Below are 72,089 nucleotides of genomic sequence, written 5' to 3' on the forward strand. Positions count from 1 at the left end.
GCCGATACCCCTCCCGTCACCGCCTCCCCGATCACCCTCCCGATCCCCCTCCAGTCACAGCCTCCCTGGTCCCCCTCAATTCACCGCCTCCACAATACCCCTCCTGTCATCACACCCCCCGTCACCATCACCCACCGATCCCACTCCCGTCACTGCCTTCCCCTGATCCCCCTCCTGTCACCGCGTCCCTCGATCCCCCCCCATTCACCGCCTCCCCCCAATCCCACTCCCGTCACCGCCTCCTTCGATCCCCCTCCATTCACCGCCTCCCCCTGATCCCCCTCCCGTCACCGCCTCCCCCCGATCCCCCTCCTGTCACCCCCCCCCCCCGATCCCCCTCCCGTCACCGCCTCCCTCTACTTTCACCGCCTCCCCCCGATCCCACTCACGTCACCGCCTCCCCACGATCCCCCTCCTGTCACCTCCTCCCCCCGATCCCCTTCCCGTCACCACCTCCCTCCGATACACCTCCAGTCACCATCTCCCGCCAATCCCCCTCCCGTCACCGGCTCCCGCCGACCCCCCTCCTGTTACCTCCTACCCCCGATCTCCCTCCTGTCATCGCCTCCCCCGATCCCCCTCCCGTCACCGCCTACTCCAATCCCCCACCCATCACCGCCTCCCCCCGATGCCCCGCTCGTTATCGCCTCTGCCGATACCCCTCCCGTCACCGCCTCCCCCCGATCCCCCTCCAGTCACAGCCTCCCTGGTCCCCCTCCATTCGTCGCCTCAACGATACCCCTCCTGTCACCGCACCCCCGTCACCATCACCCACCGATCCCCCTCCCGTCACCGCCTCCCTCGATCCCCCCCCATTCACCGCCTCCCCCTGATCCCCCTCCCATCACCGCCTCCCCCCGATCCCCCTCCCGTCACCGCCTCCCCCTACTTCCACCGCCTCCACCCGATCCCCCTCCTGTCACCGCCTCCCCGCGATCCCCCACCCGTCACCACCTTCCCCCGTTCCCCCTCCCGTCACCGCCTCCCCCTACTTTCACCGCCTCCCCCTCATGTCCCTCCTGTCACCGCCTCCCCGATCCCCCTCCCGTCTCCACCTCCCCCCGATCCCCCTCCCGTCACCGCCTCGCCCCGATCCCCCTCCCGTCACCGCCTCCCCCCGATCCCCTTCCTGTCAATTCCTCCCCCCGATCACCTTCCCGTCACCACCTCCCTCCGATACCCCTCCAGTCACCACCTCCCCGCGATCCCCCTCCCGTCACTACCTCCCCCCAAACCCCCACCCGTCACCGCCTCCCCACGATCCCCCTCCCGTCACCGCCTCCCCCCGATCCCCCACCCGTCACCGCCTCCACCCCGATCCCCTCCTGTCACCTCCTCCCCCCGATCCCTTTCCCATCACCACCTCCCTCCGATACCCCTCCAGTCACCATCTCCCGCCAATCCCCCTCCTGTCACCGGCTCCCGCCGACCCCCCTCCTGTTACCTCCTACCCCTGATCTCCCTCCTGTCATCGCCTCCCCGATCCCCCTCCCGTCACCGCCTACTCCAATCCCCCTCCTGTCACCGCCCCCCCCCCCCCGTCACCATCACCCACCGATCCCACTCCCGTCACTGCCTTCCCCTGATCCCCCTCCCGTCACCGCCTCCCTCGATCCCCCTCCATTTATCGCCTCCCCCCAATCCCCCTCCTGTCACTGCCCCCCCCGGCACCATCTCCCCCCGATCCCCCGCCCGTCACCGCCTCCTTCGAACCCCCTCCATTCACTGCCTCCCCCTGATCCCCCTCCCGTCACCGCCTCCCCCTGATCCCCCTCCTGTCACCCCCTCTCCCCGATTCCCCTCCCGTTACCCCCTCCCGCCGATCCCCCTCCCGTCACCCCCACCCCCCAATCCCCCTCCCGTCACTGCCTCCCCCCGATCCCCCTCCCCTCACCATCTCCCCACGATCCCCCTCCCGTTACTGCCTCCCCGATCCCCCTCCCGTCACCGCCTCCCCACGATCCCCCTCCCGTCACCGCCTCTCCCCGTTCCCCCTCACATCACCGTCTTCCCCCTGATCCCCCGCCCGTCACCGCCTCCCCCCGATCCCCCTGCCGTCACCACCTTCTCCTGTTCCCCCTCCCGTCACTGCCTCCCCGATCCTCCTCCTGTCACCTCCTCCCCCCGATCACCTTCCCGTCACCACCTCCCTCCGATACCCCTCCAGTCACCATCTCTCCCCCGATCCCCCTTCTGTCACCGCCACCCCGCGATCCCCTTCCCGTCACCACCTTCTCCCGTTCCCCCTCCCGTCACTGCCTCCCCGATCCTCCTCCTGTCACCTCCTCCCCCCGATCACCTTCCCGTCACCACCTCCCTCCTATACCCCTCCAGTCACCACCTCCCCCCGATCCCCCTCCCATCACCGTCTCCCGCCGAACCCCCTCCTGTTACCTAACCCCGATCTCCCTCCTGTACCCGCCTCCCCCCAAACCCCCGCCAGTCACCGCCTCCCCACGATGCCCCACCCGTCACCGGCTCCCCCCGATCCCCATCCTGTCACCTCCTCCCCCCGATCCCCTTCCCGTCACCACCTCCCTCCGATACCCCTCCAGTCACCATCTCCTGCCAATCCCCCTCCTGTCACCGGCTCCCGCCGACCCCCCTCCTGTTACCTCCTAACCCCGATCTCCCTCCTGTCATCGCCTCCCCCCGATCCCCCTCCCGTCACTGCCTCCACCCGATCCCCCTCCTGTCACCGCCTCCCCCCGATCCCCCTCCCGTCACCGGCTCCCCCCGATCCCTCACCCGTCACTGCCTCCCTGATTCCCCTCCCGTCACCGCCTCCCTCGATCCCCCTCCTGTCACCGCCTACCCGATCCCCCTCCCGTCACCACCTCCCCCTACTTTCACCGCCTCCCCCCGATCCCCCTCCCGTCACTGGCTCCCCCTCATGCCCCTCCTGTCACCGCCTCCCCGATCCCCCTCCCGTCTCCACCTTCCCCCGATCCCCCTCCCGTCACCGCCTCCTCCCGATCCCCCTCCCTCTCCGCCTCCCCCCGTTCCTCCTTCTGTCACCGCCTCCCCAGATTCCCCTCCATTCACCGCCTCCCCGATCCCACTCACGTCACCGCCTCCCCCCGATCCCATTCCTGTCACCTCCTCCCCCCGATCACCTTCCCGTCACCACCTCCCTCCGATACCCCTCCAGTCACCACCTCCCCCCCGATCCCCCTCCCATCACCGGCTTCCGCCGAACCCCCTCCTGTTACCTCCTACCCCCGATCTCCCTCCTGTACCCGCCTCCCCCCGAAACCCTTCCTGTCACCACCTCCACCCGATCCCCCTCCCGTCACCGCCTCCCCCCGAACCCCCGCCCGTCACCGCCTCCCCACGATCCCCCTCCCGTCACCGCCCACCCCCGATCCCCCTCCTGTCACCTCCTCCCCCCGATCCCCTTCCCGTCACCACCTCCCTCTGATACCCCTCCAGTCACCATCTCCCGCCAATCCTCATCCCGTCACCGGCTCCCGCCAACCCCCCTCCTGTTACCTCCTACCCCCGACCTCCCTCCTGTCATCGCCTCCACCCGATCCCCCTCCTGTCCCCGCCTCCCCGATCCCCCTCCCGTCACCTCTTACTCCAATTCCCCACCCGTCACCGCCTCCCCCCGAGGCCACGCTCGTTATCGCCTCTCCCGATCCCATCCCGTCACCGCCTCCGCCGATACCCCTCCCGATTCCCCTCCAGTCACAGCCTCCCTGGTCCCCCTCCATTCACCGCCTCCACGATACCCATCCTGTCACCGCACCCCCCGTCACCATCACCCACCGATCCCACTCCCGTCACTGCCTCCTTCGAACCCCCTCCATTCACCGCCTCCCCCTGATCCCCCTCCCGTCACCGCCTCCCCCCGACCCCCCTCCTGTCACACCCTCCCCCCGATCCCCCTCCCGTTACCCCCTCCCCCCGATCCCCCTCCCATCACCCCCACCCCGCAATCCCGCTCCCGTCACTGCCTCCCCCCGATCCCCCTCCCGTCACCATCTCCCCACGATCCCCCTCCCGTTACTGCCTCCCCGATCCCCCTCCCGTCACCCCCACCCCCCGATCCCCCTCCCGTTACTGCCTCCCCGATCCCCCTCCCGTCACCACCTCCCCCCGATCCCCCTCCCGTCACCGCCTCCCCCCGATCCCCCTCCCGTCACCGCCTCCCCCCGATCCCCCTCCCGTCACCGCCTCTCCCCGTTCCCCCTCCCATCACCGTCTCCCGCCCGGTCCCCCGGCCGTCACCACCTTCCCCCGATCCCCCTCCCATCACCATCTCTCCCCCGGTCCCCCGCCCGTCACCGCCTCCCACCCCCGATCCCCCTCCCGTCACCGCCTCCCCCCCGATCCTCCTTCTGTCACCGCCTCCCCAGATTCCGCTCCATTCACCGCCTCCCCGATCCCACTCACATCACCGCTCCCGCCGATCCCCCTCTTGTCACCTCCTCCCCCCAATCCCCTACCCGTCACCACCTCCCCCCGATCCCCCTCCTGTCACCGCCTCCCCCCGATCCCCCTCCTGTCACCGCCTCCCCCTGATCCCCCTCCAGTCACCGCCTCCCCCGATTCCCCTCCCCTCACCGGCTCCCCCCGATCCCCCTCCCGTCACTGCCTCCACCCGATCCCCCTCTCGTCACCGCCTCCCCCCGATTCCCCACCTGTTACCGCCTCTGCCCAATCCCCCTCCCATCACCGCCTCCCTGATCCCCCTCCCGTCACCGCCTCCCCCCGATCCCCCTCCTGTCACCACCTCCCTCGATCCCCCTCCCATCACCGCCTCACTGATCCCCCTCCCATCACCACCTCCCCGATCCCCCTCCCCTCACCGCCTCCCTGAGCCCCCTCCCGTCACCGCCTCCCCCCGATCCCCCTCCCGTCAGCGCCTCCCTGATCCCCCTCCATTCACCGCCTCCGCCCAATCCCCCTCCTGTTACCTCCTACTCCCGATCTCCCTCCTGTCATCGCCTCCCCCCGATCCCCCTCCTGTCACCACCTCCCAACGATCCCCCTCCCGTCACCGCCTCACCCCGATCCCCTACCCGTCAGCGCCTCCCCCCGATCCCCCTCCTGTCACCTCCTCCCCCCGATCCCCTTCCCGCACCACCTCCCTCCGATACCCCTCCAGTCACCACCTCCCCCCAATCCCCCTCCCATCACCGGCTCCAGCCGACGCCCCTCCTGTTACCTCCTAGCCCCGATCCCCCTCCTGTCACCGCCTCCCCCCGATCCCCCTCCTGTCACCGCCTCCCCCCGATCTCCCTCCTGTCACCGCCTCCCCCCGATCCCCCTCCCATCACCGCCTCCCCCCGATCCCCCTCCCGTCACCGGCTCCCCCCGATCCCCCTCCCGTCACCGGCTCCCCCCGATCTCCTTCCTGTCACTCCCTCCACCCGATCCCCCTCCTGTCCCCGCCTCCCCGATCCCCCACCCGTCACCGTCTCCTCCCGTCACCACCTCCCCCCGATCCCCCACCTGTCACCGCCTCCTCCCGATCCCCTCCTGTAACCAGCTCCCCCCGATCCGCCTCCATTCACCACCTTCCCCCGTTCCCCCTCCCGTCACCGCCTCCCCGATGCCCCTCCCGTCACCGCCTTCCCCTCCCATCACCGCCTCCCCCGATCCCCCTCCTGTCACCGCCTCCCCCGATCCCCCTCCTGTCACCTGCTCCCCCCGATCACATTCCCGTCACCACCTCCCTCCGATACCTCTCCAGTCACCACCTCCCCCCAATCCCCCTCCCGTCACCGGCTCCAGCCAACGCCCCTCCTGTTACCTCCTAGCCCCGATCCCCCTCCTGTCACCGCCTCCCCCCGATCCCCCTCCTGTCACCGCTCCCCCCGATCTCCCTCCTGTCATCGCCTCCCCCCGATCCCCCTCCTGTCACCGCCTCCCCCCGATCCCCCTCCCATCACCGGCTCCCCCCGATCCCCCTCCCGTCACTGCCTTCACCCGATCCCCCTCCTGTCCCCGCCTCCCCGATCCCGCTCCCGTCACCGCCTACTCCAATCCCCCACCCGTCACCGCCTCCCCCTGATCCCCCGCACGTCATCGCCTCCCCCGATACCCCTTCCGTCACCACCTCCACCCGATCCCCCGCCCGTCACCACCTCCCCCCGAGCCCCCACCCGTCACCGCCTCCCCACGATCCCCCTCCCGTCACCGCCTCCCCCCGATCTCCCACCCGTCACCACCTCCCCACGATCCCCTTCCCGTCACCACCTCCCGCCGATACCCCTCCAGTCACCACCTCCCCCCAATCCCCCTCCCGTCACCGCCTCCCCGATCCCCCTCCCAATCCCCCTCCAGTCACAGCTTCCCTGATCCCCCTCCATTCACCGCCTCCCCGATCCCCATCCTGTCACCGCCCCCCCGGGTCACCATCACCCCCCGATCCCCCTCCCGTCACTGCCTTCCCCTGATTCCCCTCCCGTCACCGCCTCCCTCGATCCCCCTCCATTCACCGCCTCCCCCCAATCCCCCTCCCGTCACCGCCACCCCAGTCACCATCTCCCCCCGATCCCCCGCCCGTCACCGCCTCCCTCGATCCCCCACCATTCACTGCCTCCCACCGATCCCCCTCCTGTCACCCCCACCCCTGATCCCCCTCCCGTTACCCCCTCTCCCCGATCCCCCTCCCGTCACGCCCTCCTCCCATTCCCCCTCCCGTCACCGCCTCCCCCCGATCCCCCTCCCGTCACTGCCTCCCCCCGATCCCCCCACCGTTACCATCTCCCCCTGAACCCCTTTCCGTCACCGCCTCCCCCCGATACGCCTCCCGTCACCGCCTCCCCCCGATCCCCCTCCCATCACCGCCTCTCCCCGATCCCCCTCCCGTCACCGCCTCTCCCCGATCCCCCTCCTGTCACTGTCTCCCCCCCGATCCCCCGCCCGTCACCGCCTCCCCCCGATCCCCCTCCCGTCACCATCTCCCCCAATCCCCCACCCGTCACCGTCTCCTCCCGATCCCCCGCCCGTCACCGCCTCCCCACGATCACCCTCCCGTCACCCCCTCCCCCTAATCCCCCTCCCGTTACACCCTCCCCCCGATCCCCCTCCCGTCACCCCCTCCCCCAATCCCCCTCCCGTCACCGCCTCCCCCCGATCCCCCTCCCGTCACCGCCTCCCCGATCCCCATCCCGTCACCGCCTCCCCGATCACCTTCCTGTCACCGCCTCCCTGATCCCCTCCCGTCACCGCCTCCCAACGATCCCCTTCCTGTCACCGCCTCCCTCGATATTCCCTCCCGTCACCGCCTCCCTGATCCCCGTCCATTCACCGCCTCCCCCCGAACCCCCTCCTGTCACCGCCTCCCCCGATCCCCCTCCAGTCACCGCCTCCCCCCGATCCCCCTCCCGTCACCGCCTGCCCCCAATCCCCCACCTGTCACCGCCTCCCCCCGATCCCCCCGTCACCGCGTCCCCAATCCCCCTCACATCACTGCCTCCCCCCGATCCCCCTCCCGTCACCACCTCACCCTGATCCCCCTCCTGTCACCGCCTCCCCGATCCCCCTCCCGTCACCGCCTCCCCCCGATCCTCCTTCTGTCACTGCAGCCCCAGATTCCCCTCCATTCACCGCCTCCCCGATCCCACTCACGTCAACGCCTCCCTACGATCCACCTCCTGTCACCTCCTCCCACCGATCACCTTCCCATCACCACCTCCCTCCGATACCCCTCCAGTCACCACCTCCCCCCGATCCCCCTCCCGTCACCGGCTCCCGCCGACACCCCTCCTGTTACCTCCTACCCCCGATCCCCCTCTTGTCACCACCTCCCCCGATCCCACTCGTGTCACCACCTCCCCCGATCCCCCTCCCGTCACCGCCTCCCCGATCCCGCTCCCGATCCCCCTCCAGTCACAGCCTCCCTGATCCCCCTCCATTCACCGCCTCCCCCCGATCCCCCTCCCGTCACTGACACCCCCCGTCACCATCTCCCCCCGATCCCCCGCCCGTCACCGCCTCCCTCGATCCCCCTCCATTCACCGCCTCCCCCCGATCCCCCTCCCATCACCGCCTCCCCCCGATCCCCCTCCTGTTACCCCCTCCCCACGATCCCCCTCCCGTTACCGCCTCCCCGATCCCCCTCCCGTCTCCGCCTCCCCCTGTTCCCCCTCCCGTCACCGCCTCCCCCCGATCCCCCTCCCGTCACCCGCCTCCCCCCGATCCCCCTCCTGTTACCCCTCCCCCCCGATCCCCCTCCCATTACCCCCTCCCCCCGATCCCCCTCCCATTATTCCCTCCCCCCGATCCCCCTCCCGTCACCCCCTCCCCCCGATCCCCCGCCTGTCACCTCCTCCCCCCGATCCCACGCCCGTCACCGCCTCCCCCCGATCCCCCTCCTGTCACCGCCCCCACCGTCACAATCACCCCCCGATCCCCCTCCCGTCACCGCCTCCCCCCGATCCCCCGCCTGTCACCGCCTCCCCACGATCCCCCTCCCGTCACCGCCTCCCCACGATCCCCCTCCCGTTACCGCCTCCCCCCAATCCCTCTCCCATCACCGCCTCCACCCGATCCCCCTCCTGTCACCGCCCCCCCCGTCACAATCACTCCCCGATCCCCCTCCCGTCACCGCCTCCCCCCGATCCCCCGCCTGTCACCGCCTCCCCACGATCCCCCTCCCGTCACCGCCTCCCCCCGATCCCCCTCCCGTCACCTCCTCCCCCCGATCCCACGCCCGTCACCACCTCCCCACGATCCCCCTCTCGTCACCGCCTCCCCCCAATCCCTCTCCCATCACCGCCTCCACCCGATCCCCCTCCTGTCACCGCCCCCCCCGTCACAATCACCCCCCAATCCCCCTCCCGTCACCGCCTCCCCCCGATCCCCCTCCCGTCACTGCCTCCCCCCGATCCCCCCACCGTTACCATCTCCCCACGATCCCCCTCCCGTTACCGCCTCCCCGATCCCCCTCCCGTCACCGCCTCCCCCCGATCCCCCTCTTGTCACCAACTCCCCCGATCCCACTCCCGTCACCGCCTCCCCGATCCCGCTCCCGATCCCCCTCCAGTCACAGCCTCCCTGATCCCCCTCCATTCACCGCCTCCACGATACCCCTCCTGTCACGGCCCCCCCCGTCACCATCACCCCCCGATCCCCCTCCCGTCACTGCCTTCCCCTGATCCCCCTCCCGTCACCGCCTCCCTCGATCCCCCTCCATTCACCGCCTCCCCCCGATCCCCCTCCCGTCACTGACCCCCCCCGTCACCATCTCCCCCCGAACACCGCCCGTCACCGCCTCCCTCAATCCCCCTCCCATCACCGCCTCCCCCCGATCCCCCTCCTGTTACCCCCTCCCCCCGATCCCCCTCCCGTTACCCCCTCCCCCCAATCCCCCTCCCGTTACCCCCTCCCCCCGATCCCCCTCCCGTCACCCCCTGCCCCCGATCCCCCACCTGTCACCTCCTCCCCCCGATCCCACGCCTGTCACCGCCTCCCCCCAATCCCTCTCCCATCACCGCCTCCACCCGATCCCCCTCCCGTCACCCCCTCCCCCCGATCCCCCACCTGTCACCTCCTCCCCCCGATCCCACGCCTGTCACCACCTCCCCATGATCCCCCTCCCGTCACCACCTCCCCCCAATCCCTCTCCCATCACCGCCTCCACCCGATCCCCCTCCTGTCACCGCCTCCCCCCGATCCCCCTCCCGTCACCGCCTCCCCCCGATCCCCCTCCCGTCACCGCCTCCCCGATCCCCCTCCTGTCACCGCCCCCCCCGTCACAATCACCCCCCGATCCCCCTCCCGTCACCGCCTCCCCCCAATCCCCCTCCCGTCACCGCCTCCCCCCGATCCCCCGCCCGTCACCGCCTCCCCCCAATTCCCCTCCCGTCACCGCCTCCCCCCGATCCCCCGCCCGTCACCGCCTCCCCACAATCCCCCTCCCATCACCGCCTCTCCCCGTCACCATCTCCTCCCGATCCCCCGCCCGTCACCGCCTCCCTCGATCCCCCTCCATTCACCGCCTCCCCCCCGATCCCCCTCCAATCACCGCCTCCCCCCGATCCCCCTCCTGTTACCCCCTCTCCCCGATCCCCCTCCTGTCACCCCCACCCCGATCCCCCTCCCGTTACCCCCTCTCCCCGATCCCCCTCCCGTCACCCCCTCCTCCCATTCCCCCTCCCGTCACCGTCTCCCCCCGATCCCCCTCCCGTCTCTGCCTCCCCCCGATCCCCCTCCCGTCACCGTCTCCCCCCGATCCCCCTCCCGTCTCTGCCTCCCCCCGATCCCCCCACCGTTACCATCTCCCCACGAACCCCCTCCCGTTACCGCCTCCCCGATCCCCCTCCCGTCAGCGCCTCTCCCCGATCCCCCTCCCGTCACCGTCTCCCCCCCGATCCCCCACCCGTCACCGCCTCCCACCGATCCCCCTCCCGTCACCATCTCCCCCGATCCCCCACCCGTCACCGCCTCCCCACGATCCCCTCCCGTCACCGCCTCCCCCCGATCACCCGCCCGTCACCGCCTCCCCCCGATCCCCCACCCGTCAACGCCTGCCCCCGATCCCCCTCCTGTCACCGCCTCCCCCCGATCCCCCCGTCACCGCGTCCCCAATCCCCCTCACATCACCGCCTCCCCCCGATCCCCCTCCCGTCACCGCCTCCCCCCGATCCCCCTCCTGTCACCGCCTCCCCGATCCCCCTCCCGTCGCCACCTCCCCCCGATCCCCCTCCCGTCTCCACCTCCCCCCGATCCCCCTCCCGTCACCCCCTCCCCCCCAATCCCCCTCCCGTCACCGCCTCCCCCCGATTCCCCACCGTCACCATCTCCCCACGATCCCCCTCCCGTCACCGCCTCCCCCCGATCCCCCTCCCGTCACCGCCTCCCCGATCCCCATCCTATCACCGCCTCCCCCCAATCCCTCTCCCATCACCGCCTCCACCCGATCCCCCTCCTGTCACCGCCTCCCCGATCTCCCTCCTGTCTCCGCCCCCCCCCCCGTCACCATCACCCCCCGATCCCCCTACCGTCACTGCCTTCCCCTGATCCCCCTCCATTCACCGCCTCCCCCCAATCCCACTCCCGTCACCGCCCCCCCCGTCACCATCTCCCCCCGATCCCCCGCCCGTCACCGCCTCCCTTGATCCCCCTCCATTCACCGCCTCCCCCCGATCCCCCTCCCGTCACCCCCTCCCCCCAATCCCCCTCCCGTCACCGCCTCCCCCCGATTCCCCACCGTCACCATCTCCCCACGATCCCCCTCCCGTCACCGCCTCCCCCCGATCCCCTCCCGTCACCGCCTCCCCCCGATCACCCGCCCGTCACCGCCTCCCCCCGATCCCCCACCCGTCACCGCCTCCCCACGATCCCCTCCCGTCACCGCCTCCCCCCGATCACCCGCCCGTCACCGCCTCCCCCCGATCCCCCACCCGTCAACGCCTGCCCCCGATCCCCCTCCTGTCACCGCCTCCCCCCGATCCCCCCGTCACCGCGTCCCCAATCCCCCTCACATCACCGCCTCCCCCCGATCCCCCTCCCGTCACCGCCTCCCCGCGATCCCCATGCTGTCACCGCCACCCCGAACCCCCTTCCGTCACCGCCTCCCCCCGATCCCCATGCTGTCACCACCTCCCCCCGATCCCCCTCCCGTCACCCCCTCCCCCGAACCCCCTCCCGTCACCGCCTCCCCCCGATTCCCCACCGTCACCATCTCCCCACGATCCCCCTCCCGTCACCGCCTCCCCCCGATCCCCCACCCGTCACCGCCTCCCACCGATCCCCCTCCCGTCACCATCTCCCCCGATCCCCCACCCGTCACCGCCTCCCCACGATCCCCTCCCGTCACCGCCTCCCCCCGATCACCCGCCCGTCACCGCCTCCCCCCGATCCCCCACCCGTCAACGCCTGCCCCCGATCCCCCTCCTGTCACCGCCTCCCCCCGATCCCCCCGTCACCGCGTCCCCAATCCCCCTCACATCACCGCCTCCCCCCGATCCCCCTCCCGTCACCGCCTCCCCCCGATCCCCCTCCTGTCACCGCCTCCCCGATCCCCCTCCCGTCGCCACCTCCCCCCGATCCCCCTCCCGTCTCCACCTCCCCCCGATCCCCCTCCCGTCACCCCCTCCCCCCAATCCCCCTCCCGTCACCGCCTCCCCCCGATTCCCCACCGTCACCATCTCCCCACGATCCCCCTCCCGTCACCGCCTCCCCCCGATCCCCCTCCCGTCACCGCCTCCCCGATCCCCATCCTATCACCGCCTCCCCCCAATCCCTCTCCCATCACCGCCTCCACCCGATCCCCCTCCTGTCACCGCCTCCCCGATCTCCCTCCTGTCTCCGCCCCCCCCCCGTCACCATCACCCCCCGATCCCCCTACCGTCACTGCCTTCCCCTGATCCCCCTCCATTCACCGCCTCCCCCCAATCCCACTCCCGTCACCGCCCCCCCGTCACCATCTCCCCCCGATCCCCCGCCCGTCACCGCCTCCCTTGATCCCCCTCCATTCACCGCCTCCCCCCGATCCCCCTCCCGTCACCGCCTCCCCCCGATTCCCCACCGTCACCATCTCCCCACGATCCCCCTCCCGTCACCGCCTCCCCCCGATCCCACTCCCGTCACCCCCTCCCCCCATCCCCCTCCCGTCACCCCCTCCCCGATCCCCCTCCCGTCACCGCCTCCCCGATCCCGCTCCCGATCCCCCTCCAGTCACCGCCTCCACGATACCCCTCCCGTCACCGCCTCCCCGATCCCGCTCCCGATCCCCCTCCAGTCACCGCCTCCACGATACCCCTCCCGTCACCGCCTCCCCGATCCCGCTCCCGATCCCCCTCCAGTCACCGCCTCCACGATACCCCTCCCGTCACCGCCTCCCCCCGATCCCCCTTATAAAAACAAAAAATTGCGGATGCTGGAAATCCAAAACAAAAACAGAATAACCTGGAAAAACTCAGCAGGTCTGGCAGCACAGGCGGAGAAAAAAAGAGTTGACGTTTCGAGTCCTCATGACCCTTCAACAGAACTGAGTGAATATAAGGAGAGGGGTGAAATATAAGCTGGTTTAACCCCACCTTATATTCACCCAGTTCTGCTGAAGGGTCATGAGGACTCGAAACGTCAACTCTTTTCTTCTCCGCCGATGCTCCCAGACCTGCTGAGTTTTTCCAGGTGATTCTGTTTTTGTGTTGCCCCCGATCCACCCCCCACCCCTTTAAGTTTTGGACTGAACTATACCCGGAAGTGAGGTCAGTTCCAGCTCCAGTGTGTTCTGGGAATGAAAATAGTGGTGAACTCGGTGAGGAAACTTCGAGTCAGAGTCTGAGATCAGATGGAGACGGTCGGCCCAAATAACCCGAACCCCGCGGTCAAGGTGAGCGGGGAGCCGCGGGTCAGGGAGAGTGTGGTTAATGTGGGGCTACAGACAGGGAGAGGGTAAATTAGGAGAGGAGATGGTGATGGGACAAACAAAGAAACTAATGCTGATTCTCGCGGAGGTTTAAATTGGAGAAACAGAGACTGATATCAGAAATCTAGATCAGACATCCAAGTCCATGTTGATTTTGGAAGTTTGTAAAATGCTGAATGTAAAAGATGAGTGTTTGTGTTTCTCCAGCTTGTCTTCAGTTTCATCAGAACGATGTAGGAGGCCGAGTTCAATCAGGGGGACAGTCTGGAATTTGCCCTCCTGACCCCCCTCCCCCCCCCCCACCAAGTCTCCTCCTGTCCTGGGTTTGGGCTTCTCCGGACACCATTTGTCCTGGATTTCTCTCCTCTTGTCTCCAGTTGATCGAGGTTGGTTTGTGTCTATGCAGCCAGCACATTGTGCACAAGCTGACACTGCTATGAGGGAGAAGCCCTGTCCAGCATCAGCACCACTCTCCTAGCTTCGACTGTTGCATGCCTCTCAGGCCTGTGTCTGGGGCGTCAGTCCATCACAGACTGAGGGAGCTTTCCAGCAGGCCTGAGGGGGAGGGGAGTGGTCTGTGCCAGCCTGAGTGTTAGGGGTTCCAGGTAGGGGAAAGGGACCATGGGGTGAACCAGACTGTCCTTCAGCTCTCACCAGCACATACCCTGCCCCTTGGGCCTCATGCACCCCCCCCCCCCCCCCCAGCAGAATGTCCTTTATTTTAATCCCTCTGGAGTTGCCCCATCCTGGTGGGAGTGGGGTTGTGATAGGCGACCGGAAGTTTGTGGTCACATGGGCTGAAGGGCAGCGAACCCTGTCAATCAAACTGAGAGAAGTGGAAGTTAAATCCCTTCCACCTGGGAGAAGAATTTGAGAGTCTCGAGCCTGCACTGAGAAGCGCAGTGGGTGGTAGAGTCGTTGAAGATTGGAGCAGGGTACTGCAGAGGAGCTTGTTTAGTCCTCTAATTATTCTTTTTCCCCTTTGCCCAACCTCTTCCAATGCCCTCCAACACTAACAGTTAATGACCCAAACCATTTCTTTTTTTGTCATGATGTCTAGTCCCTCTGCTGTCATCCTTCACCAGGACAGCCTGTAAACTCACTGTTTCTCGAATGGGTGCTTACTGGAGCCCTCCAGCACTATCACTGTTCCATACTGTGTTCTCACATTAACCACTTCCTCTTTAACTCCACTCACTTCCTCCAAATAAAACGTATTTCTGTGGATACAAGCCTGGAATGCTGCTATTTTATGGCTTTGCTCCGGTCCCCTCTTTCTCTTTTTCTGGTACATTGATGACTGTGTATGTGCCACTTCCTGCTCTCACCCTGAACATGAAAAATTCATCAACTTTGTTTCTCTTACCTTCAGCTGGTCCATCTCAGACTCCTCCCTTTCCTTCTCAACTTCTCTGTCTCTATTTCTGGGGGTTGGCTATCGACAAATATTCACTATTAGTCCACAGGCTCCCACAGCTACCTCGACTGCACTTCTTTATATCCTGCTTCCTGTAGGACTCTTCCATTCTCCCAGTTTTGCCATCTCTCTCATATCAGTTCTGACACTGCCACCTTCCATACCGTTGTTTCTGATATTCTCAGATACTGAAGCAGTCTGTATCCAAGCAGCAAAACCTGGACAATGTCCAGGTTTGGGCTGACAAGTGGAAGTAACACTCATGCCACACAAGTGTCAGGCAATGACCATCTCCAACAGAGAGAATCTAACCATCATCCCTTGATGTTCAATGGCATTACCACCACAGAATCCCCCACTATCAACATCTTTGGGGTTACCATTAATCAGCTATATAAATACTGTGGCTATAAGAGCAGGTCAGCGGCTGGGAATTCTTTGACGAGAACTCACCTCCTGACTCCCCAAAGCCTGTCCACCATCTACAAGGCACATGTCAGGAGAGTGATGAAATACTCTCCGCTTGCCTGGATGAGTGCAGCTCCATGAACATTCAAGAAGCCTGACACCATCCAGGACAAAGCAGCCCGCTTGTTTGGCAGCCCACCCACCACCTTAAACATTCACTCCCCCCATCACCGACGCACAGTGGTAGCAGTGTGTACCATCCACAAGGAACTCATCAAAACTCCTTTGACAGCAGCTTCCAAACCCACAACCTCTACCACCTAGAAAGGCAGCAGATGCATAGGACCACCACCACCTGCAATTTCCCCTTCAAGTTGCACATCACCTTGACTTAGAAAGATATCACCATTCCTTCTTCGTGCTGGATCAAAATCTTGTAACTCCCTCCCTAAAAGCACTGTGGGTGTAACTAAAGCCACATGAACTTCAGCATTTCATTAAATAGCTTCTTGCTATTGTGTGTCTGAATGACCTATGTGAGGATACTTCTACTTTGGTCACTTATAGATCAATGTCCAAACTTCTTAGGCGGCCCATCGGGATTGAGAATGACTTGCTTCCACTCTGGTTCAGTGAGTTCTGAGATGGTTGAAAGATCCAATGTGAGATCTGCAGACTCTGCCACATGCAGGGCAGGTGGTGCTTGTAGGGTTGGGTAAATTGGTTGTCTGGAGGTTTGTGCACTGTCTCCGAAGCCTTGATTTCATTTCTGCATGTTCCTGAGGAAGTCTTTCAAGATGTTCGGTGCTATCCCAAATGAACCTTCTCTGTTTTGATCTGTCACAGGACACAGTCTCCCATGAGCTGGCAGGGATGTTTGACTTTTTTGGGGATGCTTTGAGGATAGTGATTCTGCTGTCCTTCAGGGTGTCTGCTGTCAAGACCAGGTTCTGAGTAGACCAGTTGATTCGGGAGGCATACAAACAACAAGTCCTGCCCAGTGAAGCTGGCTTTGAGTGATTAGCATCTTGATGCTGGGTGAGTTGGCTCTGGAGAGGACACTGCTGTTGGACGGCCTTTCTTACCACCAGATTTGGGGGATTTTGCGAAGGTACCACTGGTGGTTCTTCTCGAGTGTTTTGAGATGCCTGCTGTAGGCTGTCCAAGATTCAGAAACATATAGGAGTGCTGGGATCACTGCTGCCCGGTGAACCATAATCTTAATCTCAGGTTTGAGATCCTGCTCCTCAAATATTCCTTCCCTCAGTCGTTTGTAGGCTGAGATGGTACATTGGAGGCCATGGTGAATTTCATCATCTATGTTTATCTTCTTGAGAGAAGGATCCCAAAATATGAAAAATGGTCAACATTTTTCCAGAATCTCTCAGTCCCTAATCGATGCAGGGACGTGTTGTGCTGTGGGAGCTGGTTGAAGTGACACACAGCTAGTTGGGTGAGTCACTTGGCAATGGCTTTTGTAAACAGTTAATTTGTGTTCTCAATCTCTTCCAACTGTCCAAAGTACAGGCCATTGCTGGATAGAGTGTAGAAACATTAAAAAAAGCAGCAAATAGGGACAACGGGGGATAAAATAGTATAATGGCAAAATTAATGGCTCTTTACTTAAATTCACGTAGTATTCGGAACAAAATAAGTGAATTATCGGACAAATAGAGATTAATGTATGATCTTATAGCCATTACAGAGATATAGTTACAAGGAGATCAAAGATGGGAACTAAATATTCAGGGATATGTGACTTTTTGAAAGGACAAGCAGGAAGGAAAGGGTGGCTTTGTTAATACAAGATGGAATAAGTATGATAGCAAGAAATGATATTGGATCCATAAGGGTGGAGGTAAGAAATAACAAGGGGATGAAGACACTAGTGGGAGTAGTCTATAGGCCCCTTAACAGTAGCTATGCTATCGGACAGAGAATAATTCAGGAAATAATGAGGGCATGTAAAAAAAAAGGCAGTATATTAATCATGGGTGACTTTAATCTCCATATAGATTGGGAAAATCAAATTGGCAGAGGTAGCCATAGAGTATATTTGGGACAGTTTCCTAGAACAATATGTTGTGGATCCAACCAGGGATCAGGCTATTTTTGTTATTTGTTTGTATTTTTGATCTGGTAATGTGTAAGGAGGCAGGTTTAATAAATGATCTCAGAGTAAAAGATCTGCTAGGGAACAGTGACCATAATATGGTGGAATTTAGCATTCAATTTGAGAGTGAGAAACTTGTTCGGAAAAATCTGTGCTAAACTTAAATAAGGGTAATTACAAAGAAGTGAGGGCAGAATTGGCTGGAGTGGACTGGGAAAGGAGTTTAGCAGAAAAGATGATTGATGAACAGTGGCAGACGTTTAAGAAAATAGTTCATGACTCACAACAAAGATATATCCTAGTAAGGAAGAAGGATTGTAGGAAGGGGATAAACTAACCATGGGTAACCAAGGAAGTTAAGGATACTTTCAAAGTGAAAGATAAAACATACAATGTGGCAAAGATTTGTGGTAAACCACAGGATTGGGAAAGTTTTAAAACCAACAGAAGATGATCAAAAGAAAATAAAGAGGGAGAAAATAAACTTTGAGAGTAAACTAGCAAGTAATATAAAAACAGACAATAAGAGCTTCTTTAAATATATAAAAAAGAAGAGAGGCCAAAGTCAAAATAGGCCGCTTAGAAAATGAGGGTAGGGAAATAATAACGGGGAACCAGGAAATGGCAGAGGAGTTGAATAAATACTTTGCATCAATCTTCATGGTAGAAGACACTAATAGCATTCCAAAAATACTAAATAATCATGGGGCAAAAGGGTGGGAGGACATAAATACAATAACTATCACTAGAGAAAAAAGTACTAGGGAAACTAATGGGGCTAAAGGTGAATAAGTCACCTGGACCTGATGGGTTGCATCCTAAGATATTAAAGGAAATAGCTGTAGAGATAGTGGATGCACTGGTAGTAATCTTCCAAGGATCCTTAGATTCTGGGAAAGTCCCAGATGATTGGAAAACTGCCAATGTAACACCCTTGTTCAAAAAGGGAGGGAGAAAAGAAACAGGTAACTATAGGCCAGTTAGCTTAACATCTGTCATTGGGAAAATGTTGGAGTCTATTATAAAGGAAGTAATGGCACAGCATTTAGAAATGCATAATCTGATCAAGTGCAGTCAGCATGGCTTCATGAAGGAGAAATCATGCCTGACAAATTTATTAGAATTCTTTGAGGAGGTAATAAGCAGGATAGATAAAGGGGAACCAGTAGATGTAATATATTTGGATTTCCAAAAGACATTCGATGAGATACCACACATAAGGCTACTTAACAAGATAAGAGCCCATGGTTTTGGGGGTAGTATATTAACATGGATAGAGGACTGGCTAACTAATAGATGACAGAGAGTTGGAAAAGGGGGCAGCATTTTCAGGATGGCAGCCTGTAACTATGGGAGTGCCACAGGGCTCAGTGCTGGGGCCACAATTATTTACAATATATATTAATGACTTGGATGAGAGAAATGAATGTATTATCGCCAAGTTTGCGGATGACACAAAAATAGGTGGTAAGGCAAGTGGTGAAGATGACACAGAGTTTACAGAGGGACATAGACAGGTTAAGTGAGTGGGCAAAAATGTGGTAGATGGAATATAATGTGGCAAAGTGAGAGGTACTAGTTAGACCACACCTAGAATACTGTGAACAGTTTTGGTCCCCTTATCTCAGGACAGATATACTGGCATTTGAGGCAGTCCAGAGAAGGGCTGATCCTGGGGATGGAGAGATTTTCTTATGAGGAGAGGTTGAGTCGGTTGGGCTTGTACTCATTGGCGTTTAGAAGAATGAGAGGCAACCTTATTGAAACATATAAGATTCTTAGGGGTCTTGACCGGGTAGATGCTGAGAGGTTGTTTCCCCTTGTGGGATAGTCCAGGTCCAGAGGGCATAATCTCAGAGTAGGGGGAAGGGGGCGCCGATTTAAAACCACGATGAAGAATTTCTTCTCTAGGAGGGTAGTCAATCTGTGGAATTCTTTAACGCAGAGAGCTGTAGAGGCTGGGTTGTTAAATAAATTCAAAGCTGAGACAGGCAGATTTTTAACCAGTAAGGGAATCAAACGTTATGGGGAAAAGGCAGGAAACTGGAGTTGAGGATTATCAAATCAACCATGATCTCATTGAATGGTGGAGCTGACTCGATGGGCCAAATGACTTACTTTTGCTACTGCATCTTATGGTGTTATTATTTGGAGAGTTCCTTTTGAACATCACAAGAATTGTAGTTCCACTTTTAACGATGGATTGGGTTCATATGAAGATCAGTGGGAAGAAACATGTTTTTGACACCAGCAATTCATCATTCATTTTGATGGGGTCCCTGTTTGGTCACTGTTTAGAAGTGAAATAAAACAACTAATCCAGGGACATTGTTGAATTTTTTGGGGAGGTGACCAGGTGTGTAGATGAGGGTAGTGTAGTTGATGTAGTTTATATGGATTTCACCAAAGCCTTTGATAAGGTCCCACATGGGAGACTTATAAAGAAAGCAAATGCACATGGGATACAGGGTAATTTGATAAGGTGGATTCAAAATTGGCTTAGTTGTAGAAGACAGAGGGTGATGACAGAAGGATGCTTTAGTGACTGAAAGCCAGTGTCCAGGGATCTATGCTGGGTCCCCTATTATTTGTCATTTATATAAGCAACATAGATGACTATGTTGAGGGGTAGGATTAGTAAGTTTGTGGATGACACAAAGTTTGGCCAGGTGATTAACAGTGAGGTTGAGGGTCTTGGGCTACAGGAAGATATAGATGGGATGGTCAAATGGCTATGGGGCAAGTGCTGGTAAACGGGATTAGAAACATAGAAACTAGGAGCAGGAGTAGGCCATTCGGCCCTTCGAGCCTGCTCCGCCATTCATTATGATCATGGCTAATCATCCAACTCAATAGCCTGCTCCTGCTTTTTCCCCATACTCTTTGAACCCTTTTGCCCCAAGAGCTATATCTAACTCCTTCTTAAAAGCGTACAATGTTTTGGTCTCAACTACTTTCTGTGGTAACGAATTCCACAGGCTCACCACTCTCTGGGTCAAGAAATTTCTCCTCATCTCAGTCCTAAATGGTCTACCCCATATCCTCAGACTGTGACCCCTGGTTCTGGACTTCCCCCACCAAAAGGGAACATCCTTCCTGCATCTACCCTCTCTAGTCCTGTTAGGCTTTTATAGGTTTCTATGAGATCGCCCCTCATTATTCTGAACTCCAGCGAATATAATCCTAATCGACTCAATCTCTCCTCATATGTCAATCCTGCCATCCCACAAATCAGTCGGGTAAACCTTCGCTGCACACCCTCTATTGCAAGAGCATCCTTCCTTAGATAAGGAGACCAAAACTGCACACAATATTCTAGGTGTGGTCTCACCAAGGCCCTGTACAATTGCAGCAAGACATCGCTGTTCCTTTACTCGAATCCTCTGGCTATGCCTTCTTTACCGCTGTTGCACCTGCATGCTTACCTTCAGTGACTGGTGTACATGGACACCCAGGTCTCGTTGCACATTCCCCTCTCTCAACTTAAAGCTGTTCAGATAATCTGCCTTCCTGTTTTTGCTACCAAAGTGGATAACCTCACATTTATCCACATTATACTGCATCTGCCATGCATTTGCCCACTCACTGAGCTTGTCCAAATCACATCTCTGCATCCCCCTCACAGCTCACCCTCCCACCCAGCTTTGTCATCTGCAAATTTGGAGATATTACATTTAATTCCCTCATCTAAATCATTAATATATATTGTGAATAACTGGGGTCCCAGCACCGATCCCTGCAGTACCCCACTAGTCACTGCCTGCCATTCGGAAAAAGACCCGTGTATTCCTACTCTTTGTTTCCTGTCTGCCAACCAGTTTTCTATCCATCTCAATACACTACCCCCAATCCCATGCGCTTTAATTTTACACACCAATCTCTTATGTGGGATTTTGTTGAAAGCCTTCTGAAAGTCCAAGTAAACCACATCCACTGGCTCCCCCTCATCAACTCTACTAGTTAATCCTCGAAAAATTGCAGTAGATTTGTCAAACTTGATTTCCCTTTCATAAATCCATGCTGACCCTGTCCGATTCTGCCACTGTTTTCCACGTACTCAGCTATTATATCTTTTATAATGGACTCTAGAATTTTCCCCACTACTGACATCAGGCTGACTGGTCTATAATTCCCTGTTTTCTCTTTGCCTCCCTTTTTAAATATTGGGGTTACATTAGCTATCCTCCAATCTGTAGGAACTGTTCCAGAATCTGTAGAATCTTGGAAGATGATCACTAATGCATCCACTATTTCTCGGGCCACTACCTTAAGTACTCTGGGATATAGATTATCCACATTATACTGCATCTGCCATGCATTTGCCCACTCATTGAGCTTGTCCAAATCACATCTCTGCATCCCCATCACAGCTCACCCTCCCACCTAGCTTTTTGTCATCTGCAAATTTGGAGATATTACATTTAATTCCCTTATCTAAATCATTAATATATATTGTGAATAACTGGGGTCCCAGCCCCGGGGATTTATCAGCCTTCAATCCCATCAATTTCCCCAACACCATTTCCCTACTAATACTGATTTCTTTCAGTTCCTCCCTCTCACTAAATCTTGTGTTCCCCAACATTTCTGGTAAGTTATTTGTGTCCTCCTTTGTGAAGACAGAACCAAAGTATGTATTTAGTTGGTCAGCCATTTCTTTGTTCCCCATTATAAATTCCCCTGTTTCTGACTGTAAGGGACCTACATATGTCTTCACCTATCTTTTTCTCTTCACATACCTATAGAAACTTTTACAGTCAGTTTTTATGTTCTCTGCAAGCTTACTCTTGTACTCTATTTTCCCCTTCTTAATCAATCCCTCGGTCCTCCCTTGCTGAATTCTAAAGTGCTCCCAATCCTCGGGTCGTTGCTTTTTCTGGCCAATTTGTATGCCTCCTCCTTGCATCTAATACTATCTCTAATTTCCCTTGTTGGCCACCTTTCCTGTTTTACTTTTGCACCAGACAGGAATAAACAATTGTTGCAGTTCACCAACGCACTCTTTGAAAGTTTGCCATTGCCTATCCACCGTCATCCCTTTCAGTAATGTTTCCCAATCCATCATAGCCAACTCGCGCCTCATACCATCGTAGTTTCCTTTATTAAGATCCAGGACCCAAGTCTCAGAATTAACTATGTCACTCTCCATCTTGATGAAGGATTCTATCATATTATGGTCGCTCATCCCCAAGAGGCCTCGCACAACTAGATTATTCTTTTCTCATTACACAATACCCAGTCGAGGTTGGGCTGTTATCTCATTGATTCCTCAATGTATTGGTCCAAAAAAACATCCCGTATACACTCCAGGAATTATTCCCCTATGGTATTGTTACTAATTTGATTTGCCCAATCTATATGCATATTAAAGTCACCCATAATTACAGATGTTCCTTTATTACATACGTCTCTAATTTCCTGTTTAATGCCATTCCCAATATCACCACTACAGTTTGGGGGTCTTTATACAACACCCACTAATGTTTTTTGCCCCTTAGTGTTTCTCAGCTCTACCCATACAGATTCCATATCGTTGGAGCTAATATCTTTCCCTACTTTTGTGTTAATTTCCTCTTTAACCAGCAATGCAACTCCGCCACCTTTTCCTTTTTGACTGTCCTTCCTAAACACAGAATACCCCTGGATGTTCAGTTCCCATCTCTGGCCACCCTGCAGCCATGTCTCCATAATCCCAACTATATCATACCTTTTTACATCTGCGCGGTTGCCGATGCTCCTCGCATTAAGGCACAAAGCCTTAAGGCTTGTCTTTTTAACATTACTTGTCCCGTTCCCACTGTTTTTCACTGAGACCCTATTTGATTGTTGCCCTTGATTTCTCTGACTATCACTTTTCTTATTCCGTTTTCTGTCTTTTGTTCTTGTCTTTGATTCCCCTTCCTCTGACTCCTTGCATAGGTTCCCATCCCCCAGCCATTTTAGTTTAAACCCTCCCCAACCACTCAAGCAAATGTTACCCCTAGGACATCAGTCCCAGTTCTGCCCAGGTGTAACCCGTCCAGTTTGTACTGATCCCACCTCCCCCAGAACCGCTCCCAATGCCCCAGGAATCTGAAAACCTCCCCTTCATACCATCTCTTCAGCCACGTATATCCTGCTATTTCTACTCTGACTAGTAGGTAGGTCAGGTGGTTTTCACATGTCGGTGCAGACTCGATGTGCCAAAGGGCCTTTTTTGCACTGTGAGATTCTGACCTTCTCTCTGGCCACTTATGTTCACCTGCTCGTAAGAACTCTGAGCAAATCACCATCACAACGAGCAAGAAGAGCCTGAGAAGAGTGGCAAGATGTTTGGTTTCTCTTTGGTGTTAAGCACTGTAATTAATCTTACAGTTCAATTTGCTTTGTAATATTTTATTTGCAAATAAATTGGAACAAATATGTTAGCCTATTTACCACTTGGTGGTCTTGTTTTTCCAGCTACTACTGAATTGAAGGGAAAATGTCAAGGGTAATCCATGTATTCCACAGAATTCAAGATTAATTGTTGAATTTGTGTCCTGATCCACATGTAACAAGGAATAAAGGCTCAGGTTTCCATTTGTAAGAAATGGAAACTCATCCAGCATTAGGATATGTAATATGCACGTGTGAAATGGGCTGAATGGTGACACAGGGATTGACACTGAGCATTCTCTGCTCTGCCTGGCTTGGTTGATCATTTGATAAATTTGTGAATTTGATCATATTTCAGCATCTTTCAATTCCTTACTTCGTTTTGGGGCTGTAACTCTATTAAGGATCAGATTAAGTGATGACAGAGAAATGGAGCAGGAGAGTCACTGTATATTTGACAAAAAGTGTTAGGTAAATGATCACAGTATCACATGCTTTAATTTTTTTCCTCCTTGTTTTCACTTAGGAAGCACAGAACATACAAGAAAGTTCCGGAATTTATGAAGCTGGTCAGGAGGCAGCCTTGACAAATGAGGTAATGATGGGGAACTTCCATTACCCACCAGCAGCACCGAGCTTTCAATTGGAATCCTCCACCTGTCCCTTTGTTACTTATTTCAGCTGTGCCTCTGTGTGACATGCTGTGTTCTGAGTCAAATGGTCACAGGTTTAAGTCTCACTCCAAACACTTGAACGCATAATCCAACTGAGACTGAGGGAGTGCTGCACTGTTTTTTGGATGAGACATTAAACAGAGACCCAATCTGCCTTCTCAAATGGATATAAAAGAGCTGCTAGCACTATTTCAAGGGAGAGCAGAGTTCTCCTCAGCATCCTGGCCAATAATAATTAACAATATTAACCAGCACCTTTAAAACAAAACAGAGTGGCTGCTAATTGGTTACATTGCTGTGTGTAATTTCCTACATGGTAACAGTGACAATTTTTAGTAAATGATTCATTGGCTGTAAAATGCTTTTGGGGTGTCCTGAGCTTATGAAAGGTGCTATATAGATACAAGTTTTTTTGTCTTTTTACATTGAAAGAAATCAGACATTTATATAGTGCTTTAAGCTAATGGATTATGTCCTAGTGTAGTCTTTTTGACAGCTGATTTGCATGCAGCAAGGGCCCATATTTAGGTTGTGAATTAATAACTAACTAACTGCTGAAAAAAGAGAAATGTCAAAGCTTTTCATCTTGCACTCATCAGGACACTTCGCAAGAATACCAATATAAGGAGAAGACAATAATCCATACTATATGTTAAGGAGTGCTGATAGGTTAGCAAGTGGACTCTGTGTCCTGATGAGTGCAAGATTGAAAGCTTCGAGATGTCTCTCTTTTTCAGCAATATTCAAGTTTTATACTACCAAACAACTAGCTAATTGTTTTTCGTGGTCCTGCAGGATCTTTAACATTCACCCACGCAGAAATTACAGCAAGCCATTCAGTTGGTGTGTAGCCTCCATGTTGTTTGCCCGAGCTGCTCCCATATCCTTGGAACTCCTCCTTCATGCGCCTATCCAATCTAATCTTGAATATTGATATTGTTTCTTCCTCAAGCAATAATCTTAGAAGTGAATTCCACAGCCTCAGAAGTTTCCCCTGCTCTGTCCTAAAGCTTTTTGTACCTCTGGCCCCTTGCTCTTCCCTCAACTATTGGGCATAGTCTAAAATTTCCCATCCTTTGAGGCAGCTGAGCTCTTAGTTTATTGACTCTTCTGACAGTATAGCACCCCTTCAGTACTGCACTGGAGTAACCTGCCTACCGTGCTCAAGTCCCTGGAATGGGGCTTGAAGCCTCAACCTTCTGACTTGGAGAGGTGAAATCTGTTGATCATGCTTCCGTTTAAACAATCCAAACAACAGTACAAACAATTTCACCAAGGACCCTTACAACTGACAGCAAGATAGGAGAGAGTTTTCTCTCACCCAGTATTGCTGGTTAAATCCCAGGTGCTAGGGAAATTCTGTACTGATTGTACTACCCAATATCGCTGATTACACCGAGCTCTTACAGGAAAAGATCAGATGGCTGCTTGTAAATAGCTCTCACCTTGGTTTAGTGGTTTTATATTTTTGGGATTATATGAGGTCCTGTGACTTGCTACAGTTCACCATATCCTTGATTCTAACCTGTTGCTTCTGATAGGATCATTCGGAAGATGAGGAGGTGAAAGAGGCCAGAGTAAGAGAGACTCCCGAAGACATCACCTTCGATGCAATTGTAAATACGATAGCTTTTCACCCAACGCGGGATGTCATCGCAGCTGGAGATGTGGATGGAGATGTATATGTGTATGTATTTCACTGCAGGGTTACAATACAGTCATCAGAACAATCTCCTCAGTAGCTAGGACAGGTAAAAATGCACAGGCTCTCCTAACCACGTGAGGCCTTTTGACGTCAGCCTGCCAAAGATTCAAGGTACTACCTGTAACCAAAAAATGCAAAGAGAAAGCAAATGGTGCACGTTGGTCCCCAAGTAACTGAATCTACCTGTGGTTGACCCATGATGTTGCTCACAGTGGACTGGAGGATACACTTGTATAAGGAGGGGAGCATTCTACCATGCAACATATTCTGTTAGATTGCAACTTGATGTGCTGCCTTAAGGCTGTAATTGCAGTGTCTCCCCGCATCAGTAAGAGGCCAATTCCCTTACCTCCCAGAGCATTAAGAGGTCAATTGCTGTTCCCTCTAGGCCAATAGAAGTCCAGTTGCTTCACCACTGGGCCACTATGCCAATTGCGAGACAGGTCCCTAAGTTTCAGACTAACTTTTTAAAATGTGGGTTTTAAATTCATGGGTTAAGGGCCTTTTTAGTAAAGTCGATGTTTATTGCCCAGCCCCAGTTACCCTGAGAAGGTGCTGGTGGGCAAAGTAAAGAAAGCAGGCTTCCTTCCCTTAAGGATATTTGTGAAGCATTTATTTTTAGCATTATTTGACAGCTTCATAGTCAGTGATCCCAGCTTTATATTTCCATATTTTTAAAACTTAGATTGGGGAAACACTGGGAAAGTAAAGTGGGTTGTGTTGGGGTGGGTGGTTTGCCTAGGTCCTAACAGTACTTGGAGAGAGCTCAGAGAGCAGAAGACAAGCGAGAAGAATCAAGCCTAAAAGGCCCTCAGATCATTGGGTTCCTTCTCCCCACCCCCAATCTTTGCAATGTCTTCTCCTGATCTACCACTGGCCCCTTTTGCACTCTGGTGAAACTCACTGCTTTTCCTGTTTGCAGCCAGTCCTTGTTAAGTTCTAATCTTAAAGCGCTTATTGCAGTGTTAATGTTTGCAGCAATCTTTGTTCAACATACATTTCCTAAACTAACACAAGTGATTTCTAGAATGCTGAAAAAGGCTATTGTTGAGGCAGCTTCCAAATTTTCATACATTAAAATTTAGCTTTAAACCCCAAAATATTCTGGGAATTATTAATACAAGCTATAATTTTATTTTGAACTGCTCTGTTATGGTAAAGTTGAGTTATTTAAAAATCCCAAAGGGAAACTTTAAACAACTGTCAAACCTGTATTTTTAAGTGATATGTTTGAGATGCAAGTCTAAATGCAGGAATCAGACCACCAAGTCTCGAAGTTTTATATTAAATGAAATGAAACGTTTTCTTAATTTACACAAGTTAAATATATACAGATAGCTATGAATTATTATTATCATAACTTTTAACAAATTCCCAAATAGGAGGGGTGTCAGTGACTGTGATTGTCAGTGCGAAGGGTGTCAGTGTGTGTGATAGTCAGTGGGAGGGGTGTCAGTGAGTGTGATAGTCAGTGGGAGGGGTGTCAGTGTGTGTGATAGTCAGTGGGAGGGGTGTCAGTGAGTGTGATAGTCAGTGGGAGGGGTGTCAGTGAGTGTGATAGTCAGTGGGAGGGGTGTCAGTGAGTGTGATAGTCAGCGGGAGGGGTGTCAGTGAGTGTGACAGTCAGCGGGAGGGGTGTCAGTGAGTGTGACAGTCAGCGGGAGGGGTGTCAGTGAGTGTGACGGTCAGCGGGAGGGGTGTCAGTGAGTGTGACGGTCAGCGGGAGGGGTGTCAGTGAGTGTGACGGTCAGCGGGAGGGGTGTCAGTGAGTGTGACGGTCAGCGGGAGGGCTGTCAGTGAGGGTGGCTGTCAGTGAGGGTGACGGTCAGCGGGAGGGCTGTCAGTGAGGGTGACGGTCAGCGGGAGGGCTGTCAGTGAGGGTGACGGTCAGCGGGAGGGCTGTCAGTGAGGGTGACGGTCAGCGGGAGGGCTGTCAGTGAACGTGATAGTGGTGGTGGAGGGATGTATTGCTGTGTGTGATCATAAGTGAGCATTTGGAGGGTATTGTTAAATGTGATAGTCAGTGGGGGGGTGGTTGGGGGTATTGTGTGTGTTCGTGGGGTGGAGGGGGTTATTGTTGAGCGTAATAGTCAGGTGGAGGGGCTAAGGCGTATCACTGAATGTGATAGTGGGGGTGGAGGGGAGTATTGGTGAATGTGATTGTAAGTGGGGGTTTGGGGGGTGTTGTTGAGTGTGATAATCAGCGGGGGGTTTGGGTATTGCTGAGTGTGATAATCAGCGGGGTGTTTGGGTATTGCTGAGTGTGATCGTGGGGTGGTGCGGGGTATTGGTGAGTGTAATAGTCAGGTGGATGGGCTAGGGGTTATCAGTGAGTGTGGTAGTCAGTGGGCAGGATATCAATGAGTGTGATAGCCAGTGGGGGTATAAGTGAGTGGGAAAGTCAGTGAGGAGTGTTTGGGGTCATGAGGTTGCGCTCTGTTGCTTCATGAACGTGTCTCAGGCTGGGCTGTAACTCCAGCTGTTCGGACAACACTGAGCAAAATGTCAACAGGAACATGAAATAAATCTCAATTCAGTTTCAAGCGAAATGAACTTCTGCCTTCAATTCTGTTCCAGTGTCTCATATTCGTGTGAGGAATCTGGAAACCAGGAACTGTGGTCATCAGGCCATCACTTAAAATCCTGCCGACAACTGGCATTCACTCCAAATGGGCAGGGTAAGCTGATTAGATCAATAACTCAAAAAATGCAACTGTCCACATGCATATCAAAGACAAATTGTTAAATTTTCACTTGAAGCAGCAACACCTTCAGTAACAGTCTGAAACTTCAGGAACACTGTCTGATACTCTCACCCTTCAGTAACACCGTCTAATACACACAGCATTCAGTAATGCTGTCTGATACTCACAGCCTTCAGTAACACTATAATACTCACAGCCTTCAGTAACACTGTCTGATACTCAGAGCATTCAGTAACACTGTCTAATACACACAACCTTGAGTAACACTTTCTGCTCCTTGCACCCTTCAGTAACACTGTCTGATACTCACACCCTTCAGTAACGTTGATACTCTCATCCTTCAGTAACACTGACACTCGCACCCTTCAGTAGCACTGTCTGATACTCTCACCCTTCAGTAACACTGACACTCGCACCATCCAGTAGCGCTGTCTGATACTCACACCCTGCGGTAACATTGATACACTCACCCTTCAGTACCACTGTCTGATGCTCGCACCCTTCAGTAACATTGATACTCGCACCCTTCAGTAACACTGTCTGACGCTCGCACCCTTCAGTAACACTGTCTGACGCTCGCACCCTTCAGTAACACTGTCTGACGCTCGCACCCTTCAGTAACACTGTCTGACGCTCGCACCCTTCAGTAACACTGTCTGACGCTCGCACCCTTCAGTAACACTGTCTGACGCTCACACCCTTCTCTCAAGAAGATATAACAAAGTAATTGGAACATGTTGCAAAATAGTGGTATGTGTGTCAGATTTAATTGGATTAAAGGCAGCTGGGCTGAAGGCTTTGCTATGTTAGATAAGCTATGTTTGAAAAGATAAGTAGGTAGACATAGGGATAAAGGGAACATTTGTAATTTTAAATAAACCTGACTAGGTTGTTTTCAAAGGAGGGGTGAAATTTGTCACCTAGCCAGGTGAAGTTCAGAAACAGCGTGTTTATTTTTCCCAAAGATTAGTGGTAAAATTGGTACTGTGAGAGATTTTTATGATCAGTGAAGTAAACATAGAAACATAGAAAATAGGAGCAGGAGTAGGCCATTCCACCCTTCAAGCCTGCTCTGCCATTCATTATGATCATGGCTGATCATCCAACTCAATTGCCTGCTCCCACTTTCTCCCCATACCCTTTGATCTCTTTCGCCCCAAGAGCTATATCTAACTCCTTGAAAACATACGATGTTTTGGCCTCAACTACTTTCTGTGGTAGCAAATTCCACAGGCTCACCACTCTCTGGGTGAAGAAATTTCTCCTCATCTCAGTCCTAAATGGTCTACCTCATATCCTCAGACTGTGACCCCTGGTTCTGGACTTCCCCCACCAAAAGGGAACATCCTTCCTGCATCTACCCTCTCTAGTCCTGTTAGAATTTTATAGGTTTCTATGAGATCGCCCCTCATTATTCTGAACTTCAGCGAATATAATCCTAATCGACTCAATCTCTCCTCATATGTCAGTCCCGCCATCCCACGAATCAGTCTGATAAACCTTCGCTGCACTCCCTCTATAGCAAGAACATCCTTCCTCAGATAAGGAGACCAGAACTGCACACAATATTCCAGGTGTGGTCTCACCAAGGCCCTGTATAATTGCAGCAAGACATCCCTGCTCCTGTACTTGAATCCTCTGACTATGAAAGCCAACATACCATTTCCCTTCTTTACCGCCTGCTGCACCAGCATGCTTACCTTCAGCGACTGGTGTACGAAGACGCCCAGGTTTCTCTGTACATTTCCCCCCTCTCAATTAATAACCTGCCTTCCTGTTTTTGCTACTAAAGTGGATAACCTCACATTTATCCACATTATACTGCATCTGCCATGCATTTGCTCACTCACTCAGCTTGTCCAAATCACACTGAAACATCTCTGCATCCTCCTCACAGCTCACCCTCCTGCCCAGCTTTGTGTCATCTGCAGATTTGGAGATATTACATTTAGTTCCCTTATCTAAATCATTAATATACATTGTGAATAGCTGGGGTCCCAGATGCGATCCCTGCGGTTTCCCACTAGTCACTACCTGCCATTCGGAAAAAGACCCGTTTATTCCTACTCTTTGTTTCCTATCTCAACCAGTTTTCTACCCATCTCAATATGCTACCCCCAACCCCATGCACTTTAATTTTACACACCAATCTCTTATGTGGGACTTTGTCAAAAGCCTTCTGAAAGTCTAAATAAACCACATCTACTGGCTCTCCCTCATCAACTCTACTCGTTATATTCTCGAAAAATTCCAATAGATTTGTCAAGCATGATTTCCCTTTCATAAACCCATGCTGACTCCGTCCGATTCTGCCATTGTTTTCCAAGTGCTCAGCTATTAAATCTTTTATAGTGGACTCTAGAATTTTCCTCACTACCGATGTCAGGCTGACTGGTCTATAATACCCTGTTTTTTCTCTACCTTCCTTTTTAAATAGTGGAGTTACATTAGCTACCCTCCAATCTGTAGGAAATGTTCCAGAGTCTATAGAATCTCAGAAGATGACCACCAATGCATCCACTATTTCTAGGGCCACTTCCTTAAATACTCCGGGATGTAGATTATCAGGCCCTGGGGATTTATTGGCCTTCAATCCTACAAATTTCTTCAACACCATTTCCGTTCTAATACTGATTTCTTTCAGTTCCTTCCTCTCACTAAACCCTGTGTTCCCCAACATTCCTGGTATGTTATTTGTGTCCTCCTTTGTGAAGACAGAACCAAAGTATGTATTTAGTTGGTCAGCCATTTCTTTGTTCCCCATTATAAATTCCCCTGTTTCTGACTGTAAGGGACCTACATTTGTCTTCACCTATCTTTTTCTCTTCACATACCTATAGAAACTTTTACAGTCATTTCTTATGTTCCCTGCAAGCTTACTCTTGTACTCTATTTTCCCCTTCTTAATCAATCCCCAGCGATGGAAATTCTACCGGATGAAAGCCTTCCCCCAGGAGCTAATTGCAGCTGGGCAACCTGGAAGTGCCTTATCAGACTTAGGACTGGTGTAGGTCATTCAAAGGTGTCACTAAGCAAATGGGGGATATATAACCAGCCTGACAACTTGTGAATGTGGAACTGAGCCACTGACTATGCAACATCTCCTGTAATGCCCATCGCTAGAGGAACCCTGTACTGTTACAGATCTTGCCGAATTCAACAGCAAGGCACAAAAATGTGTCCAGTTCTGGCTGGGCCATGTATAGACTGTCCGTGGACACAATAAGAAGAATCAATCCCTTGGTCCTCCTTTGCTGAATTCCAAAGTGCTCCCAATCCTCAGGTCTGTTGTTTTTTCTGGCCAATTTGTATGCCTCTTCCTTGGATTTAATACTATTTCTAATTTCCCTTGTAAGCCATGGTTTGACCACCTTTCCTATTTTACTTTTGCGCCAGACAGGAATAAACAATTGTTGCAGTTCACCCATGCGCTCTTTGAATGTTTGCCATTGCCTATCCACTGTCATCCCTTTAAGTAACGTTTCCCAATCCATCATAGCCAACTCGCGCCTCATACCATTGTAGTTTCCTTTATTAAGATTCAGGACCCTGGTCTCAGAATCAACTACATCACTCTCCATCTTGATGAAGAATTCTATCATATTATGGTCGCTCATCCCCAAGGGGCCTCGCACAACTAGATTGCCAATTATTCCTTTCTCATTACACAATACCCAGTCTAGGATGGCCTGTTCTCTAAAACAAAAACAGAATTACCTGGAAAAACTCAGCAGGTCTGGCAGCATCGGCGGAGAAGAAAAGAGTTGACGTTTCAAGTCCTCATGAAGGGTCATGAGGACTCGAAACGTCAACTCTTTTCTTCTCCGCCAATGCTGCCAGACCTGCTGAGTTTTTCCAGGTAATTCTGTTTTTGTTTTGGATTTCCAGCATCCGCAGTTTTTTGTTTTTATCTTTGGCCTGTTCTCTAGTTGGTTCCTCAACGTATTGGTCTAGAAAACCATCCTGTACATACTCCCGGAATTCCTCCTCTATGATATTGTTACTAATGTGATTTGCCCAATCGATATGCAGATTAAAGTCACCCATAATTACAGATGTTCCTTTATTGCCTGCGTCTCTAATTTCCTGTTTAATGCCATTTCCAACATCACCACTACAGTTTGGGGGTCTATATACAATCCCACTAACATTTTTTGCCCCTTAGTGTTTCTCAGCTGCACCCATACAGACTCCACATCGTTGGGAGTTAATATCTTTCCTCACTATTGCGTTAATTTCCTCATTAATCAGCAATGCAACTCCACCGCCTTTTCCTTTTTGCCTGTCCTTCCTAATACCCCTGGATGTTCAGTTCCCATTCCTGGTCACCCTGCAGCAATGTCTCCGTAATCCCGATTACATCATACCTGTATACATCTATTTGCGCAGTTAAGGCACAAAGCCTGCTTTTCTTTTTAACATTCCTTGTCCGGTTCCCACTATTTGAGGCCCTGTTTGATTCCTGCCTTTGATTTCTCTGCCTATCACTTTTCTTATTCCCGTTTCTGTCTTTTGCTGTTGCCCTTGATTCCCCCTGCTCTGACTCCTTGCATAGGTTCCCACCCCCCTGCCATTTTAGTTTAAACCCTCCCCAACCACTCTAGCAAATATTCCCCTGAGGAATAGTCCCAGTCTTGCCCAGGTGTAACCCGTCCAGTTTGTACTGGTCCCACCTCCCCCAGAACCGGTCCCAATGCCCCAGGAATCTTGAAACCCTCCCCCTCATATCATCTCTTCAGCCACGTATTCATCCAATATATCATGATATTTCCACTCTGACTAGCACATGGCACTGGTAGCGATCCTGAATCACTACCTTTTGAGGTCCTACTTTTCAACTTACTTCCTAATTCCCTGTATTCTGCTTTTAGGACCTCATCCCTTTTTTTTACCCATGTCGTTTGTACCAATGTGCACCACGACCACTGGCTGTTCACCCTCCCCCTTCAGAATGTCCTCTAGCCGCTCTGAGACATCCTTGACCCGAGCACCAGGGAGGCAACATGCCATCCTGGAGTCTCGTTTGTGGTCACAGAAACACCTATCAATTCCCCTTACAATTGAATCCCCTATAACTATTGCATTCCCACACTTTTTACTCCTCCCCGGTGCAGCAGAGCCAACCACGGTGCAAAGAATTTGGCTGTTGCTGCTTTCCCCTGAGAAGCCATTCCCCCCCAACAGTGTCCAAAGCAGTATATCTGTTTTGCAGGGGAATAGCCACAGGAGATTCCTGCACTGCCTACCTAGTCCTCTTGCTTTGCCTGGTGGTCACCCATTCCCTTCCTGCCTGTGGACTCTTAGCCTGTGACCACCTCTCCATACATCCTAAAGTCCAAAGACATAGTGAAATAATGGGAATTTGCATTCAAAGGGGAAACTATGTATAAAGGAGCAAAAGCATAAAGGTATAAGAGTAGGAATTCTAAGATCTAACAAGTGTGACATGCTTTTAGCATCTAAGCCTCAAGCTGCTGTCTACAAAGAACTAAAGTTAAGGAAACTCATTTTGAATTGGATTGTTCAGGGTGTCATGTTTCTTTGCCTGGGTCTTTTAAAATCTAAATGTCTTACTGTTGCCTTAACAGAAGTGTAACTGGGAGTCAGATTATTTCGGGGGTTTAGAAGTTATAGTGTAATTTTAGACATATGTATTTGCTTAAAAATAATTTTTCTTGTTAATAAATGTTTTGTAAAAAACTATAAGTTTAGATGGTCTTATTACTACTGAATTCAAAGCCTGCATCTTGAAACATACAAATTGCACAATTAGTTGTGGTAGTTGTTTCAAGTTTCCCTCTGAGATTTGAAGAACTCAGCATTTGCCATTGGCTGTACCATAACATGGTTAGGGGTTCTTTGTGGGATATATTTGAGATTCCTTGACTGGTTTGGAGACGGTGAATCTTAAGGTTACGAGTATGAGAAGCACTTTGATTTCAGGAATTGGTGTGAGGTTTTTTGAAGTGGTGAGACTGCAGCATGGCTTTGGCAGTTGCTAAAAATTGTCTGGGAGTTGAAGTTATAACTTCGGCTGGTTTACAAAAAGTAACTAAAGTTAGTTAATAGAATTGGCAGGTAAATTACAATTGGGATTACCTGCAGGGGCAAAGAGAGCAGTTATAATTAAAGATATAAGCACAGCATTTAAAATTGGAAGTGATGCCTGGCACTAGAGTCAGGTAGAAATGAAAAGGCTTGAATTTGAACAAGCAAAGGAACTGAGAAAACTAGAATTGGAGGCAAACAAAAAGGAAAATGAATTGGAAATGAAAAAAAAACTGGAACAAGAGGCAGCAGACGAAGGGATAAAGAGAGATTATTTCAAAAAGAATTGGAAATGCGAAAACTTGATCTCCAGAGGGAAAAGTTAGCAATGGAAGAGAGAATGAAGGAAGAGACAGAGAGTATCGGCTTAAAAAGCTGGATTTTAAAAAGGAGACATCAAATGCTGAGGCAAGTTCTGATGATGAGAAAACCTTTAACCTAAAACCTAGTGGGGAGATGTTTACATTTGTACAAGCTATTCCAAAGTTTGAGGAAAGAGATGTTGAAACATTCTTTATATCATTTGAGAAGATAGCTAAACAGATGAAATGGCCACAAGAAAACTGGACATTGTTGTTACAATCTAGGCTAGTGGGTAGAGCACATGAAGCTTATGCTTCACTGTCAGAAGAAATGTCGGTGAACTAGGATGTGGTTAAAAAAAAAGGCTATTTTGAGAGCATATGAGTTGGTTCCTGAGGCATCCAGGCAGAAATTTAGGCATATGAGAAAACAGCCTGGGCAAACTTATATTGAGTTTGAAAGAGTAAAACAAAGTAATTTTGATTGGTGGATACAGGCATTAAAGATAGAGACAACATATGCAACTCTTAGAGAAAAATTCTTTTGGAAGAATTTAAAGATTCAATTCCTTCGGTAGTGAGAACTCATGTGGAGGAACAGAGGGTTGAAATAAGCAGCGCAATAGCTGATGATTATGGGTTGGTTCATAGAGACAAACCTTTTTATCGTCACCCTTTTGAATCAAAAAAGGATAGAAAGTGGAAGGTGAAAGGAATGAGGGTAGTCAGGGAAGAGGAGTAGGTGGAAATTCACTGGAAATATTTTCTCAGTAAAAGGGAAGGTGCTGAGGCTAGAAGTGACATTGGAAAATTGAAGTGATTTAATTGTAGTAAAGTTGGACATTCAAAATTTGTGTGCTGCAAATTGAGGGAAAATATGTTAGAACAATAGACGTGCAGTAGCACTGTCTAACATTGGCACCCTTCAGGAGTACTGTCTGATACTCGCACCGTTTAGTAACACTGTCTGATACTCTCACTCTTTCGTAACACTGTCTTAACACTCACGCTTCAGTGACACTGGTGCTTGCAACCTTGAACACTGTTTGACACTTGCACCCTACGGTAACACTGTCTGACACTTGCACCCTTCCGTAACACTGTTTGATATTCCCACTCTTCCATAACACTGTCTGATGCTCCTACCCTTCAGTAACACTGTCTGACACTTGAACCCTTCAGTAACACTGTCTGATACTGAAACCGTTCAGTAATACTGTTTGGAACTCACACCCTTCAGTAACACCGTCTGGCACTTGCACACTTCAGTAACACTGTCTGACACAGGCATGCTTCAGTACCGCTGTGACCCTCGCACTAATTCACTAACACTGCCTCACCCTCGCACACTTCACTAATACTGCCTCTACCTCGCACACTTCACTAATACTGCCTCACCCTCACACACTAAACTAACAATGCCTCACCTTGCTCCCTTCAGTAAAACTGTCTGTACTCGCACCCTTCAGTAACACTGTCCAACAATTGCACCCTTCTGTAATACGCACCCTTCTTTAACACTCTCTGACATTGGCACCCTTCTGTAACACCGTCTGACACTCGCACCCTCCTGTAACACTCTCTGACACTCGCACCCTCCTGTAACACTATCTGACACTTGCAGCCTTCAGTCGCGCTGCCTGGCGCTCGTAGCCTTCAGTCGCGCTGCCTGGCGCTCGCAGCCTTCAGTCGCGCTGCCTGGCGCTCGCAGCCTTCAGTCGCGCTGCCTGGCGCTCGCAGCCTTCCGTCGCGCTGCCTGGCGCTCGCAGCCTTCCGTCGCGCTGCCTGGCGCTCGCAGCCTTCCGTCGCGCTGCCCGGCGCTCGCAGCCTTCCGTCGCGCTGCCCGGCGCTCGCAGCCTTCCGTCGCGCTGCCCGGCGCTCGCAGCCTTCCGTCGCGCTGCCCGGCGCTCGCAGCCTTCCGTCGCGCTGCCCGGCGCTCGCAGCCTTCCGTCGCGCTGCCCGGCGCTCGCAGCCTTCCGTCGCGCTGCCCGGCGCTCGCAGCCTTCCGTCGCGCTGCCCGGCGCTCGCAGCCTTCCGTCGCGCTGCCCGGCGCTCGCAGCCTTCCGTCGCGCTGCCCGGCGCTCGCAGCCTTCCGTCGCGCTGCCCGGCGCTCGCAGCCTTCCGTCGCGCTGCCCGGCGCTCGCAGCCTTCCGTCGCGCTGCCCGGCGCTCGCAGCCTTCCGTCGCGCGGCCCGGCGCTCGCAGCCTTCCGTCGCGCGGCCCGGCGCTCGCAGCCTTCCGTCGCGCGGCCCGGCGCTCGCAGCCTTCCGTCGCGCGGCCCGGCGCTCGCAGCCTTCCGTCGCGCGGCCCGGCGCTCGCAGCCTTCCGTCGCGCGGCCCGGCGCTCGCAGCCTTCCGTCGCGCGGCCCGGCGCTCGCAGCCTTCCGTCGCGCGGCCCGGCGCTCGCAGCCTTCCGTCGCGCGGCCCGGCGCTCGCAGCCTTCCGTCGCGCGGCCCGGCGCTCGCAGCCTTCCGTGGCGCGGCCCGGCGCTCGCAGCCTTCCGTGGCGCGGCCCGGCGCTCGCAGCCTTCCGTGGCGCGGCCCGGCGCTCGCAGCCTTCCGTGGCGCGGCCCGGCGCTCGCAGCCTTCCGTGGCGCGGCCCGGCGCTCGCAGCCTTCCGTGGCGCGGCCCGGCGCTCGCAGCCTTCCGTGGCGCGGCCCGGCGCTCGCAGCCTTCCGTGGCGCGGCCCGGCGCTCGCAGCCTTCCGTGGCGCGGCCCGGCGCTCGCAGCCTTCCGTGGCGCGGCCCGGCGCTCGCAGCCTTCCGTGGCGCGGCCCGGCCCTCGGCCCCCTTCACTGGCGCGGCCCGACCCTCGGCCCCCTTCACTGGCGCGGCCCGACCCTCGGCCCCCTTCACTGGCGCGGCCCGACCCTCGGCCCCCTTCACTGGCGCGGCCCGACCCTCGGCCCCCTTCACTGGCGCGGCCCGACCCTCGGCCCCCTTCACTGGCGCGGCCCGACCCTCGGCCCCCTTCACTGGCGCGGCCCGACCCTCGGCCCCCTTCACTGGCGCGGCCCGACCCTCGGCCCCCTTCACTGGCGCGGCCCGACCCTCGGCCCCCTTCACTGGCGCGGCCCGACCCTCGGGCCCCTTCACTGGCGCGGCCCGACCCTCGGGCCCCTTCACTGGCGCGGCCCGACCCTCGGGCCCCTTCACTGGCGCGGCCCGACCCTCGGCCCCCTTCACTGGCGCGGCCCGACCCTCGGCCCCCTTCACTGGCGCGGCCCGACCCTCGGCCCCCTTCACTGGCGCGGCCCGACCCTCGGCCCCCTTCACTGGCGCGGCCCGACCCTCGGCCCCCTTCACTGGCGCGGCCCGACCCTCGGCCCCCTTCACTGGCGCGGCCCGACCCTCGGCCCCCTTCACTGGCGCGGCCCGACCCTCGGCCCCCTTCACTGGCGCGGCCCGACCCTCGGCCCCCTTCACTGGCGCGGCCCGACCCTCGGCCCCCTTCACTGGCGCGGCCCGACCCTCGGCCCCCTTCACTGGCGCGGCCCGACCCTCGGCCCCCTTCACTGGCGCGGCCCGACCCTCGGCCCCCTTCACTGGCGCGGCCCGACCCTCGGCCCCCTTCACTGGCGCGGCCCGACCCTCGGCCCCCTTCACTGGCGCGGCCCGACCCTCGGCCCCCTTCACTGGCGCGGCCCGACCCTCGGCCCCCTTCACTGGCGCGGCCCGACCCTCGGCCCCCTTCACTGGCGCGGCCCGACCCTCGGCCCCTTCAGTAATAGTGTGCAGCATCGTGTCCAGCCAGAGATGCGGATATTGAAGTGAGAGTTTTGTGCTGTTTAGATGTAGGATGGACTTTAGGCTTGGATTTTTACTGGTCCCCCGACGGTGTTTAGCTTGTCTTTCATTTTTGTGATGAAAATTGTGAATTTTTGACCCACCCCTCAGCACGTTAAGCATCATGTGGTGTCACAGGGTGGTCCGAATTCACACTCTTTCTTCTCTTTCAGAACTTTTCACTGTTTCCAAAGACAAATCGATTCACATTCTCAATGTTGAAAGAGGCAAATTGGTAACAAAGATTCCAAAAGCTCACAGGTATGTGCTGTGGCTGACCATCAGCCTGGAGCGCGCAATCTGACGTGAGGGTGTGATTTGGGTGTTTTGAGTCGTGGTGGAGGCTGGGTGCATGAGGGGTGTAGCACATGGGGTACATGAATGAGTGGTCAGGGAGTCCTGCAGGAGTCACAGAATCACAGAATCTCATAGTGCAGAAGAGGCCCCTCGGCCCATCGAGTCTGCACCGACACAAAAGAAACACCTGACCTACCTAATCCCATTTACCAGCACTTGGTCCATAGCCGTGAATGTTATGACGTACCAAGTGCTCATCCAGGTACTTTTTAAAGGATGTGAGGCAACCTGCCTCCACCACCCTCCCAGGCAGCGCATTCCACACCATCGCACCCTCTGGGTAGAAAAGTTTTTCCTCACATCCCACCTAAACCTCTTGCCCCTCACCTTGAACTTATGTCCCCTCGTGACTGACCCTTCAACTAAGGGGAACAGCTGCTCCCTATCCGCCCTGTCCATACCCCTCATAATCTTGTACACCTCGATCAGGTCGCTCCTCAGTCTTCTCTGCTCCAACGAAAACAACCCGAGTCTATCCAACCTCGCTTCATAACTTAAGTGTTTCATCCCAGGCAACATCCTGGTGAATCTCCTCTGCACCCCATCCAGTGCAATCACATCCTTCCTATAATGTGGCGACCAGAACTGCACACAGTACTCCAGCTGTGGCCTCACCAAGGTTCTATACAACTCCAACATGACCTCCCTACTTTTGTAATCTATGCCTCGATTGATAAAAGCAAGTGTCCCATATGCCTTTTTCATCACCCCACTAACATGCTCCTCTGCCTTCGGAAATCTATGGACACACATGCCAAGGTCCCTTTGTTCCACAGAACTTCCTAGTGTCATGCTGTTCATTGAATACTTCCTTGTCAAATTACTCCTTCCAAAGAATATCACCTCACACTTTTCAGGGTTAAATTCCATCTGCTACTTATCTGCCCATTTGACCATCTGTCTATATCTTCCTGTAGCTCAAGACACTCAACCTTACTGTTAACCACCTGGCCAGTCAGGTCAGGGGCAGGGAGCATAGCTCTATCGGACTATGCTTTTCCTCAGTTTACACCCCATCAGCTCCATTTCATTCCCTTTATAGGTGGCTGTATTCCAGTCTGTTTGATCTTTGTGCTATCCCTTGATTATGTTAAACTTGTTCATCAGTTTGCATATTAGAAACTGGGAAGCTAAGTAGCTCCAAGCCCCTCCCTGCTGTTGTCCAACCTTTCACTTTGCTCCAACGGAATGGATGACCTGTAACCCCTGCTCCCTCCCGGTGCCTGACCTCGGCTGTCCGCCCCCTCCCGGTGCCTGACCTCGGCTGTCCGCCCCCTCCCGGTGCCTGACCTCGGCTGTCCGCCCCCTCCCGGTGCTTGACCTCGGCTGTCCGCCCCCTCCCGGTGCTTGACCTCGGCTGTCCGCCCCCTCCCGGTGCCTGACCTCGGCTGTCCGCCCCCTCCCGGTGCCTGACCTCGGCTGTCCGCCCCCTCCCGGTGCCTGACCTCGGCTGTCCGCCCCCTCCCGGTGCCTGACCTCGGCTGTCCGCCCCCTCCCGGTGCCTGACCTCGGCTGTCCGCCCCCTCCCGGTGCCTGACCTCGGCTGTCCGCCCCCTCCCGGTGCCTGACCTCGGCTGTCCGCCCCCTCCCGGTGCCTGACCTCGGCTGTCCGCCCCCTCCCGGTGCCTGACCTCGGCTGTCCGCCCCCTCCCGGTGCCTGACCTCGGCTGTCCGCCCCCTCCCGGTGCCTGATTATTGAATCTGCCCCATCCCAGTTCTTGACCTGTGACCTCTGCTCCCTCCCAGTTGCTCACCTTTTACTTTACTCTCTCCCAATGTCTGACCTTTGGCTCCAGTTCTATTGATCCTTGCTCCCTACAGTGCTGCAATTAATAGCTTGAAGCTGATTGATGAAAATCTCTTTGCCACTGGTGATGATGATGGTCTATTGAAAGTATGGGATCTGCGTAAGGAAACCTCGTTCATGGAGATGAAAAATCATGACGACTACATCAGTGATATCACGATCGACCAGAATAAGAAGATCCTGCTCACAACCAGGTATGGGACTGCTTCAGGCTGGAGCGCATGAGTACACCCTGACCACTGTGTCAGGCTGAACTTTGTAACCTTGTGCTACTGATCCTGTGCTGAGCTCCCAAACCATATCCATCTGCTTTTGAAACCCTGATCCATGCATTTGTGACTTCCAGACTCCATTATTTCAATGCACTCCTGGCTAGTTTCCCATCTTCCACCTTCCATAAACCGGAGCTCATTCAAATCTCTGCTGCCCCCAACCCACAACAAATCCAGTTCAATCACCATACTTGTGTTTACTGATCTACATTGCTCTCAAACCAACACCACCTCAAATTTAAAATTCTCATCATTGTGGTGAAATCCATCCATGGCATCGCTCTTCCCTATCTCTAAATTTCTCCAGCTGTCCAGCACTCAGAACACTCTGTTCCCCCGACTCTGGCCTCTTACATATACCCCATTCTCTTCACTCATTGAAATGCTTACTTCTAGCCATCTAGACCCCCCACACCCACACCCACCAAGCTCTGGAATTCCCTCCCTATTACTCTGGCTCCTCCATTTCTCTCTCTGCTCCTTTATAATCTATCTCAAAACCTGCTTGTAACCAAGCTTTTATCACCTTATAGCTCTAAGAATTTTTGTCTGATTGCATTCTTGTTATGCGCCTTAGGATGGTTTCCTATGTTAAAGACATTAAAAAGTGCCAGCTTTTGTGTTTCCTGCCTTTATCCATCCATCTTGATAACTAGAAAAAGCCATAACATACATTTACCACTAGATGGTGATGTGTTCACATTTGAACAAGCTGCACGAAGCACTAACCATTTCAGATCATGCCTCAGCGCATCCACTGGACAATTCCAAGTGTTTTAAAATCAGTGAAGTACTTTAGAAGGGCAGTGGCTATTTTGTATGTGGATGATGCTGGCCCATCTTCATCCTATTTGATTAAAGAGTCTCCCATATCTTTAATTTTCTACCTCAAAAGATTGTGGATGCTCCATCGTTAAATACATTTTGGACAGATTTTTGGTGTCTCAGAATTAAGAGATATGGGGAGTGGGTGGGAAAATGGGGTTGAAGCCCAAGGTCAGCCATGATCCTGTTGAATGGTGAAGCAGGCTCGATGGGCCGTGTGGTCTACTCCTGTCCCTGTTCCTCGTGTTCTTGTGTATCCGAGTGGAGTCCTGCACAAGGAGTCAACAATGATTGAGTGGGTAACTCTCTCCTCTCGTAGTCAGCTGGTCATGGGTTTAAATCCCAGGGGAGATGGTGGTGTAGTGGTAATATCACTGATCTAGTAATCCAGAGACCCAGCTAATGCTCTGGGCACACGGGTTCAAATCCCATCATGGTAGCTGGTGGAAGTTAAATTCAATTAATAAATGTGGAATATAAAGCTAGTCTCAGTCATGGTTGCCATGAAACTATCATCAATTGTTGTAAAATCCCATCTGGTTCACTAATGACCTTAGTGAAGGAAATTTGCCATCCTTACCTGGTCTGGTCTACATGTGACTCCGGATCCAACCAAGTGGTTGACTCTGAACTGTCCTTTGAAATAGCCTATGAGCTATTTAGTTCAAGGGCAATTAGGGATGGGCAATAAACGCTGGCCTTGCCAGCGACACCCACATCCCGTGAAAGAATAAAGGAATCCAGGCTGACAATCAGTACAATAATGAGGGAGTGCTGCATTGTCAGAGGTGATCTTTCAGATGAGACATTAACCGGAGGCCTTGTGAATGTAAAAGAATTCCATTTGGAAGGGGAGTGGGGAGGCTCTCCTGGCCTGTACTTGTCTCACAATTAACATCAACAACGATCTGATCTTGTATTGGGTTTAGATTCCCATTAACTCATAAGGCATCATTTTGTCATCTTACCGTATCCAAACCCATGTGAACACACCCATTCTATTAGACCCATTCTAAGCAACAATCAAACAGTTGTTTGGGTTTTTCTATTTCATGGGATGTGAAATTCACTGGCAAGGCCAGTATTTATTGTTCTGAATTTCCCTTAAGAAGCTGTCTCCTGTTTTCAGTTTATTACCTGTCGATAGTCATGTTTATCACTTTCATAGTTCAGTTAAGACATCGAGTTCATTTAGCTTGTGACCCTAGTGATTAACTTTGGGACCTTATGACCCTCAGGTAGTTAAACACATTGCTGAACATAGCCATATGGACCTCTTCCTTATCAATAATCTGTTCCATTCTCTAAAGTTATTTTCTTTTTAGACTGTGATCAATTATCTAACATCACACATATCTCTGTTGAAATGGCTTCCTGTGCAGCTGATAATGTAAATCTATTTTAAATGTTAACCTTCTGTTTCCTGTATGGTTTGTACAAGGTGTTTATCCCATCTCTATAACCTCCTACAACCCTTTGAGATCTCTATGCTGCTCTAATTCTGGTAGACGTGCCATCAGCTGCTTTGGATCCAGGTTCTGGAATTCCCTCCATAAACCTCCCTGCCTCTAAATCCTAGCTTTTTGACCAAAGCTTGCTCTAATGTCTCATTTGGCTCAATGTCACATTCTGTCTGATAACAAAGCTTCTTGGGACATTAAAGCTGTTATATAAATCTCAGCTGTTGTCACTATCACTACCCATATTGCTACACATTAAACCAGCCTGTCATTCTCACTTTAGCTAGCACGTCTTGGTTTCACACAAAAACTGCAAAAAACAAATGTACATCCTCCAACCCCATGTATCACATTTTATGGGATCTTGCCACGGGAAGGCATAGCAGCATATAGAGGGCAGGCTGATGCAGCTGTTTATTTGTTTGCTGTGTACCAGTTGGTGGCCCATAGGTAACCACAGTCTCTCAAATCTACTGAAATTATGCATTGAGTTAGAGAGAGACAGCTAGAGACTCTGCAAGTTCTTCACACAATTCCTTTGTCGCCTCTTAGAAGTTTAAATAAGCAGAGTGAGGAGGGAGGTTTGCAGATTTCTCTGAGCTGTACTTTCTGGACATTATTGGGGCTGGTTGTCTATTTTCTCTCTTCCATGTATTAAAAGGGTCACTACACAGTCCCTGCAGGAGGATGTGGTGTGGGCTGATTGTGGTTAAGATGTTTCTCACTCTCCATCACCTCTCTCTCTCTCTCTCTCTCCCTGTCTCTCTCTCTCTCTCTCTCCCTGTCTCTCTCTCCCTCTCTCCCTGTCTATATCTCTCTCTCTCTCTCTCTCTCTCTCTCTCTCTCTCTCTCCCTGTCTCTCTCTCTCTCTCTCTCTCTCTCTCTCTCTCCCTGTCTCTCTCCCCTCCCCTTTCTGTTCTTCCCTCTGCTTCTAACATTTCTCCATCTGTCTGTCTCTGCAGTGGTGATGGTACGATGTGTGTTTTTAACATTAAGAGGCGTCGTTTTGACCTGCAGTCAGAGTTTCAGGATGGTGATCTCACATCACTGGCTATAATGAAGGTAAATTCTTTCAGAATTGAAATGTATTCAAATTGAGCACTGTCAAACTGAGGCTGCTTGTCATGGAGGTTCCAGCAGGTGTAATTGTAAACAGTGTTGGGGGTTAGTCAGATTATTGCTGTTTGGGTCTGGGTGCTTTACCCTCTGAGCTCCTAATGGATACACATTTTCCACCAGAGCCCTGCTGTTGCTTCTTGTAGCACTTGGACACGAGTGGGTGAGTGAGGAGAGAACCCCTCTCCCTCTCCAAGTAATAACCAATGAGATCAGGACAGTAGGACTGGGCTCAGGACTATCTTGCTGCTGTGTTCATGCTTGATACTCTGGTCTCCGACTTACAGGAGTCAATGGGAAGTGTGGGACTGGAGTTACCCAGACCAGGGAAGGAAGGGAATTAGTAACCAATTCTGTTTATATGACATGTTTCTCATGTTCATTTTGCTAGTGTCAGCCCACAGAGCAATAGATTTATTCAATTCCACTTCACAATTTGGGATTTAAACTCCTGATCTCTATTGCCAATCCAGCACCTGAACCAGGAGGCCACCCAGATTCTGGGGTGATTCTGTGGACCAACATTCCAGATTGAATAGATATTGTGAAGTTCATCAGGTGGACCCTGATGGACTGAATAACCTTTATTTCACTTTGGTGAGAAGCCCATGATCAATTCGGGAAGATTGCCTCCACTGACCCCCACCCCCATCTTCCTGTCTGTCCTGATTCAAAGGCTCTTACATTCTGCTTTGCTGAGAGTTGCTAATTCTTTCTATTTGTGATTAGCGAGGCAGTAAGGTTGTCTGCAGTTCAACTGAGGGAATGATCTACCTCTTCAACTGGGATGGGTTTGGAGCCACCAGTGATCGATTCTTAGTGCCGGGCGAATCCATTGACTGTATTGTGCCCATCACCGATAACATTCTGTGTACTGCGTCTATGGATGGTGTCATCAGGTGAGAGTAAATGGCTTGTAGCCCGACAACCCCCACTATACTACTTCATCAGTGTTACAGCCACTGAACCACAGGCCCTGTCTGCACTGTGCCACATCATCACCGTACTGCACCACACCACACCAGTCATACCGCCCACTGTGTGGTGCAGCATCGCATTCCCACCACACACCAGCAGGTCACTCACTGTGACATCAAAGGGGGTGGATTTCAGATTGGATCCTGGGCTGCTGCTGTTTCCATCAAGTTTTCCTTTGTCCTCAAATCCTTTAGGATAACTAAATAAACATCTCTGTTTAAAGATGGATACACGAAGTGATGAATTTAACCTGGTTTGAGCTCTTAGTTAAAGGTATTACAACTTGGCAAAGTACAGCCATTGCCGCTGCCCCTGTAATGAGCAGTAACACTGCCATTGTACATGGTGCTTGAGCAGGAGTTGGTGTTTATCAGTTTTTATCCCAGGAGAAGTTCAGAGCAGATGGAATGTAGGTCATCTGATCAGATGACTACTGTCAGGAGTTAAAAGATTACCTACTTATTTTAAACTTGGAACTAGGAACTTTTTTTCCAAGCGAACAGTTAACAGAAATGTGAACTGATAAAGGCAAAATCGTGCAGATGCTGGAAATTCTGAGCAGATCAGGCAGCATCTGTGGAGAGAGAAACAGCGTTAACGGTTCAGACCTGTGAATTTTCAGCAGAACTGGAACATGTTAGAGAAGAGAGAGGTTGTAAGCAATTGCAGAGGCAGTGAGTGAGGTGGGGGAGGAATTGGAGGAACAAGAAGGAAACTCCTGCTTTCCACCCTATCACTGACCTTCCCTTTCTGTCCTTTGCTGCTCTTCCCCCTGATGTCTCTGTCTTGTAGTTGCTTAAACCCTGATTCATCACTAACATTTGATGAAAGTGATATTGAGTATTTCCAGCATTCTCTGTGAAGTGATGAATGTTTGTAGGAAGAATGAGGAGAGGCAATATAAACTAAATTACACAATTTTAAAGCGAGTGCAGGCACAGAGACCCTGGGGTGTATGTAAACAAATCTTTGACAGTATCGGGGGAGTTGAGAAGGGGGTTAGACAAAGTATACAGGATCCTTGGCTTTATTACAGAGGATAAAGTATAAAAGTGAGGAAAATATACAAAACCTTTATAAAACATTGGTTAGGCCTCAGCTCAGTTCAATTCTGGGCATCACATTTTAGGAAGGATGTCAAGGTCTTGGAGAGGATACAGAATAGTACCAGGGATGTGTGGCTCCAGTTATGTGGAGAGTCTGGAGAAAGTGGAACTGTTCTTCTTGGAGTAGAGTAGATTAAGAGGAGATGTAATAAAAGTTTCAAATCGTGGAAGGTGCAGATAGAGTAATTAAGGAAAAACTCAGCAGTAACAGGAGGCTAGGTAACCTGTAGAGACAGATTTGAGGTAATTGACAAAAGAACCTGAGGTGACATTAAGAGAATTGTTTTATGCAGTGAGTTGTTGTGAACTGGAATGTGCTGCCTGAAAGTAGATTCAGTAGGAACTTTCAAAAGGGAATTGGATGAATACTTGAAGGGGAGAAGTGTTACAGGGCTGTGGGGAACGAGTAGGGGAATGAGACTATTTGGATAATTCTACCAGAGAGTTGGCACAGACATAATGGATGGGCCAAATGGTCTTGTTTGTGGTATTATTCTATGGTAAGATGACCAGTTCCGTATTTGAAAGCTGATAAAGGTGATTCTCACTGATTGTAATCCTATAACTCACCTTCTGACTCCCCAAACCTGTATCTACAAGGCACAAGTCTGGGTGTGATGGAATACCCTCCACTTTCCTGGATCAGTGCAACTCCAACACTCAAGGAACTTGAAACTATCCAGGACAAAGGAGAGCCCCCTTGATTGGCACCCCATTCACCATTTTAAACATTCACTCCCTCCACCACCAACACACAATGTCAGCAGCAGTGTGTACCATCTACAAGATGCACTGCAGCAGCTCACCAAGCCTCCTTAGGCAGCACCTTCCAAACCCATGACCACTATCATTTAGAAGGACAAGGGCAGCAGATAGGTGGGAACATCACCACCTGGAAGTTCCCCTCCAAGTCACTCACCATCCTGACTTGGAAATATATCACTGTTCCTTCACTGTCAAAATCCTGGAACTCCCTCCCTAACAGCACTGTGGGTGTACCTACAGCACATGGACTGCAGCGGTTCAAGAAGACCACTCACCACCACCTTCTTAAGGGCAATTAGGGATGGGCAATAAATGCTGGCTGAGACAGTGAAGCCCACATCCAGTGAAAGAAGCTTTAAAAATTGTAATACACTGAGGGAGTCCTGTAACCGTGTATGAGGGATCCTGTAACTTTGTGTCTATTTTTTCCAGGGCTGTGAATATTTTTCCTAATCGAGTGATTGGGAGTGTGGGGCAGCACATCAGAGAGCCCATTGAACAGATAGCCAAGTCCAGCGAGGGTCGATTCCTGGCCAGCTGTGCTCATGACCAGAAGGTGAAATTTTGGGATATTTCTGATCTCCGTGGGGTTGTCATCGATGACTACAGGAGACGGAAGAAACATGGGAAGTTGAAGTCATTGAGCAGGAAGGCTTTTGGTTGTGGGAGTGACTTCTTTGCTGATCTTGCGGAAGGAAGTGAAGAGGAAGAGGGTGAGGAGCATGACAGTGAGAGTGAATGAGACCAGGACTCACAGGCAGATGAGGACTTTCTACACCCTCTACTCCCTGCTCAGCAGTCAGCAGTCACCCGTGAGAAACAACAGACTTATCTTGCCTTCAGCCTGTACAGAGTCTGCCTGACCCTGGCATCACCTCAACACCTTCAAAAAGCAACTTTCCTTAATTTATATTTTTGTATTTTTTACATTTTTGGTCTGCAGCCTGGGGGGCGGGGGGAAAGTCTCAGTGCCAGACCGATCTGATAAATTAGGGGGTGCATCCCTGTGCCCCCAACCCCCTTCCACCAGCCTGTCCCTGCTCTGTTATTGATCCACAGCGGCCTACCGTTCATCTTCCGTTCTGTTGAGTCATACGAACTCGAAACGTTAACTGTGTTCCTCTCCACAGATGGTGCCAGACCTGCTGAGTTTTTCCAGGTATTTTTATTTTTGTTTTGGATTTCCAGCATCCACAGTTTTTTGCTTTTATCTTACCGTTCATTTTCCTTCGTCCCTAGTTTACAAAGTTGGAGAGTGAGCTCTGACTGCCCACCAGCCAGTACATTACTGGTCAGGGCTCTTGCTCCGCTCTGGGCTCCCGCTCGGGGCTTCCGCTCCAGTCCAGTCCGCTCCACTCCTGATTCCCGCTCCGATCCGCTCAGCTCCACTGCAGGGTCGGAGTAATTACTGACTCCAGATAGTCATCAGAACCCTTCAGATGAACGACCTCTGTTTTTATCACTCACTGCAGTCTGATTAAAAGATTTTATAAATACAGAGTCTATTCACATTAAGAGACCAAAGAAAGAGCTCATATTTATGGAGTATCTTAACACATCCCAAATAAATAACTTGTTGAAATGTTGTAATGCAGGAAATGCGACAGCCAATTTGTACATAGCAAGCTTCCACAGTCATGTGATAAGTGACCAAATCATTTGTTTTTGTGATGTTGTTTGATGTTGTTCTCCCAGAACATTAGGGAGAACTCTCTTGCTCCTCCTTGAAATATTGCCATGGGATCTTTCATATCCACCTGAAAGGACAGACGGGGGCTCAGTTTATCACCTCACCTAAAAGAGGATCACCCCCCAACAGTGCAGCGGTTCCTCGATATTGCACTGGAGTGTCAGCCTGGATTATGTACTTGAGTCTTTGGAGAGGGATTTGAACCCTTCTGACTGAAGCAAATGCTCCCAACTGACCTATGGCTGACAGTGCAATGCTTTGTTTTTGCTGCCAATGTTGTGGTGATATAGTCACTAATAAATCCAGTTGGGAATTCAGAAGAAATTTCACCCTAAAAGTGGTGAGAATGTGGAACTCTCTACCACATAGAGCAGTTGAGGCAAATTTTATAGATGTATTTAAGGGGAAGCTGAATAAACACATGAGGGAGAAAGGAGTAGAATGAAATGCTGATAGGATGAGATGGGGAAGGATGAAATTTTTTACTATCATCCTTTCAGGCAATGAGTTTCGTGTCCCTACCACCCTCTGGATGAAAACCTTATCTTTCCTTAAGACCTGATGAAGTGAAAACCTTTCCTTATCTCCCCTCTAATTCTTGTACCAATTACTTTAAATCTATGACTCTGATTTTTGACCCCACAGTTAGGTAAATAGGTCATAACATACTTAGGCTATTCAGCCCCGTGAGCCTGCTCTGCCATTTAATAAGATCATGCCTGATCTGATTATAACATCCCCCTAGCCCCGATAACCTTTCACCCCCTTGCTTACCGAGAATCTATCCACCACTGCCTTAAAAATATTCAAAGACTCTGCTTCCACCACCTTTTCAGTAAGAGAGTTCCAAAGAGACTCAGCCCTCTGAGTGAAAAAAATTTGTCTCATCTCTGTTTTAAATGGGCGATCCTTTTTTTTTTAAACAGTGACCCCTATTCTAGATTCTTCCACAAGAAGAAACATCTTCTCCACCATCCACCCTGTTAAGATCCCTCAGGATCTTATATGTTTCAATCAAGTTGCCTCTTACTCTTCTAAACTGACATGGATACAAGCCTAGCCTGTCCAACCATTCCTTAAAAAAACAACCCACCTATTCCAGTTATTAGTCTGGTAAGCCTCTGAACTGTTTCCAACGCATTTGCATCCTTAAATAAGATGACCAGTACCGTACACACTACTCCAGATGTGGTCTCACCAATGCCCTGTACAAATGAAGCAAACTCCCTACCTTTGTCTTCAAATCCTCCCACAATAAATGATAACATTCTATTAGCTTTCCTAATTGCTGTAATTGCACACTAGCCTTTTATGATTTATCCCTATTTACTCTATCTAGGCTCCTCATAATTTTATACACCTTGATCAGTTATCCCTCAGTTCCAAGGGAAACAACCCCAGCCTATCCAGTCTTTCCTCTTTGCTAAAGTTTTCTGGTCCTGGCAACATCCTCGTAAATCACTGCACTCTCCAGTGCAATCACATCTTTCCTGTAATGTAATGACCAGAACTATACACAGCACTCAAGCTGTTCTCCAATCCCCAATGTTGTACACAGTTTTTTTTTAATGTATTTGTTCGCGGGATGAGAGCATCACTGGCTAGGCCAGCATTTATTGCTCATCAGGTGGTGGTGAGCTGTCTTCTTGAACCGCCTCAGTTCATGTAGTGTAGCATTACCTTTCTGCTCTTATATTTTATACCTCAGCTAATAAAGGGAAGTGTGCAATATGTCATCTTAAGAACTTTATCGACCTGTCCTGCTATCTTTAAGGATCTGTGGACATGCACTGTGCTCTATTCTTCCACGTTACTCAGTATCCTCCCATTCATTGATTATTCTCTTGCCAAAATGCATTACCTCACGCTTCTCCAGATTGAATTCCATTTTCCACTTTTCTGCACAACTGACCATTCCACCTATATCATCCCACAGTTTAAAGCTCTTCTCCTCACTGTCAACCACATGGCCAATTTCTATGGATAGGGTCTGGGAATCTTGAGGATTGGTCTCCCAAATACGGTTGCTGGCAACCTGGACACCCTCACCTCAGGAAGGTCAGAGACTATCCCAAATGGCAGCCAGGAAATTCATGGTAAAAATTCAATTTGTTGATGCCTTGCTCTAAACTTGATTCTCATCAGCCCAATTTTAATAGGATGATTTTGCAATCCTAGGGCCCCATACATTGTGGAGGAAACTCATGTGCAACTGCAGATGGCCCTATGTATGTGGAACAAACAAATGCTTCAATGTAGTGCAGACAGTGTGAATTCATGTATTGATTATGCAAACAAGTTCACCAGACATTCAACAACTGGTATTGACTAAAATGCAACATTATACTGGTAATTTGTTGCAATAATGATGGATAGCATAGATTTAATAACTTTTCACAGATTTAATAACATCACAGATTCACACCATACAAATAGGTCTGCTGAAATTAGTGAGTTGTTTTCCTTCATTCCACCGCCCCTCCGTTGAGAGGATAAATCCTCTGTGGAAATTTTGCAATTCGCTACCTTGTAGGATAATGTCGCAAGAAAATGGTACATTTGAAGAAAGAATTTCAAGATCATAGAGTATTTATCTCTTGGAAAAAGGTAATGGTTTTTGATATAGGTAGAACGAGGTAAGAGGGTCTGTTGAGGGAATACGAGAAGCCAGGGACTAAAGTAAAAAGCAGAACCAAAAAGGTAATAATCTCTGGATTATTACCTGAGCCATGAGCTAATTGGCACAGGGTCAGTAAGATTAAAGAGGTAAATGCATGGCTCAAAGTTTGGTGAGGGAGAAATGGGTTCAAATTCATGGGACATTGGCACCAGTACTGGGGAAAGAGGGAGCTATTCTGTTCAGATGGGCTCCACTTGAATCAGGCTGGGACCAGTGTCCTGGCGAATCACATAACTAGGGTTGTAGATAGGGCTTTAAACTAAATAGTGGGGGGGAGGATTCAGTTGCTATGAAATATAAAAAATCAAAGTTTAAGGAGAGGGTAAGAGTGCAGGCTAGTGACGAGGCTGATTGTTACCAAAAAATGAAAAGGAGGGACAGAGTGTTTGAATGCCATATTGCACCAAAGAATCACATAAGAGTAGGGAAAATTGATAATAGGGCAAAGTTAAAGGCTTTGTGTCTGAATGCAAATAGCATTCGGAATAAAACTAATGAGTTAACAGCACAAATAGAGATAAATAGGTGAGATTTGGTGGCAATTACTGAGACGTTACAAGGAGAACAGGGTACTCAGTGTTTCGGAAGGATAGGCAAGAAGGAAAAGAAGGTGGTGTAGCTTTGTTAGTAAAGGAAAGAGATCAGTGCTATAGTGAGGAGTGGAATAGGCACTGGAGAGCAAGATGTAGAGTCAGTCTGGGTAGAAATAAGAAATAGCAAAGGAAAGAAGTCCCTGGTGGGAGTAATCTATAGGTCCCCAAACAGTAGTTCAGCAGTAGGGCACAGTATAAACCAGGAAATACTGGGAGCATGTAAGAAAGGCACGGCAATAACATGGGTGATTTTAATATGCATATAGACTGGACTAATCAAATTGGCAAGGGTAGCCTTGAGGGAGAGTTCATAGAGTGTATTAGAGATTGTTTCTTGGAGCAATATGTTGTGGAACCAACCAGGGAGCAGGCTATCCTGGATTTGGTTTTGTGTAATGAGATGGGATTAATGATCTCAGAGTAAAGGATCCTCTAGGGAAGAGTATGCTAGAATTTCAAGTTCAGTTTGAGAGTGAGAAACTTGAGTCCTACACCAGTGTTCTGGAGTTAAACAAAAGTAACTACATAGGTATGAGGGCAGATTTGGCCCTAGTGGACTGGGCAGGAGGACTACAGGGTAGAACAGTTGATGAACAGTGACAGATATTTAAGAAGATATTCAATTCCTCCCAAGTAAAATATATTCCAAAGAGGAAGAAAGATGGTAAGGGGGGAAAAAACATCCATGGCTAAGCAATGAATTTAAAGATAACATAAAGGCAAAAACTAAGGCATACCAAATTGCAAAGGTCAGTGGCTGGCTGGAAGATTGGAAAACTTTTAAAGATCAACAAAGAGTTACTAAAAGAATAATAAAAAGAGCAAAGGTAAGTTATGAAAGAAAACTAGCGCAAAATGTAAAAACTGATAGCAAAAGCTTCTACAAGTATATAAAAGAAAAGAGAGTAGCTAAAGTGAATGTTGGTCCCTTGGAGGATGAGACTGGGGAGTTAATAGTGGGGTACGCAGAAATAGCAGAGACGTTTAATCAATATTTTGCCTCAGTTTTCACGGTGGAGGACACTAGTACCACCCCAATAGTAACAGGTAGAGCAGAGGGTATAGAGAAGGAGGAACTTAGAACAATCACCATCACTAGAGAAAAAGTACTGAGCAAACTATTGGGATTAAAGTGTGACAAGTCCCCAGGACCTGATGGCCTACATCCCAGGATCTTAAAGGAAGTGGCAGTGGAGATAGTGGATGCATTGGTAATAATATTCCAAAATTCCCTGGATTCTGGAAATGTTCCAGTGAATTGGAAAATGCTAATATAACACCCTTACTCAAAAAGTGGGGGGGTGGGGAGGTGGGAGGCAGGGAGGCAGAAAGTAGGAAACTATAGACCAGTTAATTTAAAGTCTGTCTTTGGGAAATTATTGGAATCCATTATTAAGGAAGTAGTAATGGGGCATTTGGAAAGTCAAAATGCAATCCATCAGAGTTTTATGAAGAGTAAATCAAGTTTGACTAATTTGCTAGAGTTCTTTGAAGATGTGACGAGCAAAGTGGATAATGGGGATCCTGTAGATGTAGTATATATGGACTTCCAGAAGGCCTTTAGTAAGGTGCCGCACAAAAAATTAATAAACAAGGTAAGATCACATGGAGTTAGGGGTAATATATTAGCTTGGATAGAGGATTGGCTAACGAACAGAAAGCAGAGAGTCGGGATAAATGGATCTTTTTCTGGATGGCAAGCTGTAACTAGTGGGGTGCCACAGAGTTCAGTCCTTTGGCCCCAGCCTCCTCCAGCCCCTACAACCCTCCCTATCTCTGTAACCTCCTCAAGCCCCTACAACACGCCCTATCTCTGTAACCTCCCCAGTCCTTACACCCCTCCCTACCTCTGTAACCTCCTCCAGCCCCTATACCCCTCCCTATCTCTGTAGCCTCCTCCACCCCTACATCCCTCCCTATCTCTGTAACCTCCTCCAGCCCCTACACCCCTCCCTATCTCTGTAACCTCCTCCAGCCCCTACACCCCTCCCTATCTCTGTAACCTCCTCCAACCCCTACAACCCTCCCTATCTCTGTAACCTTCTCAAGCCTCTACACCCCTCCCTATCTCTGTAACCTCCTCCAGCCCCTACAACACTCCCTATCTCTGTAACCTCCTCCAGTCCTTACACCCCTCCCTATCTCTGTAACCTCCTCCAGCCCCTACAGCCCTCCCTATCTCTGTAACCTCCTCCAGCCCCTACACCCCTCTCTATCTCTGTAACCTCCTCCAGTCCCTACACCCCTCCCTATCATGCTCTCAAACATGCTGCAGCCACTTTAAAATAGATGGCTGTGCCTGCCGGTAGCATGTCGAGGAAATTAGACAGGAGTTTCCTGGGTTGACTGGTTTGTATTCTAATTGATGTGGGCACTGGTCTATAAATGGGGTAAAACAGGGGAAAGCAGCTGAGTTCACAGCAAACTCCTGTGCAGCCTTTAAGAAGATGGTTTGGTCTTCATTCTTCAGTGTCAGATTGTAACCAAAGAGCAGCTCTGAGCTCTCCCTCTCTCCATTCACTAATAACTTTATCATGTTCAATTATATTTTCACTCCACAGCTAAGGCATTACAAACACTCTAGGATCAGCACAGCCTCTAGGAAAAGAACACAGCTTCACTCATTTGGATGTTAACACCCTCCTGGGACAGGACTGAATGTGGGAACCGTCAAGGAATTATTATGTGTCACATGTAGGGAGGAAGCTCTGACTACCCATCCCCTCACTCCAGGATTGCTTCAGACTGGCATTGACTGCAAAAAACCCTCAGCCCCAGCTGGCACTGAGGGCTAGCCCACCGCCATAACCCCCCCCCCCCCCCAAAAGTGCCAGCATTGAGTGCTGGTCCACTGCCACCCCATCTTCCTCAAAGGGTTGGCATTGAGGGCTAACCACACCACCCCCACTCCCCTCAGAGGGCTGGCATTGAGGGCTACCACATTGAGCACCCTGCCCCAGAGGACCAGCATCGAGGGCTATTCCTCTGCAAACCCCCTCTTGCCCCCAGAGGACCAGCATCGAGGGCTAGCCAACTTACCCCAAGACTACAGAACACCGGAGGTTCCACCTCCTTCACAGACAGACTCGGTAACACTACAGCTACCTCTCCCTTTACTAACTGGTGTCTCTCCTGATTTGCATGAAGGTGTTTTGAGCAATGTTTCTATTGCTGGATTTTTGGACATCACACCTATGGAGCAAGAAAAGACATCATACCCTGTATGTGCTTACTTAAGTGCTGTAGTCTTAAACAGGAATCGTGTAGAAAGAATGGGAAAAATATTTGGATTCACATTGTGCTTTTCACAACCTCAGGACATAATTCAGAAGCAAATTTTGAAATGCAGTTGCTGTTGTAATATGGGAAACATGGCAGCCAATTTACACATAGAAAGATCCCACAAAAAGTAGTGAGAAAAGATTGAAGTAATTTATTTTTGTGATGTTGGTTGAGGGATAAAGAATGGAGTGCCAGGGTCTGACAGCCTTGGTGAGGGGGTGTCCTAGTACTTGGCAGCATCAAGAGACAGACCCAGGATTGGGTTCCACTGTGGAGGGAACAGATCTCTGGCAGAATTGGTTAAGGTTGGGGTTGGTGGGTTCCAGAAATGAGACACTGGCCTGGTCGAGTCTCCCTATTCTCATGATCCCATCTACCTGTCTTACAACCCACCTATGCCAGATCCAAGATTTGCGTCAGTCTCCTGACCTCTGCTGGCCCATAATCACTCATAATTTGTGCATTTTACTCAAACACTGTTCAGTACCAACCCCAGCCCAGCAGGTAGAGATGGAGGTAAAGAGAGGACCAGCAGATTGAAGAGCTGCAGAGAATTATAAGAGGAGATTTCATTCCACATCCTCTCTCAACCCCTCTCATCATTCACCTTACCATGTGCTCCCTCTCAGCCTCCGCTGAATCCCTGCCACCTCACACACTCCCAAACCTGGCCTCCATCCAAACCTCCTATCTGTGCTATTGGGATTGGTGACTCCGATTCTTTAGGGCAGAGAAGGTTAAGGGCAGATTTAATAGGGGTGTTCAAAATTAGGAAAAGTTTTTATAGCGTAAGGAAGGAGAAACTATGGGTGCGTGGGAGGTGTTTGGGGTGAGCAAGATAGGGTCTGGGGTGAGCAGGAGCGGTTGGGGGTGAGCAAGGGGTCTGAGGTGAACATGGGATATGGGGTGAGTGGGAGAATCTGGGAGAACAAAGGGAATCTGGGGTCAGCAGCGAGGGTTGGGGTGAATACAGTCTGCTGACACTTAGCTGCAGTGCTCAGTGGTCAGGCAGCTTGGATGGAGATGAGTCTGGAGCCTGCCAGTTGCAGATTATTAGGACAGATTGCCTTCCATCCTTTCCCTGTTCCCCAACCTCCACCTCTGAAACTGAAGGCGGTTGATGAGAAGAAACCAGCTCCCAAGAAGGGAGCCAAGAAAGCCTTAAAGAAACCTGCAGCAAGAAGCGGTGAAGGTCCAGGAAGGAGAGTTACTCCATCTACATCTACAAAGTCATGAAGCAGGCTCTCCCTGACACCGGCATCTCCTCCAAGGCCATGAACATCATGAACTCATTTGTGAACGATACTTTTGAGCGCATCGCAGGTGAGGCTTCCCGCCTGGCCCATTACAACCAGCGCAGTACCATCAGCTCCCGGGAGATCCAGCCTGCCGTGTGGCAGCTGCTGCCCGGGGCAACTGGCCAAGCACGCTGTGTAGAAGGGACAAAGATGGTGACCAAGTACACCAGCTCCAAGTAAAACTCCACAATGGACTGAAAAACACCTGAAACACCCTTCCTCCCCATCTTCCCCCCACAGCAACTCACCTTTCCCTGCACCCTGCTCCACCTCTGCTCTCCACCATGCCTCTGCCCCTTCCCCACCTCACTCCCTCCACTCCACACCTCTGGTCTTCCCTAACCCCCTCACTTCTAACCTTCCCCATCTCTTCCCCTCCTGCCATACCTCTCAACCGTGCACCTCCCTCCCCCCGACCTCTCCCTGTTCCTGTGCCCCACCTCACCCTTCTTCTTTCTGTTCCCTCCACCCACCTCAACACTCTCCTGAGCTGGGATTCAGCCTTTTTGGTGTTTAAACTGTTTTGAGTGACTGACATTCTCATGCGTTTGGGGACTGAGGTAACAGATTCAATGGCAACCATGGCTGGGTAGACAGCAGTGGGGTAGGCTGGGGGGTGTGGTTGGGAAGGTTAGGTGGCATGGTGATGAATAAAGAAAAAAAGAAAGACTTACATCTATATTGCACATTTCATGACCATCAGATGTTTCAGGCAAGGAAGTACTTTTTGAAGTGTAGTCACTGTTCTAATGTAGGAAACATGGCAGCAATTTACACACAACAAGCTCCCAGAAACAGCAATGTGATAATGACCAAATAATCTGTTTTTTGTGACGTTTGAGGGATAAATATTGTACAGGATACCAGAGAAATCTTCAACATAGTGCCATGGCATCTGTTACATTTACCCAAGGAGACAGATAGGGCCTCAATTTGATGTTTCATCAGCAACTTTGACAGTGGAGTGTTCCCTCAGTACTGCACTGGAGGGTCTGCCTTGATTTCTGTGCTCAAGCCCAGGGTGTAAACCCAGAAACTTGAGGTTCAGAGGAGAGTGAGCAACCAACTGGGCCATGCCTCAAATGAACAAAATAAGGGTATGGGCTGGAGAGGAGGTGGTGGGAAAGAGCTGATTGGCTGAACTGTGGATGGTGGGGTTTGGTAAGAGTGTTGGGGAGGTTTCACAACATTGGGGAAGGTGGGCCGGAGCAACTTTGGCAGTGGGATTTCACCTTTCCCTGCACCCTACCCCACCTCTGCTCTCCACAATACCTAAGAGTGTTAGCCCTGGGATGAGGAGTGCCCTAGGGAACTGGGTAGCACTGCTTCTGAACTTCCACACTTCCCTCTCACCCATCATCACCCTAAGGGTGGTTGTTAGAAGGAAGCAGACCTGAGCTGGGCAGGTGTGCCCAACAATGGGCAAACCCCACTTGTAATCAGATGGGCTACACAGTTCAGGCAGCCTCTCTGATCACTCCGGTTTTATACAATGAGCCAGCCCCAAGTTATTCCTGAGCCTAAGGGAAGAGTTCCCAAGATTGGGTGTAGGGATATTGAATCAAGAAATGCTCTTCAGATAGGAGCTAATGAAGATGTCAACAGATTGGAAGGCTGGAAATAACACTAATAATTGATAATATGACCACAGACCCAATTTTTATAAATACGGGAGACAGCTGTACAAGTTATCCAAACAATTCCTTCCTCAGCCCCAGAGTTTATTCTCACGCTGCTGTTCTTGGATTGTTTTCAAAATCAGCTCATGCAAAGAGAGCAAACACAAATCTGCTCCAAATCTGTGCTGGAATCGAGTGGAGCGGTGCATACACTCAACTATTGTTCAGGGATATGGAGAGAATCAGTGATTGTTCTCCTTCAAGAAGAGAAGAGGCAATTTAGTAGAAGTGTTCAAAATCATGAAGGGTACCGATAAATAAATAAGGAGACACAGGGCGGAATTTTCCCAGGTTTTCACTAAGTGCGGTAGCGGGTGAGTAAAATGGAGTCCTATCCACTGATGAAAATGGTGGGTTTTCATGCCGTATCATCCCGAGTCTGCCTCATTATATATTCACTCCCGCAAAACTCGCCCTTTCCATGGCGGGAGGGCTCTCATTCGCCCGCTCACCATCACCCCGCTGTTGCATCATGCCAGCCGCCATGTTTAAAAGGCAGCTGCCAGCAAAGTGCTCATTGCCACCAGGTCAGCACAGTTGCCTGGGAGACATGGCCGGCAAAGTTAAAAAGACTGCAGGCCGCCCCCCCTTCAATAGCCCAGTGCCGCAAAAGGATGAATGATCTCCTCCATTCCGGTCTGAGAAGAAGTGACAGAATCCACGACCCAGAGTCTCCCAGCAAGTTCCAAAGAAACTCCAAAGAGGAATCTGGAGGCACCCTCCCTGAAGACCTGTCACAGTGCTCACCCACACCCTCCACCAGCGCAGAGACACACACCTCGGTGGGACCTAGCTTTAGAATAGCCTCAGGATCACAATCTGGTGAACACATCACACTGTCTGATCAACAGCAAGCGGAGGCAGGGACTTCCCAGGTCCCCGCCACTCGGAGGACTGCTGGAGGCCAAAATGTTGCTGAGTCCGAGTCAGATGACGAGCCTCCGGACTTGGTCATGTCACAGTTGCTGGAGCTGCAAAGGCAAGCTCAGGAATACCAGGAAGGGATGTCTGCTGCACTTCTCAGATTGCAAGGCACGATGGAGGAGCCCATCTGCCTTCAGGCTGATGCGATAGAGCTGGCATGCTGATGCACCAAGGTCAGCACTGGTAGGATAGCAGCCACCATGGTCCAGAACATCACTCCTGCATTGCTGCGCAGGCTTAACCCCATCGCTGATGCCATTGTTGGCTTCCAACAGTGTGTACGTGAGAGGGGTGCTGGGCAGCTCAATCTCAGTCCAGTTTCCACTACTCCTCACGAAGTCAGCCTGGGGCCCTCGGGCACCCATAGGGAAGAGGACCAGCATGTGCACACCCCAGGGCCATCCACCTAGGTGACTCTGGGAGTTACCGGCCCATCCAAATCCCCTCTTCCTGTGACCCCAGTAGCTCCAGTGCTACGTGCCGAGGAGGGTACCACTGCCACAAAGCAGGACTCCAAAAGCAGGCCGGGGCCCTCCAGGTCTCGGCTCTCCAGAGGATGCCGGCCAAAGTCATCACAGACAGGGCGTCACAGTCAGCAGGCTGCCTCCACCTCCACTGTGGCTGTCCGGAAAGCACCAAGATGTAGCGGCAGGGTTAGGAAGGTTAAGGAGAATTAGTTGCACAGCCTGGGCACGGGTGTTAATCACTTGTACATACTGTTCACTATTGTCAGTAGACTCCCAAGAATGTCTCCCTGCCTATGACTCCTTGTTCTGATGTGCAGTGCTCTTGTCACTCGGATGTGAAACATTTCTGCACAAGATAAAGGCAGGTGTGTCAGTCCAGGGCCTCTCCCCTGTGCTTTGTGCAGCCTTCAGACTAAAGTTATGGTCCAGCCTCACACTCCCTGGAAACATTAATAATAATTAATTATTAATTAATAAGTAATTAAGTAATAAACATTAATGATACAGTAGTAGGTAAATTATTGGAAGGTGTTCTGAGAGATCGGATATACAATTATTTGGACAGCCAAGGGCTGATTAAGGATAGCATGGCTTTGTGCATGGTAGGTCGTGTTTAACGAACCTTGTAGAGTTTTTCGAGGAGGTTACCAAGAAAGTAGATGAAGGAAAGGCTGTGAGTGTTGTCTACATGGACTTTAGTAAGGCCTTTGACAAGGTCCCACATGGGAGGTTAGTTCAGAAGGTTCAGACACTTGGTATCCATGGAGAGGTTGTAAACTGGATTCGAAATTGGCTGTGTGGGAGAAGCTAGAGAGTGGTAGTGGATGATTGCTTCTCAGACTGGAGGTCTGTGACTAGTGTTGTGCCTCAGGGATCTGTGCTGGGACCATTGTTGTTTGTTGTCTATATCAATAATTTGGATGATAATGTGGTAAATTGGATCAGCAAGTTTGCTGATGACACTAAGATTGGAGGTGTTGTGGACAGCGAGGAAAGCTTTCAAAGCTTGCAGAGGGATCTGGACCAACTGGAAAAACGGACCAGAAAATGGCAGATGGAATTTAATGCAGAAAAGTGTGAGGTGTTTCATTTTGGAAGGACAAACCAATGTAGGACATACACAGTAAATGGTAGGGCACTGAGGCGTGCGGAGGAACAAAGGGATCTGGGAGTTCAGATACATAGTTCCCTGAAAGTGGCGTTACAGGTAGACGGTTGTAAAGAAAGCTTTTGGCATACTGGCCTTCATAAATCAAAGTATTGAGTATAGGAGTTGGGATGTTATGGTGAGGTTGTATAAGACATTGGTGAGGCCAACTTTGGAGCATTGTGTGCAGTTCTGGTCGCCTAACTACAGGAAGGATATCAGTAAGATAGAAAAAGTGCAGAGAAGATTTACTAGGATGTTGCCGGGTCTTAAGGAATTGAGTTACAGGGAAAGATTAAACAGGTTAGGACTTTATTCCTTGGAGCGTAGAAGGATGAGGGGAGATTTGATAGAAGTTTACAAAATTATGAGAGGTATAGACAGAGTAAATGCAAGTAGGCTCTTGCCACTTAGATTAGGAGAGATAAACACGAGAAAGGGGAAAGGTTTAGGGGGAACATTAGGGGGAACTTCACTCAGAGAGTGGTGGGAGTGTGGAACGAGCTGCCATCTGATGTGGTAAATGCGGGCTCACTCTTAAGTTTTAAGAATAAATTGGATAGATAAATGGATGGGAGAGGTCTGGAAGGTTATGGACTAGGTGCAGGTCCAGGGGACTAGCGGAATAATAATTTGGCACAGACTAGAAGGGCCAAATGGCCTGTTTTCTGTGCTGTAGTGTTCTATGGTTCTATGCCTGCACCTCAGCGGTGCTGGTCATTGCTGGCAGAATGTAATGGGCAGGTGCCACAGAGTTCTCTCATTCTCTCTGTGTGCTCTCAGCACCTTTAAGGTGGGGCTGGCCCCCATCACACCAGCATCTGTAACCTGTGATGCTGTGCACCAGCTCCTGAAGGGCTGAGGTGCTGAAGGCAGACACAGTATCAGATGCACTTAAAGTTTCATGGCTGCGTCTCTGAGATGGCTCTGATTATGGAGCACGTGAGCTGCCCTCAGCCAGACGAGTCACACATTCTCAGAGACTATGTGAAGCTCTATGGAGTGTCCTCCCTGCATGTTGTCATCATCCTCCTGCGATCGAGCGACTATTAGGACCTCCACTGCGTCTCCATGACAGGAGCATTATCACAGAGGATATTGGTGCTGAGATAAGCCAGACTGGAGCCAAATGTTCACAACTGCGATGTGAAGATCTTTAGGGACACCGCACTGCATGTCGTCGTCATCCTCCACAAATCTGGCAGTTATGAGGGCCTCCCGAGTGCGCCTGCCTCATCTAGCCAGTGTGAGAACCTCATCCCCGTCATCAACACCTCCGAGGACCCTCTCACTCTCATCCCCGTCAGCGTCCTCCTCCACCTCCTCCTCAGCCAACTTGTCTCCCCGTTGCTGTGCCAGGTTGTAAAGGGCGCAGCAGATGATGACGATGTGTGACGTCCTCTGCGGACTGTATTGCAGGGCTCCACCAGACCAGTCCAGGCACCGGAACCGCATATTCATTATCCCGATGGTCTGCTCCACCAAGTTGCAAGTTGCTGCATGAGCCTCATTACAGCGTTGGTCTGCTGCAGTCTGAGGATGCCGCACGGGTGTTATCAGCCACTGCCTCTGCGGGGAGCCCTTGTCCCTGAGGAGCCAACCCTGCAGCCTCTGTGGGCCCTGGAAGACTGCAAGGATCTGCAAGCGACTCAGGATGTAGGCATCGTGCACACTCCCTGGAAACTGTGCAAACCAGCAGGATGTGTTTTTGTTGGTTGCACACTAGCTGCGCGTTCAGTGAGTGGAAGCCCTTGCAGTTGATGAAGTCTACTGAGTGTAGCGATGGAGACCTGAGCACCACATGAGTGCTGTCAATTGCACCCTGCACCTGTGGGAATCCCGAGATCAGGGCGAATCCAATGGCCCTTGCATCCTGGCTGTCCCAGTCCCGGGCGAAATGCACAAAGTTGTGTGCCATGGAGAAGATGGTATCCGTGACCTCATGGATGCATTTGTGGGTGGCAGATTTTGAAATCCCACAGAGGTCATCTGTGGAGCCCTGAAAGGAGCCACTGGAATAGAAATTGAGCACCACGGTCACTTTCACAGCCACTGGCAGTGGATGCCCTCCATGTCCCCTTGGCTCCAAGTCCTGCAGTAAGTGGCAGATGTGAGCCACCAGGTCCCTAGACATGTGCAGTCGTTCTCAGTCATCTGCAGGAATGGTAGGCGATGTCTATAGACCCTGGGTGTCGCTAAGTGCCGACCAGCCACGGCTCACTTGTCAATCCAGGCAGCATGTGTGGAGCCCCTGCTGCCCCTCATGAGGCTGCTGCTCCTGCCTTTGCGCGACCAGGTGCAGCTCTGTCCTTCGTCTTCTATGGTCTCTGTAGACCATCAGGCATACAGCTAGGTCACCAGGATCCATAATCCTGACGTCGTCCTCCTGCAGCATGAAAGAGAGAGAGAGATGTGGTTATCATGGCTGTACTTAGCACCTTTCCTGGCCCTGTGTGACCACCTCTTAATGCTTCCTGGGGGGTGCTGGTCACCCCTCAGATGGCCAGAGATGAATGCACTGCATGGCTGCCCTGTCAGACTGTGACATGGGGGACACTGGTCCAAACCTGGATGCTGAGTTTGCAAGGGGCTGTGAGCACCTCCAGCAGTGACTGCTACATGGCCAGTGTTGGTGAGGAGATTGTACAACGTATGCAGTCCAACTGCTCCATGGTCCAATAAAGTGGTGGTGGACTCGATGTCTGTGCAGTGGGGTGGGGGTGGGTGGGTGGGGCATGGGGGTAAAGTATGGAGCGCTTGGTGATCCTTTGGTGCCTCTGCAATGCTCACATAGACAATCACTGTGCTTGCATATCACTGCGGCTGCGCCTGATCTGTCTCAGTTGCAGAGGCATGGTCAGTTTATACAGGTGTCCCTAATGCGTCGCCATTTCCCTTGCTTACCCTGCCCCCCCACCTTGATTGCCTGTGTGCGGGATGCAATGCTAGCACTTAACCCCCTCCCATGCCTCAACAGTCACCTCCGAGGCTGGCCAGATTCTGAGGGGGCTTGACAGGGTAGATGCTGAGAGGATGTTTCCCCTTTGAGAGAGACTAGAACCAAGAGATACAGTTTAAAAATAAGGGAACTCCCATTTAAGATGGAGATAAGAAATTTTTTTCTGAGGGTCTTGAGTTTGTGGAACTCTCTTGCCCAGCTGGTGGTGGAGGCAGGGTCACTAAATATTTTTAGGGCTGAGTTATACAGATTCTTGATTGACAAAGGAGTCAAAGGGTAGAGAGGGTAGACAGGAAAGTGAAGTTAAGACCAAAATCAGATCAGCCATGATCTTATGAAAGATGGAGGATGCTGAAGGGGCTGAATGGCCTACTCCTGCTCTTGTTTCATGTGTTTGTGTGTTCTATTTTAAAGAGTTGGAAGAGAGTCAATGTGTCAAATTTTTATTAACTGATCATGGGATGTGGGCATTGCTGGCTAGGCCAGCATTTATTGCCCATCCCTAATTGCCTTTGAGAAGGTGGTGATGAGCCGCCTTCTTGAACCGCTGCAGTCCATGTGGCGTAGGTTAGGGAGGGAGTTCCAGGACTTCACATTAAGTTGCTGAAAACATAATCCATTGCTGAAACATTTGCTACAACCTACAGCCAGAAGTGCAAAGTGGATGATCCATCTCGGCCTCCTCCGGAGGTCCCCAGCATCACAGATGCCAGTCTTCAGCCAATTCAATATCAAGAAACAGCTGAAGGCACTGGATAGAAAGGCTAAGGGTCCTTACAACATTCCCGCAATAGTATTGAAGACTTGTGCTCCAGAAATTGCTGCGCCCCTAGCCAAGCTGTTCCAGTACAGCTACATTATTGGCATCTACCCAGCTATACGAAAAGTTGCCCACGTATGTCCTGTCCGTAAAAGGCAAGACAAATCCAACCCGGCCAATTACTGCTCCATCAGTCTACTCTCCATCATCAGTAAAGTGATGGAAGGTGTCATCGACAATGCTGTCAAGCGGCACTTGCTTAGCAATAACCTGCTCACTGACATGAAAGCAAAATATTGCGGATGCTGGAAATCTGAAACAACAACAGAAAATGCTGGAAAAACTCAGCAGGTCTGACACCATCTGTGGAGAGAGAAACAGAGTTAACATTTCATGTCTGTATGATCCTTCTTCAGAGTTAAAGATAAGTAGAAATGTGATTAAATTTATACTGTTTATTGGGGGGTTGAGCAGGTGAAGCTGGATAGAAGGCCAGCGATAATTGGGGGCTAAGGAGAGATTGACAAACATGTCATGGACAAAATGACAAAGGGAGCGTTCATGGTAGTGGTACAGGCTAAAGAAGGTGCTGATAGTATGCCTCTTTGTGCCACTATCAGCACCTTCTTTAGCTCTTACCACTACCATTAACGTTCCCTTTGTCTTTTTGTCAATGATATCTTTGTCAATCTCTCCTTAGCCCCCAACAATCGCTGGCCTTCTCTTCAGCTTCACCTGTTCCACCCCCCAATAAACAGTATAAATTTAATCACATTTCTACTTCTCTATAGCTCTGAGGATGGTTGTGGTTTTTGCAGGTCAAACATCTCAGTTCCAGGACATCACTGCAGGAGTTCCTCAGGTTAGTGTGCTAACCATCTTCAATTGCTTCATCAATGACCTTCCTTCCATCATATGGTCAGAAATGGGGATGTTCGTTGATGATTGTGCAATGTTCAGCACCATTCGCGACTCCTCAGTTGCAGTCCATGTCCAAATGCAGCAAGACCTGGACAATATCCAGACTGGGGCTGACAAGTGGCAAGTAACATTCGTGCCACACAAGTGCCAGGCAATGACCATCTCCAACAAGAGAGAATCTAACCATCTCCTTGACGTTCAATGGCATTACCATTGCTGAATCCCCCACTATCAACATCCTAGGGGTTACCATTGACCAGAAACTGAACTGGACTAGCCATGTAAATACTGTGGTTACAAGAGCAGGTCAGAGGCTAGGAATCTTGTGATGAGTAACTCACATCCTGACTCCCCAAAGCCTGTCCACCATCTACAAGACACAAGTCAGGAGTGTGATGGAATACTCCCCACTTGCCTGGATGAGTGCAGCTCCGACAACACTCAAGAAGCTTGGCACCATCCAGGACAAAGCAAACTGCTTTATTGGCACCACATCCACAAACATTCACTCTACAAGATGCACTGCAGGAATTCACCAAAGCTCCTTAGGCAGCATCTTCCAAACTCTCAACCACTACCACCTAGAAGGACAAAGGCAGCAGATAGATGGGAACACCACCACTTGGAAATTCCCCTCCAAGTCACTCAATGTCCTGACTTGGAAATATATCACCATTCCTTCACTGTCACTGGTCAAGGTCCTAGAACCCCCTCCCTAACAGCACTGTGGATGTACCTACACCGCATGGACTGCAGCAGTTCAAGAAGGCAACTCACCACCACCTTCTTGAGGTCAATTAAGGAAGGCCAATATATGCTGGCCCAGCTAGTGATGCCCACATCCCATGAATGAATTTTAAAAAATCTCTGTATTCCGTTTTCCACTGGAACAGAACATGCTGTTGTCTTCTCCAGCTACACTCTGTGGGTATACAACTTATAGATTTGCCTACTGGTTGGTGGTTGAGTGTCTCCATCCATGACATAGGTAGAGCCAGAATGGACTGTTTCAGTAGCTCAGGGCTGAGGCTGGGGCTGATGAAGTCAGGATGGTGAGTGACCTGGAGGGGAACTTCCAGGTGGTGGTGTTACCATGTGTCTGCTGCCCATGTCCTTCTAGGTGGAGTGGCTGTGGGTTTGGAAGGTGCTTTTGAAGGAGTCTTGGTGATTTTCTACAGTGTATCTTGTAGACGGTACACACTGCTGCCATTGTGAGTCGATGGTGGAGGGAGTGAATGTTTAAGGTGTGGATGGGTTGCCAATCAAGCGGGCTGCTTTGCCCTGCATGGCGTTGAGCTTCTTGAGTGTTGCTGGAGCTGCATTCATCCAGGCAAGTGGAGAATATTCCATCACATTCCTAACTTGTGCCTTGTATGTAGAATTACATAGGATATACCCTACAGAAACAGGCCATTCGGCCCAACCAGACCATGCCACTGTTTATGCTCCACTCAAGCACCCTCCTATTTTTTCTAATCCAAATCTACTATTGTAACCCTCTATTCTCTTCTTCCTCATGTGTTTGTCTAGTTTCTCCTTAAATGCATCTATGCTCTTTGCTTCAAATACTCCCTGCTCCAAACTCCATTCCCTAGCTACGGATTCCACCCCATTCCCTGGCATTAGTTTAAGATTAAGCCAGTCTGTTCTCAGCCATTAATTAATTAACACAATATAAAGATGGCAGGGCAGGTAGTATGTTGCGACTGCAGAATGTGGGAATTCCTGGATGCCAGTGTGATCCAGGGCAAACAAGTCTGCAGTAACTGTTTGTAGCTTGAGGAGTTTCGGTTCAGAGTCATTAAGCTGGAAGCAGAGCTGCAAACACTGCAATACATCAGGGAGGGGAAAGCTACCTGGATGTTGGTACCAGGAGGTGGCCACACCCCTTAGGATAGACTCTTCTGATTTGGTCAGGGACAGGAGGGTGCAAGTGAGTCAGGTATGGGGACCCAGAAGGTAGAAGTGGAGGAGCGTCTGTATTTGCAATTGGCCATCGGGTTTGAGGTGCTTGCAATCTGTATGAAGGAAAGTGGGAACTAAAGGGTAGGTGAGTGAGCTGAACATGGCACCATGGTGCAGGGGGCCATTCAAGTGGTGGGTTGGGGAGTTAATAGGAATGTGGTGGTAGTTGGGGACAAGTCAGGGGGGTATACACAGTTCTCTGCAGCTGAGAGTGAGAGTTCAGGCGGTTCTGTTGCCTGTCTGCTGTCAGAGTTCAGGACACCGGTTCTGGGCTGGAGAGGAACTTGCAGTGGGATGGGAGGATCCAGTGGTCATGGTCTGTGTAGGTGCCAACGACATATGTAGGGCTAGGAAAGAGGTTCTGCTGAGTCAGTATGAGCAGCTTGGGGCTAAATTAAAAAGCAGAACCTCAAAGGTTATTATTACCCTTAGGCTTAGGGCAAATAAGATTAGGGAGTTGAATGCATGGCTCAAAGATTGGTATGGGACAAATGAGTTTTGATTCATGGGGCACTGGCATCAGTACTGGGGAAAGTGGAATCTGTACCGTTGGTAAAGTCGTCACCTGAACCATGCTGAGACTAGTGTCCTGGCGAGTCATATAACCAGGGCGGTAGAGAGGGCTTTAAACTCAATAGTGGGGGCAAGGGATCAAGTATTGGGGAGATGTGATCAATTAAAGAGAAGACAAGGCAAGAGAGCAGAGGAGTGATAATCAGAGTGTGGCAGGAAGGGACGGAGTGTACAAACTTAAGAGTATGTCAGCAGATAAGGCCAGAAATTAAAAAAATAGTAAAAAGACAGAACTGTATCTTAATGCACATAGTATTCATGACAAAACAGATGAATTGACAGCTCAAATAGAACTAAATATATATGATGTTAGCCATTACAGAGACATTGCTGCAAGATGACAAAGGCTGGGAGTTAAATATTCAAGGGTACATGACTTTTCAGAAGGATGGGAAGCTAGGAAAAGGTGGAGGTGTAGCTCTGTTAATTAAGGATGACATTAGTATAATAGAGAGAGATTACCTTAGTTCTAAAGATCAAGATGTAGAATCAGTTTGGGTAGAGATAAGAAATAGCAAAGGTAAGAAGTCACTTGTGGGAGTGGCTTATAGGTGCCTCTATACTGTAAACACACTGTAGGACGGAGTACACGGGAAGAAATAATGGGGGCTTGTGAGAAAGGTATGGCGATGATCATGGTTGATTTTAATCTACATATAGATTGGATAAATCAGATTGGCAAAGGTAGCTTGAAAGATGAGTTCATAGAATGTTTTTGGGACAGTTTCTTGGAGCACCAATCAGAGAGCAGGCTATTCTAGACCTGGTAATATGCAGTGAGACAGGATTAATTAATGACCTCATAGTAAAGGTGCCCCTAGTAGCAGTAGTCATAATATGATTGAATTTCACATTCAGTTCGAGGGAGAGAAATGTGGGTCTAAGACTGGTGACTTGAACTTAACTAGGGGCAATTATGAGGATATGAATTGGGAAACTGGGAAATTAGGTTAAGGGATAAGTCAGTAGAGATGCAGTAATAGACATTTAAGGAGATATTTCATAACACTCAGCAAAGATACATTCCAGTGAGAAAGGAAGACTCCAGAGGAATGACATACCATCCATGGCTAACTAAGGAAGTTAAAGGTAGTATCAAACTGAAAGAAGTGTATAATTCCACAAAGATTAGTGGCAGGTTAGAAGACTGGACAGAAAATAAGAAACAGCAAAGAATGGCTAAAAAATAATGAGGGAGAAATTAGAGTATGAAAGAAAGCTATCTAAAAAAATAAAAGAGATAGTATGAGTTTCTACAGTCATTTAAAAAGGAAAAGATTAAGTAAAGTGAACATCAGGCTTCTAGACAATGAGAATGGGGAATTAATAATGGAAAATAAGGAAATGGTGGATGAATTGAACAGATATGTCTGTAACCAAAACAAAAATAGCTAGAAAAACTCAACAGGTCTGACAGCATCTGCGGAGAGGAACACAGTTAACGTTTCGAGTCCGTATGACTATTTTGTCTGTCTTCACTGTAGAGGATACAAATAGCATCCAAGAAATAATGGTGAATCAAGAGGTGAAAAGGATGGAGGAACTTAAAACAAATGCAATCACCAGGGAAAGGACACTGAGAAAATTATTAGAACTAAAAGCTGACAAGTCCCCAGGTCGGGATGGACTTCATCCTAGGGTCTTAAGAGAAGTGACTGCTGAGATAGTAGATGCATTGGTTTTAATTTTCCAAGATTCCTTAGATTCTGGAAAGGTCCTATTGGATTGGAAAATAGCAAATGTAGCTCCCCTATTCAAGAAAGAATAGAGACAGAAAGCAGGAAACAATGAGCCAATTAGCTTAACATCTCTCATAGGGAATATGCTGGAATCTATTATTAAGAGGTTATGGTGGAGCATTTTAAAAATCTCAGTGCAAAGTCAACATGGGTTTGTGAAAGAGAAATTGTGTTTAACTAATTTATTAGAGTTCTTTGAGGAAGTAACAAACAATGTGGATAAAGGGGAACCCGTGGATGTGGTGTACTTAGATTTTCAGAAGGCATTTGACAAGGTGCCACATCAAAGACAGAGCTCATGGTGTAAGGGGTAACATATTAGCATCAATAGGATTGATATGCTAACAGGAAACAGAGAGAAGGTATAAATGGGTCTTTTTTGGTTTGGCAAAATATAACAAGCACGTCTTGTTCTGAGATGACACTTCATAAGCAGTTCTGCTGGTAGAACTCCTGTTGTATGTAGAGTTGCACAGTAGCTAAGAAGGAAGTGTGAGATTTTGGTTTCTGAGGTTCCTCCCAACAATTTTTTTAGTCCTAGTTTGAAAGTTTGGACAGCTCTCTCAGCTAGCCCATTCGATGCTGAGTGGTAAGGCGCAGTTCCGATGTATTTAATGCCATTTCCATTGATGAAGTTCTGAAATTCAGCACTTGTAAATACGGCTCCATTGTCTGATACAATGACTTTGGGCAACCAGAGAGTCGAAAAGCATTGGCATAACTTTTGATGGTTGCATGCAATGTAGGTGATTTCACCTCAAAAATCTCCATCCATTTTGAGTGTGCGTCGATTATGAGCAAAAACACTGTGCTTAGAAATAGGCCCACATGGTCTATATGGATCCGCACCCATGGTCGGCCAGGCCATTCCCAAGGATCTAGTGGGGCTGCGGGTGGCAACTTTTGTTGCAGTTGGCACTGTTGACAGTGTTTGACATCAATTCTTGATATCTGCATCTATACCAGGCCACCTCATGTAATTCCTGGAGAACATTTTCATTTTAGAAATGCCAGGATGAGCGCTGTGTAATTTGGTTAGGAGCATTCCCTGCCTGATACAGGGATAACTACTCTTGCTCCCCAGAGTATGATGCCATCTTGACAACTCAATTTGTATTTGTGGGTAAAAAATGATTTCATTTCCTTGGAGACTGGCTCATTTAATCATCCTGCAAGTATCTGGTCTCTCACTTTGGACAAAAGTGGATCTCAATTGGTCCAGTTCTCAATCTGCTTTGTGCAGATAGGCAATGTGTCTAAAAAATTCAATGCAAGGATGATTTATTGGGGTACCGGAGTACACGAGATGCTTTCTTGCAAGGATAAGCGGCTAAGGACATCCTCCTTCGCTATCTGTATCCCAGGTCAGCGCTTGATAGTGTATTTGTAGGCGGACAGAATTAATGCCCATCACTGAAATCTTGCTGAAGCTATCAGTGGTTTAGCCTTGTCTTCTTTGAAAAGGCCCAAGAGCAGTTTATGATCGGAGACGATAGTAAAGTGCCTGCATGTAAGTACTGGTGGAATTTTTTAACTCCAAAGACTATTGACAGTCACTCCTCCTTGATCTACGAATAACCTTTTTCAGTCACTGAGAGAATTCTTGATACGTGACCTATTGGCCTCTCAGAGCCGTCATCCATTTCATGGGACAATACTGCACCAATGATACATGGAGAGGCGTTGCAGGTCAATATCAATTCTTTAGATGGGTCGAAGGTTGAGGAATGCAACAGTTGTTTTACTCTGTTGAAGGCTGCCTCCTGAGGCAACACGTGTGAGGGGGCCATACAGTTGATAAGTTGGGTAAAAATCGCCCATAGTAGCTTACCATCTCTAGAAATGATTTGAGTTTGCTAATATTTGTGAGGGAAGGTGCCTC

At 50.7% G+C, this 72,089-nt stretch overlaps 1 protein-coding gene across 1 annotated transcript; it reads left to right on the forward strand.

Annotated features, from left to right (window-relative positions):
- The first annotated feature begins 13,165 nt into the window (after positions 1-13,165).
- wdr55 (WD repeat domain 55) lies at positions 13,166-49,124 on the forward strand. The gene is made up of 9 exons (XM_041205422.1): positions 13,166-13,297; positions 24,155-24,223; positions 25,844-25,989; positions 28,585-28,685; positions 39,018-39,105; positions 41,023-41,202; positions 44,528-44,627; positions 45,411-45,580; positions 47,963-49,124. Exons 1-9 carry the CDS (start codon positions 13,256-13,258, stop codon positions 48,270-48,272), a joined length of 1,206 nt encoding a protein of 401 aa, XP_041061356.1. The 5' UTR covers positions 13,166-13,255; the 3' UTR covers positions 48,273-49,124.
- Positions 49,125-72,089: the final 22,965 nt, after the last annotated feature.

The sequence above is a fragment of the Carcharodon carcharias genome, chromosome 14 (genome assembly GCF_017639515.1).
Source record: "Carcharodon carcharias isolate sCarCar2 chromosome 14, sCarCar2.pri, whole genome shotgun sequence".
NCBI lineage: Eukaryota > Metazoa > Chordata > Chondrichthyes > Lamniformes > Lamnidae > Carcharodon > Carcharodon carcharias.

Bases quoted from the DNA above. Each gene is read 5' to 3' on its own strand.
- wdr55 (XM_041205422.1), top strand. From the start codon at position 13,256: ATGGAGACGGTCGGCCCAAATAACCCGAACCCCGCGGTCAAG. The intron at 28,686-39,017 runs GTAAGCTGATTA...CTTCTCTTTCAG, and splicing joins ATTCACTCCAAATGGGCAGG to AACTTTTCACTGTTTCCAAA. The intron at 41,203-44,527 runs GTATGGGACTGC...CTGTCTCTGCAG, and splicing joins AAGATCCTGCTCACAACCAG to TGGTGATGGTACGATGTGTG.